The sequence below is a fragment of the Rhinopithecus roxellana genome, chromosome 13 (assembly GCF_007565055.1).
Source record: "Rhinopithecus roxellana isolate Shanxi Qingling chromosome 13, ASM756505v1, whole genome shotgun sequence".
In the NCBI taxonomy this organism is placed as follows: Eukaryota; Metazoa; Chordata; class Mammalia; order Primates; family Cercopithecidae; genus Rhinopithecus; species Rhinopithecus roxellana.
Window position 1 is genome coordinate 84,396,259 of NC_044561.1, and position 60,948 is coordinate 84,457,206.

General features: G+C 43.8%; 1 protein-coding gene, 1 long non-coding RNA gene and 2 pseudogenes across 4 annotated transcripts; 2 read left to right on the forward strand and 2 right to left on the reverse strand.

The window, feature by feature from the left end:
* Nucleotides 1-1,687: 1,687 nt before the first annotated feature.
* On the reverse strand, nucleotides 1,688-2,693 carry LOC104667444 (annotated as a pseudogene).
* A 6,396-nt stretch (nucleotides 2,694-9,089) lies between these two features.
* Nucleotides 9,090-35,332, forward strand: LOC104667430. Of its 3 annotated transcripts, none has more exons than XR_004052773.1 (3): nucleotides 9,090-9,272; nucleotides 15,329-15,411; nucleotides 34,944-35,332. It is a non-coding gene; the product is annotated as a putative uncharacterized protein C20orf78 (long non-coding RNA). The 3 variants fall into 3 exon arrangements; XR_004052774.1 differs by having other exon boundaries at nucleotides 9,090-9,248; nucleotides 34,944-35,327; XR_004052772.1 differs by lacking the exon at nucleotides 34,944-35,332 and adding an exon at nucleotides 17,272-17,743 and having other exon boundaries at nucleotides 9,098-9,272.
* Nucleotides 30,662-31,321, reverse strand: SCP2D1 (SCP2 sterol binding domain containing 1). Its single transcript, XM_010369845.1, has one exon. The coding sequence runs from the start codon at nucleotides 31,236-31,238 to the stop codon at nucleotides 30,768-30,770; it is 471 nt and encodes a 156-aa protein (XP_010368147.1). The 5' UTR covers nucleotides 31,239-31,321; the 3' UTR covers nucleotides 30,662-30,767.
* Nucleotides 35,333-48,141: 12,809 nt separating the features above from the next.
* On the forward strand, nucleotides 48,142-60,222 carry LOC104667445 (annotated as a pseudogene).
* The last annotated feature ends 726 nt before the right edge of the window (nucleotides 60,223-60,948 follow it).

The window sequence follows — 60,948 nt, forward strand, 5'->3', positions numbered from 1 at the left end:
GAAAACTGGTCATTGATGTGTGCTAAAAACAAAAAAAAAAAAACAGCCAGATTATTGTCTGGATTTTTATCAGGCAAGGTTTGTTATTTACAATCTAGATTACCACCTGTGTAGAATTTTAACATTCGCTGCATTTCTTTTTTTTTTTTTTTTTAAAGAGGGACCCCTTTATTACACATTTATAAAATAATAGTATAATACAGTTATTAAAAATGGGACACTTTTTTCATTTTTGGTATCTTGTATTCAATTTTTCCATCCTCTTCACAATCTTCCATAACTTGCTTTTTGTTATCCAGTGTTCAGCTGAAACTGCTACCCCCCCATTCAAAGCACAACCGAAGAATAAACGGTCTAATAGATTGTTGTGAGAGACATTATCAGATAAATTAATCCAGTAACACATGAAAAAAGATTAAGAGTTTTAAAATAAATACAATAAAAGCAAAAACATGAAGCATAATTTAATCTGATGATTCAGAAAGCACCTCAAGATTGTGTTGTGCCGTTTTCCTCATGCTGCGTGTTTAGGTGCCTATAACAGAATTCTGGTTAGTAAAATATTGAAAAAAGAATTTACATATAATTCACATTAAATGACTACAGATAGATACAATATGGGCATTTTGATGTGTACATTTGTACTTGACCAGGGCACAATTTATAATATACTAAGAAAACTAAAATTAATTACAAAATGAGTATTTTTAGCACACTTAGTAACAACTACTTGTTTTAAACTATTATTTCATTTTTGGTGACCAAATTATATTTGACCATAATTAAAGAACACATAACCTTAAAATAATATTTAAGAAACATAGTTACAACAGACATATGTTACATTAAATGAAGAAAGGAAAGAAATGTACATGTATTAAAGGGTACTGAGGTTTTTCAAACCTTTTCTTTTGAAAAGTCTTTTAATCCACTTTCATGTAAATCAATTTAAACTTAAAAAGTTTATACTCAGTGTACTTACAGAAAGACGTGAAATCAGTGTTGAGCACATGACTGCCTAACAACCATTCAATGCTGATCATGAACTAGTATTTTTATTTAATTATCCTGACAAACATAATAATTGAGCCCATGTATATATGCAAGATGTGGAGGATCCAACTAATCAACTGCAGAAAGAAAAACACTCAACTTAAAAAAGGTTGAAAGAAATGACAAATGGAAATGGCTATATTTAGTATATATTATTTGGTACTCCTGGATTCAGTAGTTGGGGTAAAAAATGTTTCTGTATTCAAACATATCTACAGAATGTCAATATAAAATGTGTAGATACATACATTTAATATACACACACATACACGCACACACACAAATGCATACTCACATGTCTAGGAACCAGCACCTAACCACATCCCTGTTTCTCACTAATGACCCAATGAATCATTTATGACTTTAAGACCAGCTTAGATTCTATAAGGCTGTACAATAGATGGCTAAAGAGGTCAAACACAAGCACCCACGTTCAGGCTGGATTCAACTGTTCCTCCTCGTGATTTTTGACAAACTGTAATACCACTTACGTAACAACTATATCTCAATAACTTAGAATTCAGAGTATAAAACCATAAACACTGAGCTCCCTCATTGTTTAAAGAGCACTCTTTCCATTCTATTTCCACTGACTGATAAGAGGACACACCAAACTAGATCCCTGAACTGCACAAATGATCTTTACTCTTAATCTAAACAAATATGTGTTAAAACATTCTGAAATGCTGCATCCTTTGATTTCTTCATCTTTTCAATTGCCCGATGCAGGTCCTGCTGTTGAACAGGCCGAATTTCATCTTCATCATGGCTTTCTTCTGATGTAGAATTAACATATTCTCTAACACAGAGGAGGGCAGCATCTCAACACATCTCTTTTAGGTCACTTCCTGAAAAGCCATCAGTTTCCTTGGCAACTTCTAGCAGGTCTACATGCCTATCCACATTTTCATTTTTCAAGATGAGTTTCAGGTTGCTTCTCTCTGTTTTAAAGCAGGCTTGTTGATGTGAAATCTTGTAGGCATTCTTCTCATTATAGCAGAGTCAAGGTCCTGAGGATGATTGGTAGCTCCCATCACTATGACCTGGCAGCTGTGATCAGTATCCAATCCATCCCAGAGACTCATAAACTGAGCTTTCATCATGGCTGTAGCTTCACGGTCAGAACTTGAACGGTTTCATAGAAAGGAGTCTATTTCATCTATAAAGATGATGGATGGTTGTAGCTTTATGGCAAGGGAGAAGACAGCTGCAGCCAATTTTTGAGATTCTCCATACCACTTGTCGGTCGGTGTCGAAGGCTGAAGGTTAATAAATCGACAGCCTGCTTCTTTGGCAGTGGCCTTGGCAATCGACGTTTTACCACAGCCTGGAGGCCCATAGAGAAGAACAGCTTTTGGAGGCTGCAGAAGCCTGGAATTCTCAAGCAAATGTTTATTTTTGATAGGTAAGATGACTGTGTCTTTCAGATCCATAATGACATCATCTAAACCTGCTATATCACTCCAAGTAACCTGTTTCTGAGCTTCTACTTTTTGCTTCCTGATTGGATCAATTGCATCTACCATCCATTTGATAGTGAAGTTTGTCACTGCACCAAACATTGTCAAACGGAAAATTAAACCAACAACTTCATTCCGACTCAAAGGACGAGAAAAGGCTTCAGCATGTACCATTTTGATTGTTAACCCAGAAGCAGAAACAGCGGGAGCAAATGCCCGCTGCATTTCTTAAGCACTTACCCTCTGGGTGCTGAGGTAAAGAACTTGTATGTATCATCTGCACAAATCTTCATGATAACACAAGGAGGTAGATGTAGATCATCACCATTGCCATAATTAACATCATCCCATTTTGTAGGAGAAGCTCACAAGAACCCTTCAAGTGCATTATTTTGTGCTTTATAGCCAAAGTGGGAGCAGTTCACGGAGGCCCTCTGAGGCCTTGACCAATCTCTATCAGCTGTAGTTTTCTCCCCTCTTCCACATCTTCCTGCCTTCCTGGCTGCTGCTGTCTCATTGCTTCTCTCTTCTCAGTCTTTCTCTCTCTCACTTCCCTGTCCTGCTCTCTCCTTTGTCCACGTGATGGACCACTCAGCAGCTTCCCAGACATTGTTTGCCCTAAGAGTGATATCTAAGATCTCATTTCCAAGGGAACAGTTCTTACTAGGAGTACCCCAAACATTCCTCAACACCAGTGACCGGTACAAGAAATGTTTCCTTTTGGGAAATGTCCATCCTGAACATTTGATAAATTCAGACATAGGGACATGGAGAAGGTATAATACTTATTTCAAACCATTGACAGAATCAGGAATCACATTTAAGTTATCTTTGATTATCTAAGCTGACAGAGGCAACAATCAGCATGTACAATCCAAATACATAGGCAAAAGGAGAGAGATTGTGGCTGGGCATGATATTCAAATGTTGTGTTGTGGCCATTCTGACAAGCACATTTTTTCATATTTCATCAACCTGAAATCAAGGCTATTATAAATGGCGTCTTCATAATTGCTGTTGGATGGGCAGCAACAATACTACAGTTGTCTTTGCCATGATCTCAGTCATGATTCATTATGTTATCACTTCAGTTGTGCATTGCAGGTTCTGTGGCTGTTGGGTTTAATTTCCATTTAAAATACAAACCAAGGCATATAAAAGGGCAATTTAGCCTTGTTCCTTTACTCCATCAGGGTCTTTCCAGACTAATCTGATTTAGAGGGTAAGGCCTGTGGTGCATAGTTCATGAATGTTCTTAATCATGGAACACCTACTGGAAACTTCCTTGGACTGTGGCAATGATTGTTTCCAAAGACAAGGCCAAATTTAGACTTTGTGTGTGTTTTCACAAATGTGTTAAAGGGAAGTCAGAAAGAGGAATATAAGAAAGGGCTACTCCACAGTCGTGTAACACCAGGAGCCTCCCAGTCTACAAACTGTTGCTGTTGAAGTTCACATTCTTTGCAAGCCTACTTGGCCCTGGAGTTACAGAGTGAATAAATCCAAGTGCTGACCTAGTGTCTTTTCTAGAGATGACTAGGGCACCTCTGATCCGACCTCCCTCCCTCACAGGATCAAACCTCAGAGCACCACTCCATAAACAAGCCTATGACATGGCTTTTAACATTTTGTTCAAAAAAGAATACTAGAAAACTTTTTGGCAGTAACTACTGAAGTGGACCACAGATGGACTCTAAGGCACAGCAATTCCAATTCTAGGTACATGCCCAATAGAAACATGTACTGACATTTACCAGAAGACATGTACTGGAATTTTTGGCCTTTATTAATAGCCCCAACTAGAAATATATGATGTCTGTCAGTAGCACAGTGAATATATAAACTGTATTTTATTTGTATAATCACATACTATAAAGCAAAAAGAATAAACAGTCTATGACTACATGCAACAACATGGAGACTCTCACAGACATAATGTGGAATGTCAGGAAAGTACACCTACTGGATGACACCATTTGTATAAAGTACATTCTAGCTATCTCTTGCTGTGCAACAAATGACCTGAAAAGTTAGTGGCTTTAAACCACAGCAACTTTTTCTTGTAAGTCTGCATTTGGGCAAGGCTTGGTAGAGGACAACTCATCTCTGTTCCATTCTGAGGTACATGGGAAGACGGGAATTCAGGGGGCTGGAATCATCTGAAAGCTTCTCCTCCTATGGGTGGTAGCCGATGCTGGCTGTCAGCTGAGACCTCAACTGGAGCTGTGGTTGGAACACATCAACTTGGCCTTGCATGTGTCTGGATTCCAAGGGTGATCACCCCAAAAGGATCAGGGAGTCATTGTCTTTTATAACTAAGCCCCAGAAGTCTCGTGCTATTACTTCTGCTACAGTCCCAGGTCCACACATACTCAAAGAGAGGAAACAGAGATGGAGGAATGTCAGCAGCACATTCTCAGGAAAGGAAGGATGGGATATATTAGTGCAGCAGTCTTTGGAAAATACACCTGCCATAAGGTACACAGCAGCCAACGCTAATCTGTGGTTTTAAAAGGAAAGGTAATGGTTACCCTTAGGAAGAAGGTAGTGACTAGAACGGAATGTGAGAGGGGCTTGGGGGTGTTCATAATATTCTGTTTTTTGACCCAGTGCTAGTTCACTTTGTGAAAATTCATCAAGATGCACATTATGACTTGTGCACTCTGCTTATGTATGCTATAACCCAATAAAGACTTTTTAAAGAATCGTAGCAGTGATATTTGACAAAGCTTGGTGGATTCAGTAGTCCCAATAGAAAATTTCCAACAATGGCCACAAGTCACATCCTCTGGGATATTATTTGAGTTGGATGCTAGCTCTCTCCTTGGTAACTTATAACTTGCTAATATGGAGAAAATGTGTTTCTTTTTGTAGAGCTAGAGAAAGATTAAAGCCAACTGTGATGGTTGATTTCATGTGTCAAATTGGCTGGGCCACATTGCCCAGATACATGCTCAAACATTATTTTGATGTTTCTGTGAGGGTGGTTTTGAATGAGATAAACATTTAAATTGGTGAAGTAAAGCATCATCCTGCATAATGTGAGCCTCGTCCAGTCAGTTGAAGACTTGAAACAGAACAAAATACTTACCTCCGTTGAGCAAGAAGCAATCAACCATGAGAAGGCCTTCACACTTGTTCTACGGCATTGGCTCTTCCTGGCTCCATGGCAGACTACCTTCACGCTCAAACTACCACAATGACTCTTCCCTGGGTCTCCAGCTTACCAGCCCACCCTGCAGAATTTGGACTTGTCAGCCTCCATAATAATTTGAGCCAATTCTTGTAAAACATAAATTTGAAAATATATATATATATGTGTATATATATACATATATATGCATAAATACACACACACAAGTCCTATTGGTTTTGTTTCTCTGGAAAACTTTGACTAATGGACCTGTATTCTTGGTGTCTGTCTTGTATCCTTTCTTATTCAAGCAACTATCCACTGAGTGATCTATGTCTCTCAGAGAGCCAGTTAACTTAGCCCAGCCCCAATTTCCACTGCTTTATGAAGCTCTAAAGCTGTCCCTACAGGCTCTCTCCATCTGGAACTTTCTTCCAAATGCTTCCTTCTCCTTCAATACGGCCTTACAATTCACACACAATCCCTCACTGGTTCCCATTTTTAAAACATCATTTATCCCAAGCATTTCATGAATTTATTGACTTTATTTATGATTTGAGAGAGTAAAGAAAGAGTTCTGTATTAGTCAGCTATTGCCACAATGCGCTGCATAGCAAATAATCCCAAAGCACAGTATTACACAACAATGAGAATTTATTCTCTGATCACATATCTGTGGGTTGGCTGGGGTTTGGCTAATAATCTGGACTTGGGTGGACTTGGCACAAGCTGTGGGTTGGGCCTCGGTCTGTTCCATGTGTTTCTTCTTGCCCCTGGTCCTACAAATACCCAAGGCATGTTCTTGCTATGGTAAAAGTCAGGAGTGTAACAGAGCAAAATCCCTACCCAAGAGCCTTTCAAGCCTCTATCCATGTGATATCTGCTGACATCCCACTGACCAAAACAAGTCACACAGCCAAAGGTACAGTCAGAGGAAAATACCTCATCCCCTTCCCCCACGTCTGGGGCCATGGCAGGGGTGTGGGGGAATTAACATTAATGATCTGAGCTCCCACAGTGAGGCCTCCTGCCAGTCCCCAGCCTCCCTCTCCTTTCTCTCTTCCGCTTTGCCTCTCTCTAGAACATCAAGAAAAGCCTTCCCTGGCCTCTGCAGAACGGTGTCTCTTTCATCTGGCCTGAAGCATTGTTTTATTCTACAAAGCTCAGGGCATCTTCTCAATGAAAGTGAGTCTCTTCCCAGGAAGCTGGCTGAGAAAAGTAATCTGTTCAAAACCTCATGTAGAACAGACAGAGTCCCCTCACAGAGTCTGTGGCCGTTATCATGCTGAACCAAAAGAAAAGTAAGCCATCCCCTTTCAAGCCCCCAAACCCTTTCTCAGCAAGCTCTGAGGTAGAAAAAGATTAATATCTCCAGGCTCCTGAGCCACTAAAATAAAGAATAAAGTTCCTCTAGGGAGTTGCCTGGGGCTTTTTCTGAATGCACCTCTAGCCAAAAAACAAATAAACTCTTTCTAGGGATCTCAGGGACAGCACTTTAACAGAGGAGCAATGAAGAACAAAGCCTCCCATCTGCCACCGCTAAAGATGATCCCAGGGCAAACTGGGGAAAACAGAGCAGAAAATTAAGCCTTTGCTTGGTCTCCTCTCCCAGGCTCAGTTCTCACCAGTCCAGACCCGCAGCACACCCTGCAAAGAGGTAGGTGTGATGGACATCAGGAGCAGAAGCAGAAGAGAGCCTGGACATTGACCTTCCCCAGGGATGCTTTGATGCCGAGCTGTTCTATGCCTAGATAATGAACATACCCACAGCACTCCTGGGTCTGAACGCTGATATCACTCTCTCTCCTCTTGCTCCAGAAAAGCCACTGAATTGTGTTACTTGGTTTAGTTTGGAGGGAAGTGGGGAGTAGAGCAATGTGATAAGTTTACATACAGTCTTTCAAGAAAGATGAAGATAAATCGAGTGTTCAGACACAGGTTACGACTCCTCAACGAGGCTGCAGGCTTCTGGGAGGCCGTGATTCTGGGGGATGGCAGAGCTGAGCAGCAGGCAGGGATGGGGCTGCAATTTTTGCATTGATTCTAACTTATACTTTTTTCTGTATCTTAGCAGTTCTGAAGTTGGGATGCATCTTAGTACATATCAAAGCTTCCTTACAACCACTTCCTCTGAGAGGTAGTCATGCCACATAGTTGCCCTTGACTATTACACGCATGAATATCAAAAGCACCAGCATCAAACCCTGGAGAGTGGTATGCGCCATGTGCATGGAAATCCTGGAATCTCTCCTAATTGGTCTGGGAGTGAGAAGGGAAAATATCCCTTCAGGAGCCCTCCCCAAAGCAGGAATCAGAAGCAGGCTGCAAAACCAGCTTCAGAACCCAGAGCCAACGCTTTTAGTTCATGCTTGGATGATAAAAGGCAAACTCATAGAAGGAGAGAGTAGGATGGTGTTTATCAAAGGCTCAGGGATGGGGGTGGATGGAGAAAAGAGAGATGTTGATTAAAATGTACAACGTTCAGCCAGGCAGAGGGTCAAAGCTTTAGTGATCTATTGTATAGCATGATGAGTATAGTTAATCATAGCATTGTATATTTCAAAATTGCTTAAAGATTGGGTTTTAAATATTCTTATCACAAAAATTCATAAGTACATAAGGTGATAGATATGTTAATTTACTTGATTTTATCATTCTACAATGTGAACACATACCAAAACATCACATTGTACCCCATTAATTCATGCAATCATTGTTTGTTAGTTAAAGATAAAATTAAAGAACAGAATTACTGTATTACCAAGACTCTTCATGGCACTCAGAATGGCATTGCCAGAGGAGTGAGGAGACCACAGGCAACAACAATTTGGGAGTCAAAAGTGAATCAGAAAAACCAGGTCAACGTTAAGAAATTTAGACTATATTAACCAATTTTATTTTGCTTATATTTTTCTTTTTATATTCACCCAAGTACTATATTATAAAAATTTTTACCTAATTAAATGTAAAGCCCATTCAAATAAGTTAAAAATAAAATTCTAAAGAAGCAGGATGCCGTGGTTTTCCATTGCAATGTTAGTTCTTCCCTAGTGAGACATAAAATAAAGGTGCATTTGGGATTAGCTTGAGTTAAAGGCCCCCAGTCTAATCTCCTGCTTCAATCGCAGTGCCCGGTAAAATGAACCAGTGACAGGCAGAATGCTGAGCCCCACTGAGTTTGTAGTCAAAGCCCTCACCTCGCTTTGGGGCACGTTCCTCTTCCTTCCCTCTTGAATGAAAAACTGCTTCCCTCAGACATCAAGTGCTGCTGCATTCCTGGCCCAGATCAGTTCTCAGGAAGTTTTGTTCTTTTCTTCTTTTTGGGGACAAGTGACCTAGAAGGCTCACTTTGGAGAACATGCCTTCCGGGTGGAGGGGGTGTTGTATTTTAACAGTGGGAAAGGAAGGGCCCTCCCAAGGTGGTCGTTGGAACAGACAAGGGAGAGGGTTCTCACCCTCCACTCCTTGAAGTCTAGCCATGTGGGTGGGAGGCTGGAGCAGCCAGTGAGGACACTCAGCGCAATGTGAGCAACCGGACAAGATGGATTTGAATTTATAAAGAACCTGCCTTCCTTCCTTCATGTTCCAAGCAAATGTTCCAGGTATTTAAGCCACACGCTGGGGAGGTAAGAGATAAGCCTCATGCTGGGGAGGTAAGAGATAAGCCTCATGCTGGGGAGGTAAGAGATAAGCCAAGGTAAGAGATAAGCCTCATGCTGGGGAGGTAAGAGATAAGCCTCATGCTGGGGAGGTAAGAGATAAGCCACACGCTGGGGAGGTAAGAGATAAGCCTCATGCTGGGGAGGTAAGAGATAAGCCTCATGCTGGGGAGGTAAGAGATAAGCCTCATGCTGGGGAGGTAAGAGATAAGCCTCATGCTGGGGAGGTAAGAGATAAGCCTCATGCTGGGGAGGTAAGAGATAAGCCACACGCTGGGGAGGTAAGAGATAAGCCTCATGCTGGGGAGGTAAGAGATAAGCCTCATGCTGGGGAGGTAAGAGATAAGCCTCATGCTGGGGAGGTAAGAGATAAGCCACACGCTGGGGAGGTAAGAGATAAGCCTCATGCTGGGGAGGTAAGAGATAAGCCTCATGCTGGGGAGGTAAGAGATAAGCCTCATGCTGGGGAGGTAAGAGATAAGCCACACGCTGGGGAGGTAAGAGAAGCCTCATGCTGGGGAGGTAAGAGATAAGCCTCATGCTGGGGAGGTAAGAGATAAGCCTCATGCTGGGGAGGTAAGAGATAAGCCACACGCTGGGGAGGTAAGAGATAAGCCTCATGCTGGGGAGGTAAGAGATAAGCCTCATGCTGGGGAGGTAAGAGATAAGCCTCATGCTGGGGAGGTAAGAGATAAGCCTCATGCTGGGGAGGTAAGAGATAAGCCTCATGCTGGGGAGGTAAGAGATAAGCCACACGCTGGGGAGGTAAGAGATAAGCCTCATGCTGGGGAGGTAAGAGATAAGCCTCATGCTGGGGAGGTAAGAGATAAGCCTCATGCTGGGGAGGTAAGAGATAAGCCACACGCTGGGGAGGTAAGAGATAAGCCTCATGCTGGGGAGGTAAGAGATAAGCCTCATGCTGGGGAGGTAAGAGATAAGCCTCATGCTGGGGAGGTAAGAGATAAGCCACACGCTGGGGAGGTAAGAGATAAGCCTCATGCTGGGGAGGTAAGAGATAAGCCTCATGCTGGGGAGGTAGGAAGATGGGACACAAATCTAGAAACTACCCATCAACAGTAGAACAGATAAATAAATTATGGTATATTCATAAACTAAAATATGATACAACTAAGAAGATGAATGAGCCAAAATACGTGCATGAAATGCATGAGTGTTACAGAGACAGTGTGGAGCCAAAGAATCCCGACACAAAATCAGAGTGCATGACTTTGTTTACAGGAAGAGCAAAAACTGGGGAAACTAAAGGATGTTATTTTTAAGTCGAATTGTGGTTTCCCTGGGTTGGGGGACTAAGTACTGATGAGAAAGGGGAGAAGGGACATCTGGGGTGCGGGAAGGGATTCTGTTTCTGGATCTGGAAGTTGGTTTATGAAAATACGGGTGCCTGTAGTTTACGAAACTTCATCAAGATGAACACAGGATGCATGCACCTTCTGCAGTATGGGTGCTGTCAAGAAGTTTGTTCAAAGGAAGATCCTTCCCGTGGATCATATGGGTCAAGAAAAGGAAGATCCTTCCCGTGGATCATATGGGTCAAGAAAAGGAAGATCCTTACGTTTGGGTTGCAGAGATGGGGAAGAAACCCAAACAGGCTGGCTACAGGATCTGAGGGAGGAGACTACATTAATTTTTTAGCTTCTACTTTTATCAGCCTGCTCAAAGCAACGCCCCAAACAAATTATATATTCTATGTCCCTGCAACTTCATGAAATAGGGATCTGCACATAAAAACGTATTCCCCTGAGAACTCCAGGAAATGGGTTCACATCAATCAAGACTGCAAAAGGGGCTAGGCGTGGTGGCTCATACCTGTAATCCCAGCACTTTGGGAGGCCAAGGCACGCGGATCACCTGAGGCCAGGAGCTCAAGACCAGCCTGGCCATCTCTACTCAAAATACAAAAATTCCCCAGGCGTGTAATTTTTGCCTATAATCCCAACTCGGGAGGCTGAGGCAGGAGAATTGCTTGAACCTGGGACGCGGAAGTGGCAGTGAGCCAAGATGGCGCCACTGCACTCCAGCCTGAGCAACAGAGAAGAGACTCCATCTCAAAAAAAAAAAAAAAAGAAGCAAAAGGTCTCCACTTCCTTATTAAAGGAAGATTTAAAAGCATGCGCGCGCGCACACACACACACACACACACACACACACACTCAACAACCTCTAACAGCCATAATTTGTAGCCTGGGCTGAACCACAGCACTGTTTCAGTCATTCCATCTGCCCATTTTGTGGCCTGCAAGCTCTACCCAGCCAGAATTCACCCTATGAGCCCCACTGAGCAGTAAGCAGTTATTTACTCTATCAATACTGACTGAGCACCTGCCTCCATCCAGGCCCTGTGCTAGGTGTTTAATCTGGCAGCAATCATAGGAGGCAGGGAACACGATCCCCATTTTTACAGATGAAAAAGCTGAGATTCAGGGACATCAGAGCACTTATCAAAGGTTACAACCAGTGGCAAACAGGGGAGCTGCAGTTCACCCCTATGCACCATTCCTTGCTAGAAATTGTAGCCTTGATTTTATTCCTTGCTAGAAATTGTAGCCTTGATGCACAATTAGATAATTTTTCAGTTATCTAATATTGCACAATGAGCCACCCCAAAACAGTGGCATAAAACCGGAACAATGATTTGCTCATGGATCTGGGGGTTAACTGGGTTCCACTGGGCAGTTCTTGCTCAGGGACTCCCATGTGTTTCCAGAGACATGCAGTGTCTGCGGCCCTCTCCAGAGATTTCTCTCTGGGAATCCAGGCATCGCCGAGCATCTCTGTCTGGTCTCCCCACATGGGGACCTCGGGGTGTCAGAACTTATCACAAGGGGCAGAAATCTGCAAGAAACCAGCAGAAGCCTAGAAAGTCATGCAGTGTCACTTCTGCCACATCGTGTTCATCGAGGCGGCCAAAATGGCCCACCCCAGCTCAGAAGGAGGGGACCTGGATCCTACCTCTTGATAAGAGGAGTAACAAAGAATTTGCAAATGTTTAAAACCACCACAACTGATAAGTTCGTCACAGAGGATATTGACCACGATGACTGTCTTCACATTTCCACTGTCTTCCTTCACTTCTGATGTGCACTTTAATGCCGTATTTCCTACTTCTGAGTTTGGCCATGTCACTTGCTCTGGCCTGTGGGATGTTAACCCAATGATGCATTTCCCCTCTGCCATCACCATGGGGAAAATGTGCCTGGACCATGCCACTGGTCTGAAGGGGAGTGTCTCAGTTCATTTTCTGTTGCTTATAACAGAATATCTGAAACAGGGTAATTTATAAGAAGTGAAATTTATGTCTTACAGTTCTAGAGGCTGGGAAGACAGGGATCACGTCTGGTGAAATCCTTCTTGCCAGTGGGGACTCTCTGAAGAGTCTCGAGACCGTACAGGACATTACATGGTGAGAGAGCTGAGCATGCTAGCTCAGGCCTCTCTTCCTCTGCTTTTAAAGCCACCAGTTTCACTTCTACAATAACCCATCAATTCATTAATTCATCAACCCATGAATGAGCTAATCTATTTGTAAAGAGAAGAGCTCCAATCACCTCTTAAAGGCCCCATCTCTCAATACTGCCACATTGGGGATTGAGTATCCAACACATGAAATTTGGGGGACACATTCAAACCATAGCAGGGAGGGAAAGGAGATGGGAGACTGGAGGGGCAGGGCCCAGCCAGCCTGAATTAGCAGATCCTCAGTCACACCGCAGGTCCATGAGTATAAATCAGTTAAGTTGCAGAGTTTTGAGATAGCTTGTGACTCAGTGCTTTTGTGGCTCTAAGTAATTTGGACACTGCCACTCAAAAAAGACATTGGAATCCAACTTCAGAGAAAATATTGGGAGATATGAGAAACCTTATAACTAATCATGTGTCACAGAGTTGTTCAAGATGAAGAAAATATAAACAGGAGACAATTTTAGATACCGGCCAAACTGGTCAGTGACATCTCAGAAAGTTTTTCAAGGTTCTGTGCCTATGCAACCCACCAAATGGACTTCTGCAAAGAGACTCCCACCAAAGCTATAACCAAGTCCTGCCCAGTGCTGTCTGCCTTAAACAATTCACTCATTCAGTTCATTGTGATGCTTCATTCCCAGGGCATGTTTGATGTGCATGTGTGTGCAAGTGTGTGTTGAGCTTTATGTGTTGTGTGGGTATGAAAATGGGAGAGCATCTCTAAATGATTCTTCATAATAAAGAAAAATGGAAATTCATCGTACACTGGTCAGTCATCTTGAACTCTGATACCGGCTATAAAATAAAATAAAATAAAAAGGAGAGAAATTTTGTTTTCTCTTTACTAAATATTCCTTGGAAAAATTATTGCCTCTACATTCTTGGTTCATTTATTCCACCCCATTTCTTATGGGGCCTCCCCTTACCACCACCCCAATGTTATCCCCAAGAGACAATGGGAAGTAATCAATGAGAAGAGGCTGGAATCAGACATAGAGAGCTTTTAAGCTTGAAGTGATGTGAGAGGACACCTAATCCAACCCACCTGATTCCCTGAGAGGCGGGGCTTGAACCAAGAGAAGGCAAGTAGTCTCCTGGTGACCACACAGCAAGGCTAAGAACCAGCTTGAAGTAGAGCTCAGGCCTCTTTCAAGAGCTTCCCTGGAAAACTGGTGAAGCCAACCAAAGCACAGCAACCATGGCTTTGCGTCATTCAGTTTTTTTCTCTGGATTTCAGTTCCTTCATCTCTAAAACGCATGCCCTGAACTAAATGAGTTTCAAAGCCCTGTCTAGCTCTTTGATTTTTTTTTTCTTTTTTTTTAAAGTAATTTAAAGAGAAGGGCAGGAACACTAAATCTCTCTGAACAAGACACCTGGAACCAAGCAGACCCATTTCCAAACCTCAGCTCCACCATGACCTTGTGCTGTTATGCAAGTCACTTAACTTCTCTTCCCCTAAGTGACCCAGGAGGCAGAGAAAGTACCTACTGTGTCCACACATAATTCAAAGGCACCTAGGGATTTTTTTCCAACATAATTTGCTATATGGCAGTTATATTTATTAGAGAGATACTTTCCTGAAGACCTCATGTAAATCCCAGCTCAGTTAAGTCCAGGCCAACCTTTCCACAGTAACAACACAAAGCATGGTGGGTTTCCCTTTTACCAGCTGAGAACAGCCCCATCTTGGACAAGTTTCAGCAAAGCTCACAGACCAGTCTATCTTAATGCCTTTGAAATGATGAGATTCCCAATTCTCTTTAATCTCTTGGTATTCTATTTCATATTTGGGTTGTAAAGTGAGACTTTATTTTTATTTTATATTAAACTATTTCAGAATCACATAATTCGAATTTACATAAAAATAACCACAGTTATGTATAATAATGTTTAAAAATACAAATCAAACTAGTCATTGTGGAGAAACACCCAGAACTTGATTCATCTATCTTGCACTTGATTTATGGTTTAGCATAGTTTTACTTTTTAAATTTTTTTTTTTTTTTTTTTTTTTTTTTTTTTTTTTGAGACGGAGTCTCGCTCTGCCGCCCAGGCTGGAGTGCAGTGGCCGGATCTCAGCTCACTGCAAGCTCCGCCTCCCGGGTTCCTGCCATTCTCCTGCCTCAGCCTCCCAAGTAGCTGGGACTACAGGCGCCCGCCACCTCGCCCGGCTAGTTTTTTTTTGTATTTTTAGTAGAGACGGGGTTTCACCGTGTTAGCCAGGATGGTCTTGATCTCCTGACCTCGTGATCCGCCAGTCTCGGCCTCCCAAAGTGCTGGGATTACAGGCTTGAGCCACCGCGCCCGGCCTACTTTTTAAATTTTTAATTACATGGGTTGGAAGTAGGGGGAAGCAACACCACCTTTCTAAGGCCAAAACCTCAGCAGGTTTTCACCCTCCCCATGGAAATGGAGCTAATTTCAGAAGTCGTAGTGACAAGAAATAAGATAATACATGTCAAGCCCTGCATGCCTTTTATTGTTGTCACTGAGCTCTTTCCTTTTCTTTGTTAACTTTTAAATACTGATCTGTTTTTAGGATTATAAATATCCAAGGGAAACAGAGACCATCTGGAGTCATCCCTACATTGTGGAGGGGTACCCCAAGAACCCTTTGGAGAGGTAAGGATGGCAATGTGGATCTGGGCACCACATTCTCTTATCCTCCAAACCACTTCCCATGGCACAACACCACAAGCCCACCCAAGCACACCATCCCTTATCCACATATGTGTGGCCTTGGGATAACTTTAGACTTGGAATAAAAGGTGGCACCACTGGGAAATGCAAATGGTGGCTTTCCTTCTTCCCTGGGCCGTTTCTCCCTTTGAGTCTGTTTAAGGACCTATTAGGCTGTGGCTTGGACAGACACTGAGATGAAGCCCTCAATTTAATGGATCAGGGTTTGTTCTTAGGTCCTTGTTCACTGTCCCTTCATTGATGTCATAGAGCCACCTCCATCTTGATGGTCACCATCAGGGTTTGGAGGAGTCTGGGGTTACACATTTCAAGATGGGGAGAAAACCTAAATCTTTCTGGCAACTCCAGCCTTAAGGGTGCCATTTTCCACCCAACCTTCTTTTCCAGAATAAAATAGGGCCAGCATGGAGTCCACACCATAGCAGGTGGTTCCAGGTCTCAGATCATGTAAGGATAACCACCAGAGTTCTGGCTTCAGTCTACAAAGCCTGGCCCCAGTCTCCAGCCTTCTGCCACTGACCCCCTTTCTCTATCTTCACTGGTCTTGTTCTGTTCCTGGAACTCATCATGCTCTGTGAGCCACAGGACATTTGCACATGCTGTTTCCTCTGCCTGGAACGGTCTCATCTCTGCCCTATCTCAGGGACCTCTCCCTCATTCCTCTGATCTTGTTCCTCAGGAAGTCTGTCCTAAGCCCCTACACGTCTATGAAGAGTCCCTCAGCTTTCCCTCCTGAGCCCTCACTGTGTGTGTAGCTAGGCACTACACTGGGAGTTCCCTGAGGATGGGAGGTGTATTAATCCATTCTCACACTGCTAGAAAGAACTACCTGGGACTCAGTAGTTTAAAAAGGAAAGAGGTTTAATTGACTCAGTTCCGCAGGGCTGGCAAGGCCTCAGGAAACAAAACAATGGCAGAAGGGACAGCAAACATGTCCTTCTTCACATGGCAGCATGAAGGAGAAGAATGAGAGCCAAGTGAAGGGGGAAGCCCCTTATAAAACCATCAGATCTCATGAGAACTTACTCACTATCATGAAGATAGCATGGGGGAACCCATCCCCATGATTCGGTTACCTCTCATGAGGTCCCTCCCACCACACGTGGGGATTATGGGAACTACAATTCAAGATGAGATTTGGGTGGGGACACAGCCAAACCATATCAGGAGGTGTCCATTTTGCTCAGTCTTTCATCGCTTACTCTCAGCACAGGGCCAAGAAGGTACATTAGGTAGCAGTTGCTTGGTAATTATCACAGAATGAACGAATAAAGGAATGCTTATGGGCTCAAAACATCAATGTGTTTTCCCTTTTCCTCATGCAAAGAGCAGAATTCCACAAAAAGGGGATGGCCAAAGCAGGAGGTACTGTCCCTGGACTGCCTTCCCAACTCCAGACTTCTCAAGCTCCCCGAAGACCCTTCTGAATCCCACCCCTAACCGCACTCTGGAGGCACCTCTGTAAAGGCCTGATGTTTTCATGTCATCTCAAGACTTCAGAGGAGACCCCACACCAGGCCCTGCCCACAGTAGGCTCCAGTCCTGCTTTGCAGGCCTCGGGGGGTTCCAGTGAGAAACTTGCCCAGCTGAAAAGCTATGGAGCCCCTTTGCCTAAAAACTATGCTTAGTACCTGGGGACGGGATCAGTCGTCCACAGCCTCAGCATCATGCAATATGCCCAGGTAACAAACCTGCACATCTGAATCTAAAATAAAAGTTGAATTTTTTTTTTCCAAAAAAGAAAAAACTTGCTTCAGCTTTGCTCTTTTCTTTATTGATGAGGAGAAAGAGAAAGCACAGGCTCTACTCCCTGCCAGCTGAGATCCCCACCAATACGAGCAGTTCTCCAAGAACAAGCATGAAACCCTCCAGAAAAACCCACCATTGTCCCACTTCATCTCCTCAGGCTACAAAACAATGGCACAGGCGCTTTGAGACAGGGCCTTTTTTGATTAGTCCTTTAAGGGAAAACCTTTCCTCAGCAGGAAATGGCGTTCCAGAGGCTGCTGGACAGAAACATAGAAACAACTATAATCCTACTGCCCCTGAGTAAGCCACGCAGTCCCTCAACACAGTATGTTCCTCAGTTTCTCATGCCCCCATCTCTGAGGCCACTCCAGGATACCCCACCAAGAGCCTGCGGGAACACCTCTCAGGGCCCCTTTCCAGCCCATTCCAGATCTCATCCTGGGCTTTGGGAGCCTTCAGCTGTTTCCAAGAGTTAACTAAACATCAATTTAATTACACTGCTGGGCTATATAAATATTATGCTCTACAAAATGGTACCAAGCCGATATTTTTAGGAGGTCACAGATGTTTCTTGTGATTAGCCTAGTTACAGGTCTGGAAGAATTTTTTTTTTTTCCTTCAAAGAAAAGTCAGTGAGGATTCTCAGCTGTCATTTGGGGATAGTTCCCGACATGGTTAAGCGCCGTGCTTGTTAACGGCACACCTGGGAGACTTCGTTTTTGTCTCCTCTGCCTTGTGGCTGTCAGTTTCCCTCTGAAACCCAGCAAGTGGGGCCCAAAGTCCAGGATCATGGAGCAGGTGAACCAGTGAACCAGACGCCAAATCCCAGCAAGGGTTGTTTTTCTACCTCTGGACTTGCCCTGCCTCTTGATTCACGCCACAAACATTTATAAAGCACCAGCTGTGTGCAAGACACCACGCTGTAGCTGCCACTGCAAACTTGGATAAGACACTAACTAATATTAAGTGACAAAATAAGACTTCTGTTCCCACAGGTATACAAGAGGGCTCACAGCAACACTATTTAAAATCACCCTAAACTGGAAACAATCAAATACAATGGAACACTGCTTAGCAATAAAACAAACGAACAGTAACTGTGCACACCAGTGTGGATGAATCTCAGACACTGAATTCTGAATGGAGGGCTCCAGACACAGCGGAGTGTGCACTGCATGGTCCCATTTATATAAAGCACAAAAGTAGGCAAAACTAAAGTCTATGGCATTAGAGTCAAAATAGTGGTTATCCTGGAGGCAATAGTAACAGAACAGCGTGTGAGTGAGGATTCCTGGGGTGCCAGTCACACCCTATTTCATGAACCAGATGTTGTGTTGGTTACACGGGTGTGTTCCATCTGGGGAAGTTTGTGAGCTGCACACTTAGAATGTGTAGACTTCTTCCTATGTATGTTATTCTTCAATTTAAAAAATGCATTTAAAAATAAGTAAACAGGTTGGGTGCGGTGTCTCACACCTGTAATCCCAGCAGTTTGGGAGGCGAGGTGGGTGGCTCACCTGAGGTCAGGAGTTTGGCCAACATGGCAAAACCCAGTCTCTACTAAAAATACAAAAATTAGCTGGGTGTGGTGGTGCACACCTGTAGTTCTTTAGAAGGCTGAGTCAGGAGAATCGCTTGAACCCGGGAGGTGGAGGTGGCAGTGAGTCGAGATCGTGCTACTGCACTCCAGCCTGGGTGACAGAGCAAGACTCCATCTCAAAATAAAATAAAAATAAATAAAACAATAAAGTAAATAAAAGCAACTTGCCCAATGGGGCAAGATCCAGCCCCAAGCAGTCTACTTCCAGAGTTTGAGTTCTAACTGCTGAGTCCTGGTGCCCCTTCAAATGCAAGCGCTGCTGGAGGTCGCCAGTACTCAGCACTTGCTCTGATCCTTCTCTGGACCTCATCAACAGAGTCTGCTACACCTGACTTCCAACTGCTGGAGAGCTTTCTCTCAAATGCCCAGACCCCACTCTGCTTGCATGAGAGGCAGACCAAAGAAGCCAGGGAATCAAAAACCCCTGTCCCAGGAGCAGCCCTGTATTCATGAGAGTTCTCTTAGGGGGACAAAACTATATATATATATTTATTTAGGAGTTACTAAGTCTTAACTTACCTGATTACAAGGTCCCACAATATGCTGTCTGCAAGCTGCAAAGCAAGGAGAGCCAGTCCGAGTCCCAAAACTGAAGAACTTGGAGTAAGATGTTTGAGGGCAGGAAGCATCCAACACGGGATAAAGATGTAGGCTGGGAGGCTAGGCCCATCTTGCCTTTTCACGTTTTTCTGTCTCCTTTGTATTTGCTGGAAGCTGATTAGATTTTGCTCACCAGATTAAGAGTGGATCTGCCTTCCCCAGCCCACTGACTCAAATGGTAATCTCTTTTAGCAACACCCTCACAGACACACCCAGGATTAATTTTTTTGTATATATACTTTAAGTTATAGGGTACATGTGCACAACGTGCAGGATTGTTACATATGTATACATGTGCCATGTTGGTGTGCTGCACCCATTAACTCGTCATTTACATTAGGTATATCTCCTCATGCTATCCCTCCCCTCTCCCCCCACCCCACAACAGGCTCCGGTGCGTGATGTTCCCCTTCCTATGTCCAAGTGTTCTCATTGTTCAGTTCCCACCTATGAGTGACAACATTCGGTGTTTGGTTTTCTGTTCTTGCATTAGTTTGCTGAGAATGATGGTTTCCAGCTGCATCCATGTCCCTACAAAGGACATGAACTCATCCTTTTATATGGTTGCATAGTATTCCATGGTGTATATGTGCCACATTTTCTTAATCCATTCTGTCACTGATGGACATTTGGGTTGGTTCCAAGTCTTTGCTATTGTGAATATTGTCACAATAAACATACATGTGCATGTGTCTTTATAGCAGCATGATTTATAATCCTTTGGGTATATACCCAGTAATGGGATGGCTGGGTCAAATGGTATGTCTAGTTCTAGGTCCTCAAGGAATTGCCACACTCTCTTCCATGATGGTTGAACTAGTTTACAGTCTCACCAACAGTGTAAAAGTGTTCCTATTTCCCCACATCCTCTCCAGCACTTGTTGTTTCCTGACTTTTTAATGATCGCCATTCTAACTGGTGTGAGATGGTATCTCATTGTGGTTTTGATTTGCATTTCTCTGATGGCCAGTGATGCTGAGCATTTTTTCATGTGTCTGTTGGCTGCATAAGTGTCTTCTTTTGAGAAGTGTCTGTTCATATCCTTTGCCCACTTTTGGATGGGGTTGTTTTTTTCTTGTAAATTTGTTTGAGTTCTTTGTAGGTTCTGAATATTAGCCCTTTGTCAGATGAGTAGATTGCAAAAATTTTCTCCCATTCTGTAAGTTGCCTGTTCACTCTGATGGCAGTTTCTTTTGCTGTGCAGAAGCTCTTTAGTTTAATTAGATCCCAATTGTCAATTTTGGCTTTTGTTGCCATTACTTTTGGTGTTTTAGACATGAAGTCCTTGCCCATGCCTGTGTCCTGAGTGGTATTGCTTAGGTTTCCTTCTACGGTTTTTATGGTTTTAGGTCTAATATTTGAGTCTCTAATCCATCTTGAATTAAATTTTGTATAAGGTATAAGGAAGGGATCCAGTTTCAGCTTTCTACGTGTGGCTAGCCAGTTTCCCCAACACGATTTATTAAATAGGGAATCCTTTCCCCATTTCTTGTTTTTGTCAGGTTTGTCAAAGATCAGATGGTTGTAGATCTGTGGTATTATTTCTGAGGGCTCTGTTCTGTTCCATTGGTCTATATCTCTGTTTCGGTACCAGTACCATGCTGTTTTGGTTACTGTAGCCTTGTAGTATAGTTTGAAGTCAGGTAGTGTGATGCCTCCAGCTTTGTTCTTTTTGCTTAGGATTGTCTTGGCAATGCGGGTTCTTTTTTGGTTCCATATGAACTTTAAAGTAGTTTTTTCCAATTCTGTGAAGAAAGTCATTGGTAGTTTAATGGGGATGGCATTGAATCTATAAATTACCTTGGGCAGTATGGCCATTTTCATGTTATTGATTCTTCCTATCCATGAGCATGGAAAGTTCTTCCATTTGTTTGTGTCCTCTTTTATTTCACTGAGCAGTAGTTTGTAGTTCTCCTTGAAGAGGTCCTTCACATCCCTTGTAAATTGGATTCCTAGGTATTTTATTCTCTTTGAAGCAGTTGTGAATGGGAGTTCACTCATTGTTTGCCTCTCTGTCTGTTATTGGTGTATAAGAATGCTTGTGATTTTTGCACATTGATTTTGCATCCTGAGACTTTGCTGAAGCTGCTTATCAGCTTCAGGAGATTTGGGGCTGAGATGATGGGGTTTTCTGAATATGCAATCATGTCATCTGCAAACAGGGACAATTTTACTTCCTCCTTTCCTAACTGAATACCCTTTATTTCTTTCTTCTGCCTGATTGCCCTGGCCAGAACTTCCAACACTATGTTAAATAGGAGTGGTGAGAGAGGGCATCCCTGTCTTGTGCCTTTTCATGTGTCTGTTGGCTGCATAAGTTTTCAAAGGGAATGCTTCCAGTTTTTGCCCATTCAGTATGATATTGGCTGTGGATTTGTCATAAATAGCTCTTATTATTTTGAGACATGTCCCATCAATACCAAATTTATTGAGAGTTTTTAGCATGAAGGGCTGTTGAATTTTGTCAAAGGCCTTTTCTGCATCTATTGAGATAATCATGTGGATTTTGTCTTTGGTTCTGTTTATATGCTGGATTACATTTATTGATTTGCATATGTTGAACCAGCCTTGCATCCCAGGGATGAAACCAACTTGATCATGGTGGATAAGCTTTTTGATGTGCTGCTGGATTCAGTTTGCCAGTATTTTATTGAGGATTTTTGCATCGATGTTCATCAGGAATATTGATCTAAAATTCTCATTTTTATTGTTGTGTCTCTGCCAGGTTTTGGTATCAGGATGATGCTGGCCTCATAAAATGAGTTAGGGAAGACTCCCTCTTTTTCTATTGATTGGAATAGCTTCAGAAGGAATGGTACCAGCTCCTCCTTGTACCTCTGGTAGAATTCGGCTGTGAATCCGTCTGGTCCTGGACTTTTTTTGGGGTAGGCTATTAATTATTGCTTCAATTTCAGAGCCTATTATTGGTCTATTCAGGGATTCAACTTTTTCCTGGTTTAGTCTTGGGAGAGTGTATGTGTCCAGGAATTTACAGGATTAATACTTTTTATCCCTCAATCCAATCAAGTTGACACTCAGTATTTACCATCACAAGCACTCAACCGAAGACTGATGGGATTTAGTTTAAAAATTCTGCAACTCCCTCTTTGCTTGGGCTGGATAACACTGATTGGTGTTCTACCCTATCTCCCTGAACTGCTCTGTGGGTTTGAGCCCCTCAACAATGACATGCTCAATAATATGCCCTGTATCACCTTCCTTTCCCTCCCTGTCCCACTGCCCCACTCCCCAAGGGGTATTTCCTGGAATCACCTCACAAATCCACAGCTGGCAGTTGCATATTTGCCCCAGGGCCTGTCACTGGAGCGTGAGGTTCAGGAAGCCCCTTCTCAGAGAGGCCTTCGCTGGCCACCCAGGTCCCTTTAGCCACATTCCCTTCCTTTCTCAAGTGTCTTCTCTGGTTATTTGTTTGCTGTCTATTGCTTGTTTCCCCACAACCCTCATCTGGAAAGACAAGCTGCAGGAGAAGAGAAACCTCAGCTTGCTTGCCACCAGCTCCTCAAACCAGGAGTGATTTCCAGAATGTTTCATAACCATATGGCAACGGAAAAAAATTCATCAGAATGGGTCACTGAAAAACCGGAATGGTGTTTGACCAGTCGGAACCAATCCTGGCCTCATATATCCCAGCTTACTATCAGCCCTGCCAAAAGTAATTAACTCCTAAAACATCACGAGTGCTCAAAAAATATTTTTTAGACAAATAGATTAATTGATCAGTCAGTCAGTGAACAGATGAAACTAGCAATTCACAACTAAAAATCCAAGATGTTCCCTAACTTAAAACCTCCTGAATGAAAACCTTGCCCTCTTTGGTGGTGCTGTCCTGGATTTTGGGCCAAAACACACGTGAACAGATCCACCCATGGGAGCTGATACAGTCCTACTTCCCTGTTTCTTGTTTGGAGAATGGAAAAAATCACCTGCAAAATCGTGAGGTCCCTAAGAGTTGCCCTAGGATCCAGAATCTCAGTCTGGTCTCCATGCAGCCAGGCTCACCTCACTGAGACTCCCACATGGGCCATGAGCCATTTGCTCCATCCTTCCTAGGGCACAGTGTGCATCTAACTCTGTTCAGAGACAAAAGAGGTGGGATCTCTGGGGGAGCTCTGTTAGCCCAACCTCTGCCAGTAACCCCTTCTAGTAGCCTTGCCTAGATGTGCCTTTAATCTCTGAATCTCAGATTCCTGCTGTCAGGATTATCTTCCAGTGGTCATCTCCTTGGGTGGAGGGAAAGGGCTCCATTCCCCATTGCATCCCAATGCTTAGCACAGAGCCTGGCACATAGAAGATGCACAAACAACAGCTAAATGAATGAACTGTTCAACCAATGAAATGATAACATTTCAATTCTAGATGGCATTAGGTTCTTATGGTGCCTGGGTCTTGTGCTCAATGAGAGCTTCCCATGTACCATCCACTGACTCAGTGATGCAGGTCCCTTGGAAGGTGTGAAGCAGGTTGCAAACAGAGAATGAAGGGCTACTTTCCAAGGATGTCCAGCATATAAGCTGACACACTCTCACCTCCGAGCTGTCCCTGGAAGGAGCCCTTCACTTCAGCACCAGGTGTCCATGGTCATCACCTGGGCCTGATTTCCCTCCTCCCACCCTTTGGCAGAGAAACAGAAAGATAGGTAAGTGTTGGTTTTATGGGTTTTATTAACACCTACATAAAACCAGCGAGGGGTCGGGGGTTGACAGTTTCCCAGAAAAGAGTTTCCTTAACCTCTAACAGAAAAGTGATACAAATCCTCCATCAGAGTAGGTGTTCTGTCTCCTTCAGGCAATGAATGGAATATTCCTGGTTGTAGATAAACTCAAGATTCTTGTTAGGAGACCTAGGACCCCACTGTGAGCCTTCCACTCTCCTATCCCAATTTCTGATGGTGGCAGAAAGAACTAATTTTGTAGTTCTCCCTGTTGAGTCCCAATTTAGAGCTAGGACTCTGTCCCAAATCAGGCAATTCTTAGGGTCCCAGAGGGAAAGAACCTCATGCCTGTCACGGTCTGGGGCCCCTCACATCATAGCACTCTCTGCCGGGCCATGGGCAGATAGAAGTCCACAAGGACAGGGGAGTCAGAAGAAGCGATGGGCTCAGGCACTCTGACCCCCACCTTCTCCTGTCCCGTCAGTATCCCAGCTTAGCTCCTGGCTCCTGGAATACTGAAGACTGGCAGGACTGCTTGCTCACACAATGAGGAGGAATAAATCCTGTCTCCAAGGAAGAGGGGTTCATGTTGCATCCTTCAATTGTAAAGTTGCCCCTTGTGAGATTTTTCCTACAGAGCATGGCCAAATGTGAGAAAAGTTTCAGTTGGGCAAGTCAAGTCAACCACTTACTCTTCAGGAGGGCATTACTTGAAGGAGAGATCTATGTTCGAAACACAAGATGGGGAGTCACATCTGGGGTTGGCTTCCATCCCTGTGAAAAGATAAAAAACCACAAAGGGAGGTAGGACATGTACAACATGTACAGTGATGCTTGTGTGCACATATCTGCAAGAAAACACAATAAGCTGGTAGCTGTACATGCCTTTGGGGAAGAAAATTGGGGAAAGCGGTCAGGAGAAGTATGAAGAACTGATTTTTCTCTGTATACCCTTTTCTATTATTTTGATTTTTTTCCACATGCATTTTTTCTAATTTCAGGCTTTTGTCTATTCATTCAACAAACATTTTGAGAATCTAGTGTAGGTGCCAGGGATTGAGAGAATGAAACAAAGTGAAAACAGGCAACAGGCAAGGGTCCTGACTGATCTCTGCCCTCAAGACTCACAGGTCCTGAGAGGTCAGAGGGAGCCATGTCACCTGTCATCCAAACTGTGCCTCTTCTGAAGAAGGAGATTTCACTAACTGAGCATCAAGACTGCAGGGCAAACTGGGAATGTCTTAGACAAGCCAGGGCATTTGTGTGGCCCAAATAGAACCACACCCACACACAGGCAGAACACAGAGCTGAGAAAAGGAGGAGTATGCAAATTGTGGGAGAGAAAGACAACAGCTCAATCAAGGCAGTTTCCTGGAGGACGACCTTGAGGACATGCATGGAATGTAGATGGTGGAGGTGGGGGAGTTGGTAGGATTGTGGCCTCCAAGAAAATCCTACACCTCAGTCTTCAGGACTGTGGCTAGGATAAGATGTCACACCCATGAATACATTACTTGTCTTAGTGTGGCTCTATCACAAAGTATCATAGACAGGCGGTTTAAACAACCGACTTTTATTTCTCCTCATAGGAAGCTGGCAGGTCCAAGATCAGGGTGCCAGTCTGGTGAAGGCCCTCTTCCTGGCGTACAGAGAGCCACCTACTTGCTACATCCTCATATGGCAAAGAGAGTAAGAAAGCAGGGAGGGGATGGAGAGAGAGAGGAGAGAGAGAACGAGCACTCTGGTCTCTTCCTCTTGTAAAAACACTGATATGGTTTGGTTCTGTGTCCTCACCAAATCTCATGTCAAACTGGAATCCCCAGTGTTGGAGGTGGGGCCAGGTGGGGGGTGATTGGGTCATGGGAGTGGCTCCTTCGTGAATGGCTTAGCGCCATCCCCTTGGTGCTGTTCTTTTGATGGGGTTCTCACAAGATCTGGTTGTTTTAAAGTGTGTGAAACCTCCCCTGCCCAAGTCTTGCTCCTTCTTTGGCCATGTGAAGTGCTACTCCCCCTTTACCTTCTGCCGTGATTGTAAGTTTTCTGAGACCTCCCCAGAAGCAGAGCAGATGCCAGCGTCATGCTTCCTAGACAGCCTGCAGAACCATAAGCCAATTAAACCTCTTTCTTTATAAATTACCCAGTCTCAGGTGTTTCATATAGCAATGTGACAACAGACTAATATAGGCGCTAATCTTGTCATGGAGGAATCACTTTTGTGACTTCATCTAACCCAAATTACTTCCCAAAGGCGCCACCTCCAAATATCATCACATTGGGGTTCAAGGCTTTGACATATGAATCTGGGGTGACACATTCACTCCACAGCATTACCTTACATGGCAGAAGGAATTTTGCAGACAAAATTAAGGTTACTAATTCATTCATGTTAAAATAGGGAGCTTACCATGAATTATCTGAGTGGCCCAGTATAATCACATGAGTCCTTTCATGAAGAGGCAGAAGATGAAGACAGAAGAATTCAAAGAGATTCAAAGCCTGAGAAAGGCTCCACACACCGTTGCTGGCTTTGCGGATGGAGGAGCCATGTGGCCAGCCACAAGTTGCTGAGAGCATTCTCGGCGGATAGCAAACAGTCCTATCACCACAAGAAGGTGAATTCTGCTACAACCTGAATGAGCTTGGAGAAGATTCTCCCTTCAAGCCCCCAGAGAAAACCCAGAGTGGCCAACACCTTGAGGTCAACCATGGGAGCTGAGACTACAGCCCAGACTGCCTGGAATTCTGACTTCCAGAAGCTGCGAGTTAATGAATGGGTGTTGTTTCAAGCCACTTAATGTGTGGTAACCTGTTACACAGCCATAGAACACTGACAGGTGAAGAGTAAGACCATGTATGGTAGGAAGCCACGGTCATGAGCCCAAATACCCACAGGGGCCCTTCAAGACTGGCCCAGCCCAAGGAAACTGCAGCCACCAACTCTCAGCCTCAGAGCCAGGGAGGCCAAGTGAGGAGGAGTGGGGCCTGGGTCTGTCTGGAGAGCCCACTCGCTGCACACCCGCAGCTGTTGCCTGGCAGGAATACAGGTTCAGTGTATCCAGATGACCCAATTTTTAAAGAGAATACAGAAATCCAATTTTTTATATACATTGTCCTAATTCAAACTTTACTAACACTGTGTTGGTCCACCTTGTATAGACCAAACAAAACACAGATGTATGTTTTGAGACACATGTGACCTTCCAGGGCACCAGTCGAGTAGAGGAGAAAAAGCAGGAAAGTCCCTAGCGGCAGTGGGGAGCCAGTCTGAGTGCCTGCCCCTTCCTCTCAGCCAGTGGAGAAGGGACTCACATGCATGGGAAGCCGACTTCCAGCCAGGGGCTCTGTCGGGCCGCCCAAGTGAGGTTTCCCCAGCAATCCACTGTCTAGAGGGCTCCTAGTCCCATTTACAGATGAAGAAGCTTGGGCAAGAGGTGGTTCAGTACCCATCTGTGGTCAGACAGGCGTAAAATGGTGATGCTGGGCTCAAAATTCCGCTTCTGATTCCAGAATCTGAGTCCTTCCAGCAGCTTCACGTGGCATCCAGCATCGAGCGTTTTCTTGAGATTGAAAGGGGTTTGCGGTCACGTTTCTGAGGCCTGGGCTTCCCACTCCTCACTTGTTGACCACCTTTCCCTACTCCAGGCTCCTGCACCTCCATCTCTCCAGCCCCTGCCCCATGGCTGCCCTTCCCCACAGCCCTTCCTCACCCCCTGCATCCCAGCCTGTCCGATTCCATTCTCACTGCTTGCTTGTAGCTCAGGCTCTCACTTTCCCAGTTCCAAATTCTTGAGAAAGGAATTGAGTTAGTTCAGGTCACCTTTTTTGTCCCAAGTCAGAATAGGTCATAGGTCAGATGCCAGCCCAGGCATGAGCCTGCGTAACCCCTCTGCCCACTCTCCTGTCTCTAAGCAACCTCCATCTCAGGACCAAACAGCAGAGGCTACGATTAACACATGGTATGAGCAAGACTCTCAGGTAGTAGGGGCTTAGGTGAGCCATTTCTCTTAAAAAGGAATGTGGCACGGCCGGGCACGACGGCTCAAGCCTGTAATCCCAGCACTTTGGGAAGCTGAGGCAGGAGGATCACCTGAGGTCAGGAGTTCAAGACCAGCTTGGCCAACATGGTGAAACCGCATCTCTACTAAAAATACAAAAATTAGCTGAGTTTGGTGGCAGGCGCCTGTAATCCCAGTTACTAGGGAGGCTGAAGCAGGAGAATTGCTTGAACCTGGGAGGCGGAGGTTGCAGTGAGCAGAGGTCACGACATTGCACTCCAGCCTGGGGCACAAGAGTGAGACTTTGTCACAAAAAACAAAAGAAGAAGAGAAAAGGAGTGTGGCACAATGGCACCCCAAACACCTGCCGGCCCCATGTCTGACCCTCAAACATGGTTGAATGGGAGAGGCCTGGGCCAGTGGAGCTGAGTGTGCTCACAACAGAGCTCAGAATCCACTGGAAGCCTCTGAGACATTCACAGGCTGGGGAGCACTGACAGGAACAGGATGCAGATCACCCCTTTAATGACCCACGTGAGAGAAGAAGCCAGGATGTGCACTAAGTCCATGCCCATCCCCTTAGCAATGTCTAACCCTGGAGTAAAGCACTCTCAGGAAAAATGGTCTCTTCCTTTCCCACAGAAAGGATGATATTTGGTAAGCAACAAGTTCTCACTCTGCCTTTGTCTAATATGAAATGGAGGAAGGCCTCTGCAGAACTATCCAAATCAGTCAGGAGCTGAACACTAGACCAAGAAGAGGTGAGAGGGCTCATCTTGCTGAGAGAAGGGGATCTTCTGATCAGAAGGATCAGAAGGATCCTCCTGAGTTGAGGATCCTGCCTCTTCAGGAACACAGCCACACAAAAGCCTTATTTCTAAGGGAGGGTGGCAGGTTCTTAAAAACAACGCGATTAGCTTATATGACACATAATAAACTGCGTGTGTTTATATGCAGTGCACAAGGTGATGCTTTGACCTGGGAAAACATCACCACAATTAAGATTATGAATATACCCACTACCCCCAAGTTTCCTCATGACATTTGTCATAATCCTTCCCCATTTCCCCATGCTCTTGTCTCTTGGCCACCACTAATCTTTTTTTTTTTTTCTGTCACTACAGTTTACATTGTCTAGTATTTAATATAAATCGAATCGTATGGTACGTGCTCAGTCTTCTCTGGCTTCTTTCACTCAGCGTAATTATTTTGTCATTTATCGACATTGTTGTTTGTGTGTATGCCAATCATTTCTTCCTTTTCATGGTTAAGTAATATTCCATGGTATGATGCCACACAATTTGTCCACCCATTCACCTGTTGATGAGCATGTGGCTTGTTTCCAGTTTAGGACTACTCCCAACACAGCTGCCATGAACAGTCACATGCATGCAAGTGTTTATTTTATGCTTGTACATATGCTTTCTTATCTCTTGACAAGATACCCAAGAACAGAATGGCGGGATCATTTGGTAGGCATGTATTTGAGCATGGCAGTTGTGATGAAACTTCCACCCAGGTTTCAGAGCGTCCACACTGTGTATATTTAGCCCACAAGTTAAAAGTACACACAAACCATATGTGAGCCAAGAACACACACACTCACCCACAAGGAGTTACATCAGCTACATCGGACTTCATTCTGTTCTCCCAGACAACATGTGAAGGGAGCTTCCGGAAGGGAAATCTCCCAGGCTGCCCTCTGATTTTGTAAAATGTTTAACACACAAGCTCCTGACAGCATAGATACTTTAGAGATGGCTTACAGAGGACTGTGGAATCTGGCTCTGGGAGATCCTTTAACTAACGGCACCATCTCACTGGCCTAGAATAGAATAGAGTCAATACTGAGAGCTTTGGCATGAAGTGAAGCAGAGCTGGAATTCTCTAAGGGTGGTGCCATCAGCGTCACCTGGGAACTTGTTAGAAATGTGCATTCTCTCCAGCCCAGATCTCCTGAGTAGAAGCTCTGAGATGGAGCCCATCAATCCAGACTTTAACCAACCTTCCAGGTGATTCTGATGCATGCTCCAGTTAAGAACCACTGGCCTAGAACACCTCCCAAGCCCTTCAAGTCTCCTGGAATTGAAACCATCAGAAGTTATAATACACCAAGAGCACCATCCCCTCTATTGCCTGGGTTCCACCCACAGACCTGTGGTGCCCAATTTGCTTAGCTCCCCGCAATCTCATAGTAAAGTTTCCTCATGGAATCAAGTTACCATGCGGAATGCACACCTGCGCAATGATGGTTATCACTTCTTTCCCCAAAACATCAAACTTTTTTTAAAAAAGGGAAAATGTCTCAAGAACAGCATCATTGGAGCATTTAATTCCAATGATCGTAATCAGCCATTTCTCTACACGTGGCTCTCACCCTGGCATAAATGGAGCATAAAGGGTATAAATGAAGCTCAAAAAAATAAAAATAAAAAAAGAAAGAAAGAAAAAGACAAAGATTCTAACTGATGCACTGCAACACGTTTTACTGCTTCAAAACCCTCCCTGAAAATTTACCCATCCGCAGGAAAATCAATTAAACTTGAATAGGAAGAATTTGAGTAACAATATTGGATACTTTTTACTTTAATCTTCAAATTAAGCATGATTTCCACTCGACATTATCATCGAAGAGAAGTTCTTCCTTGGTATTTTTGCATGCTTAAAATTTAGCCCAGTCTTTGAAAACCCTTTCCAGCTTCTGGCTAAGCAGAACCTTGCCGCTTACTTTGAACTTGCCAGTAAGGAAAGCCTTCTGTGGGTTCATTTTGCCCAAAACCAGCTCCATAAAGACGGGCTCCGGGATTGTAAAGACAGTGTCTGCTGGGAGCCTGGCAGGTCCCAGATACATGTCCCCAGAGCCATTCTTCAGATCAATGGTCCACTGCAGAATGATCTTCCCATCTTTGGTGATGTCCAGCTGAAAGATGGCATTGACTTTCTTGACCAATTGAGCTCCCACTTCCCTGATGTGAAGCCTAATGTCCTCAAACACGGAGAAGCTCTCGAGTTCTGACAGCTCTAGAGGATGTGGCATGGCAGGTTCTGGAACTGAACCCAGAACCTTGAATTGGCCAGCCAGAGGCCCATCCTCTGCTTTGATCTTGGGTTGATGGCCACTTCTCTTCCACATCTTCCTGTGCTAGTCCCCGGACCTTGCCATCTGGTCTGTGAGCAGCTGTGACCAGATTAATACCCACAGGTCAGATTGTGACATCAAAGGTAAGGCCAAGTGGGGACTGAAGCTGGTGTGTGTGCTGGCGTCTTATTGGCCAAACAAATGCTAACGTGTGACATCAGAAAAGGGCTCAGACAGGCCATTGTGAGGCAGATCCACACACACACCCCTCCCAAACCAATCAGGGATGTTGGTCCTGCAAGCCCAAAAGGTCTGCCCCCTGCAATGGGGATAAGGGAAACTGGCCCCAGAAGCTTCTTTAGTGACATGAACTCTGTCTTTCCAATGCAGACATCTCCTCAGTGAAACCCTAAGTGAGACAGAAGTTATTCTTATTCCTCTAAAAGGGGGTAATACTTAAGTCCCATTAAGTGGGTAATACTTAAGGTAATACTACAGATCCTGACACTGAATTTGGCTTTATCTGGCTGCTGGTAGAAAGGGAAATGCTTTTAGGCCAGAGTAATCAATTGGAGAAGGAATCAGCCCAGGGGCCTGCATCAGAAACTTTCCAGAAGAACAATGAGACACACACACAGAGAGGAAACGTCCCTAAGATCAGAAGATGCTGCCAGTCTCCTCTGATAATTGCACATAATAGTATAGCCCTTACGCTGGGCCAAGGTGCAGAGTTCTAAGTACTGCACATGCATTAACACATTTAACTCTCATTACAACCCCCTATGATAGGTAACTTTTTTTTTTTTTTTTTTTTTTGAGACAAGGTCTCGCTCAGTCACCCAGGCTGGATTACAGTGGTGCGATCTCTGCTCACTGCAGCCTCCGCCTCCTGGGCTCATTTGATCCTCCCACCTCAGTCTCCCAAGTAGCTGGGAATACAGGCGTGTGCCACCACACCTGGCTAATTTTTGTACTTTTTGTAGAAACGGGGTTTCACCGTGTTGCCCAGGTTGGTCTCAAACTCCTGGGCTAAAGTGATCCACCTGCCTCGGCCTCCCAGATAGTATTCTTTTTATCCCCATTTTACAAATAAGGAAACTGAGGAGAGAAATGAAGTAACTTGCCCAATGTCATACAGTTAGCAAGTAGTGTAGCCAGATTTGAAGAAAGGCAGAATGACTCCAAAGTCCACCTGTTTATTTCTTTACCTTTTATTCTGAAATAATTTCAGCCTTATAAAAAGTTTGCAAAAATAGTACCTGTTTAACTTGCTCCCAGCTTTCCCAAAAACTAGTATCTTCTATAACCACAATACAGTGATCTAATCTGAGAAATTCACATTGGTTCACAACTGCTAACTAATCTACAGACCGTATGAGGCCATATCCATCTGGTTTCAGGTCTCCCTAGTGCCTTGCAGTCCGGGACAGCTCTTCGGTCTTTGTCTATCGTTACCTTGACACTTGAATACTGGCCAGTTATTCTCCAAAATGTCCCTTCTTTGAAGACTGCCTGATGCTTTCTCCTGGTTAGGTGGAGCTTATGCCTTTGGGACAAGAATACCACAGAGGTGACCTGTGCTCTTCCCACTGTGCCATAGCAGAGGTTCATGATGTTACGTCTCTTTTCCGCCGATGTTGTCCTTGATCACTTGGTTAAAGCGGCTCCTTCAGGCTTCTGTATTGCAGAGTTGCTGTTTTTCCCTCTGTTATTAGCATCCTTGGGGGAGGTACCTCGAGACCTTGCAAATGACCTGTTTTGCATCATCCTCTGGCCCACTTCTGTCGCATCCATCCATGGCCCACCCCTGCGGCAATCAGTGTGATGTAGGCCTAGCAGCCATTTTCTATGCTTCTTACTCCCTTGAGGTTTAATAACTGGAATTCTGCTCTAAGGAAAAACACCCTCTTCTCTCCCATTTCTTTATTTGTTCAATGATTTATTTATCTCAGCATGAATTTGTGGGTGTTTGTTTATCCTGCGGGTCCTAATCTATTATTATCATTGTTTATTTTCTTGCTAAATTGTCTCAGATTTGGCCATAGGGAGCTTCATCAAGTTGGAGCCCGTATCCTTTCCTACACCAAACTGCTCCTACGTGTAAGCAAAGCTCCATTATATGGAGTTGCTGAAAACTTTGTCCTTTCTGGGAATGATGCAGAAGAATGAAGAAGGCTTCAACGTACATTTGCAAAGATGGATGAGCTGGTGTTATCAATGTCGAGCAGTTAAACAAAGCCCTGTGTCTTCCAAAACCATGTTCTTGCCATGAGGTCACCAGGTATGGACAACATCAGCACAGCGGTTTTAAAAGGAGGAGGGCAGGAGTTCCCCAGCAAGTTCACTATAAGCAGCCAACAGAGAACTGAGCCCCACCACTGCCCATATCTCGTTTTCCTCAAGGACAGCGCTGTCCCCTCTAAATTACTCAGGCAGGTCCCCAATGGGGCTTTCATTCTCCTGCCACAGCGTGTCAGAGGGGAACGCAGTTCCGCAGCTCATACGTAAGAAATCCAAAACATGCCAGGAGTGGAGGGAGCACTTCCCCAATGACATTGTTTAGAATTGTCCTCCAATAGAAATAATAAAAGTAGACACAATGTCTAGTCAGTTTTATTGTTTAAATTCTCAACAGGTACCACTGCCTTGTTATCTGCACCGTGGCAGGCTGCTTTTCCTAGCTTGACTGCCACACCATTGGCATCTTGAAAACACGTCACCTCTAAGTGGACACAATCTTCCTCTGCCCTGTCGAGATTCTTTCCCCTTCGGTTGCCATTCAGACCCAAGAATCTGGTCCTGGCAGATTTGTAGCTCTTCGTTTCTGAATTCTTCAAATGCTTTAAAGGAATGTGAGAGGTGTAGAGATCTGTTTCCAAAAAAATACAAATAAATTAAAATTTAAAAATAAAAAATTGCAAAGCCATTTTATTAAATGCACTGCTTTTAGCTTCAAGTAACAACCACTACCATAAAAATTAATAATGGTTCAATTCAGTGGTCCCAGAGTGGGGTCCCCAAGCCAGTGGCATCAACTCCACCTAGGGATTCTTTAGAAATGCACATTCTCAGGCCCCACACCAGATCTGCTGAATCAAAAACTCTGGGGATGGGACCCTGCTGTATTCATCAGGATTCTCCAAAGAAAAAAGAACCAATATGACATAGAGAGAGAGAGAGAGAGAGAGATAAAAGGGGTTATTATAGGAACTGGGTCACATGGTTTTAGAGGTCAAGAAGTCCCACATGCGAACGAGGGACACAGCCAGGGGGTGTAATTCATTCCAGGTCTGAAGGCCTGGACTGGAGGAAAATGGAGGTTGGTGTAAGTCCTGAAGACCAGGAGCCCAGATGTCCAAAGGCAGGAGAAAATCCACATCTCAGGCCTGGTAGAGAAGGTGAGTTCCACCTTCCCTGACTTTTCATCCTATTAAGACCTTCAGTAGATGGGATGATGCCTCCCACACTGGGGAGGGCCATCTGCCTTACTCAGTTCCCCAATTCAAATGCGGTCCCCTCCTTCTAGAAATGCTTCCACAGACACTCTCTGAAATAATGTTTTACCCCTGGTCTGGGGATCCCATGGCCCAGTCAAGTTGACACATAAAGTGAACCATCATGCCAGCAATTGGGGTTCTAACAAGCCCTCCAAGGTCTGAAAACTGGGTTTTTCAGTGGCTTGGAGAGGTCAGCCAAGATCTCTGTGCTGTGTCCACTGTTGCATTCTACCATCCTTAATGTGTTGCCTTTCGTCCCCAGCTTGTCACTTCACATCTGCTGGGCTGCCATGGCTCCTTCCATCACATCCTCACAAGACAGCATCCCAAGCCAAAGGGACAAAAAAGGCCCCTCCTTGGACCTATCGCTTACCAGAAAGAAAAGGTACCAAGGCCTCCACTGGTCTCATTGGCAAGGACTGAATCACATGGCCATCAAGATTCACACCCCTGGGCAGGGCTCCCCATCCCTTGGACAGAATTGGAGTTGGGGTAACAGGAAAGAAAAGGGTGTTACACAGTGACAAATGCCCACCACAGGTACCCACAGCCTCTTCCCTTGCTCCTTGGAAGGCCACAAGGAGAAACCCCATCATTTTAGAGAGCTTTGGTGTCATTACATTTCAATAATCAAAAGTCATTTCCCCTTTTGCCAGCCTCCTCATTGGCAACAAAATGTGCCTGGGGGCTTTCTTTCTGAAAGTTTACAGATCCATCTCCCACCTGCCAACCCAGCACCTGGGCAGTTGTATTCACTCACAGGTGTCGGGCTGGCAGACGGGTCTAACAGAATGGGGAACGGGATTAAGAAGTGTCACCCAGCCCCAGCCCCCGAATGGGAACAAATCTATGTTACCAAGTTTACCCTTGCCCTGGGGCCTCAGACAAGGTGCCTGCACCTGGTTGTCAGATGCAGTGAGGGGAGAAGGAAAGGACTTTCACCTTTTACTTTATGTATTCTGCTTTTGTGTGTAATGAGCATGCACTTACTCTGTGGTTTTTTAATTGAATACAATTTTTCCAACATCCTATTCTTAAAAGTTTTAGGCACATTTTGCAAAGTTGAAAGATTTCTACAGGGAACACTCAAATATTCACCAATAGCTTATCGTTGCATTATAGTACACTTGTTTGAAGCTCTCCATCTTATTTTTATCTTATTTTTATGTTTCGAAGTAAATTAAAAGTATCAGTAGTCCCCAAACACTTGAGCATGCAAAGCATTTACTACAGTTCAATATTTGTTTAGTTTTTAATATAAAATTTACACACAAAGCAATGCACAAATCTTAAGTGTACATTTGCTGAGAGTGGACCAATGCACACACCTGAATATAACACATTTTAGTACTAAGTATCTGAACGCCATGTGGCCCACAGCCCCCAGTTGCCTTGAGCATGGAGCCGTCTGCAGTGTGTGGAGAAGCATGAACAAGCAGGAGGTGGGGTTTCTTCTTCACTCATCAGGTGGAAGGCTGCTTCCTGGCAGCATGGGGCTGTCACCATGAGTCCCTGGAGGAAGGCCTGAAAGTGTCTCTATCAAAGACCCAAAGACCAAAGGCATAAACCAGGATCCCCACATGGACAAAGATGGGAAATCAACTTTTATGAACACCTCTGAAGGCTAAAATCTTTGTTCTGTGGGCCATCTGGTTTCCAGTAGGACCATCAGCCACTTCCCTGGCCCCTGCTGAGTCCAGCCACATTTTTAACAATGCTGGGGCCTGGCCTGGGTCCCAGAAATACTCACAGGATTGATGGTTCAATTGCGGTTTGGTAAGTACCAATCCTGCCCAACATAATGAGCTGGAGCCTGCATGGGATACAGAGAAGGGCAGATACATGATCCCTGCTCCCAGAAACTCAGAACATGGGCAAGAGAAGATGCATACAAGTTTAAAAATCCAACTATGAGAAGAGATGATACTAACTGCTTAGGGAAGAAGACAGTGAGGCAGCATGTCAGGATCCCCATTCTGCACACTCAACAGCCAGCAGCCTTCTGTCTGAAACTTACATCATTTCCTGGAATCTTTTTTGTCTGCCCCCAGACAGAGAACCTGAGATATGAATTCAAAGTAGTTTATTTGTGAGATGAAGTTGGGGGAATGCAGAAGTGAGATGGAGAAGGGAAACCAGCCAATGGAGGGTGTGTACTCAAGAAGTTACCCTGGGCCACTGGAGTTTAATCTTGCAGGAAAACTCTAGGAAACTCATGTAAGACAAGTTAACCCCACTCCCATGAGGGACAGAGAGCTGGGACTTATCCACCCACTCCATCAGCCACTGCTCCCAGGACATTAATTCCAGCATGCAGAGATGGGAACAAGGCAGGTGTCAATGGCCAGAGAAAGCCCTGGGGCAAGTGCAGCCAGCTGGGAGCCAGGCTGTAGGCACCACTGTGTTGGGGGCAGGGTATGGGTGGTGCATCAGTAATGCCTGCCATACCCAAGGATCACCAAAATCTGCTTTGGGATGGCATTTCTCTGGCCCCATTACCTCAGAAAATAAATGGACTCAAACAGCATATAGCAGGAAGACACAAAAGACTACACACCATTTGCTTCCGTTTATATGAAGTTCTAGAAGAAGCAAACCAATCTATAATGACAGAAGGCAGAAGGCAGATTCATGGTTGCCTGGAACGGAGGGTTGGGGGATTTTCAGGGACTTTCTAATATAATGGGAATGTCTTGTAGCTTGACTGCAGTAGTTACACAGGGTGTACCCTTGTTAACCCACCTCCCAACTGTACACTTGAGACCTGTGCATTTTACTGTGTATAAAATTAAACATTTAAATTTTAAAATTTTAAAAACAACTCAAATAAATAAGTAAACTGGGTAACTATCTAGTCCTTTCAAGCTTTGGGAAAGGACTTCTAGACTGAACCTCCACTTGGGAGGCTCTCCAAAATAGTTTCCCAAAGTATCATTTTGTACTCCCACAAGCAAATGCATGAGGACTCTAGCTGCTCTGTGTCAGGGACTGAATATTTGTGTCTTCCCAAAATTCAAATATTAAATCCTAATCCCCAACATCATGGTATTAGGACGTGGGCACTTTGGGAGGCAATTAAGTTGGGTAGGCTATGATGGTATTAATGTCCTTATAAGAAAAGAGGAGGCCAGGCACAGAGCTTCACACCTATAATAGCTTCACACCTTGGGAGGCCAAGGTGGGAGGATCACTTGTGTCCAGGAGTTTGAGATCAGCCTAGGCAACATAGTGAAAATTTATCTCTACAAAAAAAAGAGAGAGAGAGAAAGAAAGAAAGAAAGAAAAGAAGAAAGAAGAAGAAGAAGAAGAAGAAGAAGAAGAAGAAGAAGAAGAAGAAGAAGAAGAAGAAGACGAAGAAGAAAGAAAGAAGAGAAAGAAAGAAAGAAGAGAAAGAAAAGAAAGAAGAAGAAAGAAGAGAGAAGAAAGAAGAAGAAAAGAAGAGAAAAGAAGAAAGAGAGAGGGAGGGAGGGAGGGAGAGGAGGGAGGGAGGGAGGAGGGAGGAGGGGAGGGAGGAGGGAGGGGAGGCCTTCCTGCCTCCTTCTCATTCGTCCTTCCTTCCTTCTCCTTCTCCTTCGGATCTCTTCCCTCCTTCCCCCCCACCCACGGAGACAGACTCCTCCTCCTCCGGCTATCCTCAGCTCAGCGAAGATCTTCTCTTTGCCTAGTCTGAGTTTCGAGGATGGGACTCCGCTCGAATTCAGGAACAGAGAAGAGAGAGAGAGAGAGCCCCCTGCCCAGCCTGAACATGCTGTAAGCGAGAAGATGGCCATCTGCCAAACAGGAAGTGGGCCTTCAGGAGACACTGAATGTGCGGGCACAGTGATCTTGGACTTCCTGGCCTCTAGAATTGTGAGAAATAAATTTCTGTCATCTAAGCCACCTAGTCTATAATATTTTGTTACAGCAGCTCAACCTAAGACACTCTACACACTTGTCAGCACTTGTTGGCTGGTTGGTTGGTTGTTTCACCATTCGTCTTTGTCTGTTTTGTGTTGCTATAAAGGAATATCTGAGGCTGGGTAATTTATGAAAAAAAAAAAAGAGGTTTATTTGGCTTATAGTTCTGCAGGCTGAACAAGAAGCATCTGTCTCTGGTGAAGGCCTCAGGCCCCTTCCATTCATAGCAGAAGGCAAAGGGGAACCAGTGTGTACGGAGATCACATGGTGGCAGGGGAAGGTGCCAGGCTGTTTGTAACAACCAGCTTTCTCGGGAATTCAGAGTAATAACTCACTCACCTCATCCCCAAAAAGGGAAGGCATTAATCTCTTTATGAGGTTATCTTCTCTTCATGAAGATCCATCCCCATGACTCAGCCACCTCTCATTAGGCCCCACCTCTAACACTGGATATCAGATTTCAACATGAGATGTGGAGGAAACACACATTCCAACTACAGCATCATTCTATATATATGCATATATGTGTGCAGCCCACATATCTTTGAGTTCTAAGACAGTGACAGCAGCAACAGGAAACCTGTTCAGAGGCAGTGGTGAACAATTTTTTTATATTTGATATGGCTTCAGGGAATGGCATGTATTACTGCGGGTGAGGCTTTTATCAAGTGGAATTTCACCTCTTACTCTGCTGATGCAAAGACTGTGATAGGTCAAATTACATGTCTTAATCCATCACACCTGTAGTAGAATTATTCATCCATAACCTTTCCATGGCTTCACTGTAAGTGGAGCAAAATTCCCCACCCTTGTGAAGGTGGCTGTGTCCATGGGGTTTGCTTTTGCCAGTGGAATGTTATCAGACATGATGTGAGCAGAGGCTTGAAATGTCCTTTTGCAGTGGGGCTTTCATGCTTGTGCTTCTGCCATGGCCATGACAAGATCATGCCCTAGGGAGTTGCTGGTCCAGGGAGGATGAGACATGTGTGGAGCTGACCTAAATCAGCCAAGCAGGAAATTACCATGTAGACCCATGAGAATAAATTCTGCTCATTTTAATCCTCTGAGTTTTTAAGTGGTTTGTTACTCAGCATTACTGTGGCCCTAACTGACTGTGGTAAGGTCCAAACAAAGTAATAGCTGGGCTTGCAAACCAGTTCTTATGGGCAAAGTCTTCGGTACTTGGACAAATCTTACTGAAGTTACAGCCTGCAGTCTTTCCACAGAGCAGACAAACAGACACATTCAGTGCTAGGGCTTGGCTGAGATGATGACATAACGTTCCCTACCTGAGTCAGGCTCCACACACTCCGTTGCTTTTGTCTACACACTTGCTACTTAAAATGTTTGTGGACCAGCATCAGTGGCATCCCTGAGAGCTCGTTAGAAATATGAAATCTCAGACCCCACCCAGACCTGCTTAATTGGTGTCCACATTTTAACAGGATGCCCAATGACTCCTCTGCTCATTAAAATGTGGGCTATACTGAACTACAACACGAAGATAGAGAGATTAGAGATAGATGATAGATATAGATAGTTACAGGTGATATAGATATAGATAAATATGATCACCCACATACCTGTTGCATTCTCACTGGTTTGAAAATAAAAACTATCTCATAATTTGTCTTTAGGTTAAAGTTTACAACACACACACACACATGGGAAAAACGTGATTCAAACTAAGAAGAAACATTTAAACATTTTCAAGTAAAAATGTTTTCTTTTCTTCACTTGCTTTTTTATTAATAGACTTTATTCTTTAGAGCAGTTTTAGGTTTATAGAACATTTGAGAAGTACAGAAAGCTCTGAAACACTTCATCTCCCTGCTCCCCTGCTTAGTTTGCCCTGTTTTTAATATCTTGCCTCAGTGTGGTACATTTGTTACAACTGATGAGCCCATATTGATACATTATTTTTAATTAAGGTCCACAGTTCACATTAAGGTTCACACTTAGTGAGGTGCATTACATGGGCTTTGCCAAATGCATAATGTCATGTATCCACCACTCCAGTATCATACAGAGCAGCTTCACTGCCCTACAAATCCTCCGAGCTCTGTCTATTCATCCTTCCCTCCTCCCTAACCTCTGGCAATCACTTATCTTTTCACCGTCTAAAGATTTGCCCTTTTCAGGATGTCATATAGTGGAATCATACAGGATGTGGCATTTTCAGATTGACTTCTTTCACTTAGCGATATGCATTTAAGGTTTCTCCATGTCTTCTCATATCTTGATAGCTCATTTCTTTTCATTGCTAAATAATATCATATGGCTACAACACAGTTTATCTATTCACCTACCAAAGAACATCTTGGTAACTTCCAGCTTTTGTCAGCTATTTAAAAAGCTGCTATAAACACCTGTGTGCAAAATTTTGTGTGGACAGAAGCTTATGCTGTTTTATAGTTTTTTTTAAATATTGAAGTATGTAACAACTGAGCCAATTATCGATATTATTATTATTGTTGTTAACATTTACTGAGCAATAACAATCCTCCAAGCACTGTAGTAAAGTCCTTTAAACCTCATAATATTCTGGGGTAGTTACTAACGTTGTTCTCACCTTAGAAATGAGGAAATTGAGAGGCTGGGTAGCTTGTCCATAGCTAATTACTTTGAACCCAAGAGTTTATGGGTTTTGACATTTCAAAACCATAATTTTTGTTTCACCTGATCCTTCTGGAATAATGTTTGTTGTTGAATTGTTATTACGTATTAAGACATAAAATATATCTTCAAAGAAAGAGGTTTCCACCCCCTTCGTGAGTGTCTCTCTTACAGGTAGGTATTTCTATAAGTAGAGGAATCCAATGCAACTGGCCAAGAAGCACACGGAAAGGTGCTCAACATCATTAGTCATTAGGGAAATTTGAATTAAAACTATAATAAAATTCCTCTTCACACCCACTAAAATGGCAAAAATTGGAAAAACTGGCAATGTCAGATGTTGGTGAGGAGATGGAGCAACTGGAACTCTGTGCTCTTTTAGTAAGAGTGCAAAATGATGCTGCTTCTGTAGCTGACGGCTTGGCATTGTTACATAATTAAATACGGACTTACCATACAAGCTGTTGTTTCCACTCTTAGTTATTTATGCAAGAGAAATATATATGTCTACAGAAAGACATATAATGAGTGTTCTCAGCAGCATTACTCATTAAAGCAAAACACTGGAGATGATCCAAATCTTTTTCTTTTTTTTTTTTTTTTTTTGAGACAGGGTGTCACTCAGGCTGGAGTGCAGTGGCACAATCTGGGGCTCACTGCAACCTCCGCCTCCCAGGTTCAAGCAATTCTCCTGCCTCAGACTCCCCAGTTGCTGGGATTACAGATGCGTGCCACCACACCCAGCTAGATTTTTGTATTTTTAGTAAAGACAGGGTTTTACCATGTTGGCTGGGCTGGTCTCGAACTCCTGACCTCAGGTGATCCACCCACCTCAGCCTTCCAAAGTGCTGGGATTACAGGTGTGAGCTGCCACACCCAGCCCCAAATCTTTGGTTCTTCGTCTTCCGTTCTTCAACAGGAAATTGTATCAACAAATTGTGGTGTAATCATGGAATAGAATACTACATGGCAATAAACAGGAATGAGCAACTGATTCACTCAACGACAGGGGTGAATCTCAGATATATATGCTGAGTGAAAAAAGCCAAATTCTCCAACACACTATATGATTCCATTTAAGACAGTCTAAAAATGGCAAATTACAGAAACAAAAATAAGTGACCAGTGGTTTACAGGCATTGGGGGTAGACAGTGATTTTATTTGCAAAGGGGCACAGAGTTTCGTTGGAGTTTTTTTAAGCGGAGGTGGTGATGGGACTTTACTCTGTCCTGATTGTGGCAGTGGTTACACAACTGTTTTACATTTGTCAAAACTCAGAATTGCACTTGGAAAGATTTAATTAAATATGTAAAGTATACCTCAATAAACCTGACTTGAAAAGCAAAAAGATGTGTGGGCAGATTTGCATTGCTACTGGTCTGAGCTCTTTCTAAAGCAGAGGTCACAGCCAAATCTAGAATACTGGATTTTTTTTTTTAATTAGTTTCTATATTAGTACCAATTGCTATTATTGCATTATGATGCATAAATGTTAGCTTTTTAGTTCCTTCTTATATCAGTTAACTCTTGCTACATTATGAAGCGAAACAAACCACCACAAAATTTCAGCAGCATGTAACATTCACTGTTTATTTCTCACAGGTCTGTCGGAAATACAGACCTGGGCTGAGACTGACTAGGCGGCTCTTCTAGGACACATGTGTCACTCGTCTATTCTCTGGGACAGCCAGGTGTGTTCTTCCCATGATGATGACAGCAGCATAAGAGCAGCAGCGGAAACACACATGACCTCTTAAGGCCCAGCACTGGCTCACAGCCATTTTGCCCATGCACCAATGGCAAAAGCAAAGCTCAGAGCCAGGCTTAAAGTCAAAGATTTGGGACACACTCTGTGTCCATGATGAAGCCATAACTAGGTGACAGGCAGCAAGGGGAACAAAACTGGGACTGAAAATGCAACCTGCCATAGCTACTGGCATGTAAAAAGGGAGAGACATCAAATTTTAAGATCCAGATTTCTGGCTTTTCTTACACTGGAAGGATCTGCACCTTTATCTGGTGACAATTAGCCAGCTTTGAAAATAAAGTTGCTGCTTGCTTCAGGCAGGCAGGGGTTCCCACTCCAACAGCTCCTAGTCATAACCTGCCCAACCCCTTTCCAAAAGTCAGGTATACAGAGGAAATGTTCCAGAATTCCCGATATCTTTTCTTCACTACATTCCACCAGAAATCCCACAAGGATTTGGACAATATGCAGTTTGCCTTCATATGCATTCATCTAACAAATCTTTACTAAGCACCTACTGTGTGGAAAGCACTGGGCTGGGAATACACACAAAAACAAAAGGCGGCTGGGCACTGTGGCTCACGTAATCCCAACACTTTGGGAGGCTGAGACGGAAGGACCACTTGAACCCAGAAGTTCAAGACCAGCTTGGACAACATAATGAGGCCCTGTCTATACAGAAAAAAATTGTTTTAATTAGTTGGGTATGGTGTCTCACTCCTGTAGTCCCCACTACTGGAGAGGCTGAAGTGGGAGGATTGCTTGAGGGCGGTCAAGGTTACAGTGAGCAATGATGGCCACACTGCACTCCGGCGTGGGCAACAGACCACGACTCTGTCAGAAGAAGAAGAAGAAGAAGAAAGAAGAAAGAAGAAAGAAGAAAGAAGAAAGAAGAAAGAAGAAGAAGAAGAAGAAAGAAGAAAGAAGAAAGAAGAAAGAAGAAAGAAGAAAGAAGAAGAAGAAGAAGAAGAAGAAAGAAGAAGAAGAAGAAGAAGAGAAAAGAAGAAGAAGAAGAAGAAGAAGAAGAAGAAGAAGAAAGAAAGAAGAAGAAGAAGAAGAAAGAGGAAGAGAAGGAAATGAAGGAAGACGCAGAGAGAAAGCCAGAGACGAAGAGAAGAAGAAGAAGAAGAAAGAAAGAAGAAGAAAGAAGAAGAAGAGAAGGAGAAGCACTAGAAAAACGCAACAAGCAGAAGACGACAGAGACGAAGGAGCGCCTCTTCCGCGAAGCAACACACTATTGGCAAACTATCATGTGCCTGCAGGAGTCTTTCAGTCCAACCCAGATGGCTTCACACTCCCCTTTTGAACACTCCTTGAGCTTCCTGCCTCCAGGATTTTTGCATCCTGTCCTCTATCTTTACCCAAACTGTGTCCTTCCTTCAAACCTCAGTTAATGCCATCAGTCTTTATCAAGCCCTTCCACCACCATGCAGCAGAATCCACAAGAACATAGACCTGGATACACTTAGACTACGAGGGTCAGAGACACAAGCTAAACTGGGACAAATGCAGCCCAAGTCAAGCATATGGCAGCCTCAGAAAACGTTTTACCAAGACTTTGAGGTCTGCAGGAACATCCAACGAACAGCATCTTTCTTCCCTACTTGAATTTCAAAGAAATCAAGGCAATAAGACCAAACAAAAAAATGGCAGATGGAAACCAAAATTTTGCCTTTATCCCTGACAGAAGTATTGTTGAAAGAAAAGACTCAACATGAGGGCCCAATGGGCCTGCAACTAAACCCCACAATACAAGGCTGAGTGCCCACCCACCCATCAGTCACCCTCCTTGGGAGGCCTCTGAACATAAGGCTGGTAGTGAAGGGTCCAATCAGGGAAAGTTCCAGACATGGAGGAGCTTAGTTTATACTCCCTAGATTCATCATCCAAAAAGGTCACCCCATCTGAGTAAGCTTGGAGAGAAACTGGAGGAAAATCCTTTGAGGAAACCAGAAAGCAGAGACAGGTCGTCCCCTCTAGTATATCATAGCTAAAGTAGGGTGGACGTGGGAGGATACAAGGAAATCTTGTCCAGTGATACCTGGGCATTTCCTGATTTTGCCCAAAATTCCTTTTCTGTGCCTTGGTTTCTTCTCCTTTTCTCCCCTCAGCTTTTGCTGGGGCTTTCACAACTCAAGCTGGGGGTTTCCTCAGGGGCCATCACTCCCTCCCACAGCCTCACTCTGCCCTGGCAGAATGGAAACCCCTCTGTAAAATAAAAACTCCACTTTAATGGCTAGCTCTGTGACCCGTAAACTAAGAGAACATTCAAAGGTGTAGGTGTCAAAACAGGCTAGCTTGAGTTTTATATAATAAACTAGGGAACAATAATATTTTTCCTGGGAGGTGCAGAGTGAGGATCTGTCATAAGCAACTGGTCAGCAGAAACTAGAAGTTTAGGCAGAAAAGAATCTGTAAATAAAAAATGTGAACACAAGCATTGAGACCAACACTGCTGGATAGAATTTCCTGAGGTAACAAAAGTGTTCTGTATCTGTGCTGGCCAAAGCAGTGGCCACTAGCTGTATGTGGCTACTGAGCACTTCACACATGGCTGGTGCAAATGATAAATGGAATTCTTAATTTTATTTAATTATAATTAATTTAAATTTAGTCGTATATGATTTCCCATCAGAACTGTAGCAAACAACCCCAACATGGTCATAAACTACTGTAAGGAAGTTACACAGGAATCTGGTGGATGTAGTCTTTAGTCTTTAATCACTTAATTACACCAAACATAGAAAAACCCATTCCTAAAACCCCCAACAACTATTACACATGTGAAACAGAAACCAACTCCCATTAGTGGGATGTGATCCATCTGAGGGCAGTTCCATTTTGGGGCAAGGCAAAAGGCCTAAAGACACACATATATACTTAAAATGGTACTGTTGCACTCATCTTTGCATAGGACACACAAATGCGTAAGTGGGTGATTATTGAGTAACTTCTGAGTTAAACTGTATAAGGTACAACTGCCTATAAAGCCAACATATATAACTCTTACAGTCCTTCCCAAAATGTCCCTAATGCTTAAAAATGTCTTGGTTATGAAATAACACAAAAATGCTACACAGCAAACCTCCCTGAAACTTAGTGGCTTAAAACAATAAGCATTTATTTAGCTCATAAGTTCATGTGTCAGCAATTTAGGCTGGGTTCAGCTGGATGATTCTTCTGGTCTCCTCTGGGCCCACTTAAATATGGCAGTTATCTGACTTATCATCAGCTGTGGCAATAGTGGTGCTTGGACCACGCGACACTCATTCTCCCCAGGCTGAGGCACACTGTCATCACAAAAGCAGAGATATGAGCAAACAATCTCAACTCCCCAGTGCTCTTCAAGCCTTTGCTTGCACCTATTGGCCAAAGAACATCACATGGGAAATCCTAGTGTCATAGTGAGAGGCCACTAGCAGGCTGGCTACATGGCAAAGGGTAGGTGTAAAGAGTTGGGACCAATAATGCAATTAATTGACCACACCCACAGGACAGTGTCAAGCCCTGGAAACCTTTATTTCTTTCAAAAAAAAAAAAAAAAAATCACTGAACTGTACCAAACTCAAGTGCGAATATATTTTTTAAATCCCAGTAACTCATTTGAGACTTTTAAACATGTAGAACAAAGATCATGCCCTCCCTTCCTTCCCAGATGGCATCGCTGCAGGAATCTGGCCCATATAAAAGCACTCCTATTTTAGGACAAAACTAAACAAAGGCCCAAAGACATATGAACATCTAAAATTGAAAAAGCTTGTTTGTCTTTGAATATATCACAGGGATCCTCAACTGGCAAGATTTTTTTTTAATTAGGTAAAATGTACGTGGTGTATCTTCCCATAAATTAGTGAAACTGATTTTGAACAAACAAAATTGACACACAGATACATTTTCTTTTTTTTCTTGTCTTTTTTCTATTTTTTTTTAGCTTTTTCTTTTATTATTATTATTATTATACTTTAAGTTCTAGGGTACATGTGTACAACGTGCAGGTTTGTTACATATGTATACATGTGCCATGTTGGTGTGCTGCACCTGTGAACTGTCATTTACATTAGGTACATCTCCTAATGCTATCCCTTCCCCCTCCCCGCACCCACAACAAGCCCTGGGACACACAGACACATTTTCTAAGTGATGCACTTTTCCAATGATTACTCAAAACATTTTTTAGAATGTAACCATATAATTGATTTTATAATTGCTGTCAGAAACAAACGCACATTCTTTTACTGTCCCAGAACATTCAGGATGCTTTCAATTACAAGTGCCAAAAGCAGCCAAAATTCAAATGGTTCAAGCAGTTAAGGGAATTATTCTTTCCCATAAAAGAGGTCCTGAGGTAGGGCTAGAGTGGCTGACCTTCTGGTATGACAAGTATTGAGGGGTTTCCCAGGACACAGGATCAAGGCTAAAACTGGCAAAATCCCAATGGACTGATCCCTTCAATGGATGACAGGACCCTCTATGGCTGAAAGACTCTAAAGTTCTTAGCTCTCAGCTGTGACAGGACAGAGAACAGACATGTCCCACCTGCAGCCATCCCCATCCCCTTATTGTTACCAGATCTTATCAAAGCTGACTTCAAGAGGACAAAAGGCCAAAAGACTTCTCTTCATCTGACTGCTGATGCCCTCCTTTTGGTTTTATAGTTCCAACCTGACAGCTACTCTGGGCTACAAAGAGCCCCTTCTTGACAGATGACTGCGGGCTGCGGGCTAGATCAGACTAGTCTCCAGAGATGGCACAGATCGTGAACTTGTGCCCTATGTTTCACCTTTTTGCATTTATGGCCTATTTATAATACATCTAAATGTTAAATCTTCACCCCAAAGTGAACATAGGTCGTCCACTTTCAGATATTTCTCATACGTAAGCCCCGTGCATGTGTCTAACAAGTTTCCTCCACGAATTTTCATAGGCTTCTCCTGTATGCTACAGAATACGTATATCCTACCTCTCCACCTAGCATAAATACCTACCTTTTCTCCTTAAAAGTATGCTTTATGGCCTCAGGTAGAGGCCTGCTTCCTGCCTGCAAGTTGTAACCTCTTAGAAGTAAAGTTATATTTTGTTTATTTCGATTCTTTTCAGTCGACACATGCAAAGAGGAATGAGTTGGCTACTTCATTGTTGGTTCCTTGCGCATCTCAGTGAGTCTTCAAAAACCCCAGATCCGTCCTTCCTTCTTGCGGCATGTCATCCAAAGCCAGTGTCTGTCAGAAAGGCAAGGCAGCAACAGTACTTTTGGGAAACATCCAGAATAACATTAAAAAAACCCTTTTCCCCCACACGTTTCTCTTTATCCAGAGGGCCTGTTTTCCGCAAGTTCTTCAGTGATTTCTCCTCCGTCTCATTGGCTAGGATTGGCTTTCATGACTCTTAGCAGGATTGGCCATGGTTCATCAAGGGCCAACTTTAAAGCTGAACCCTGCCAGCTTTTCCTGAATCTCCTGACTATGGCGGAGGAGTGTAGATCCTGGAACCAAACTGAGATGAAAGGGATGAAAAGAGATAAATCAACAGTAAACGGTAAACGCTGCACATCCTCTGTCTGGTAAATGTCCATCACTGATTGTATCCATTCTAGATTCAACCAGAGAGACGGAAGCATTAAGAATGACATAGAATATGGACTTTGCTATAGGGATTTGAGCTTCTACAGTTGCGGGAAGGAGCGAGTTGAACACGTAGGGACAGCTGTTGCTTCCGTGTCTGGTGGGGGGCCTGACAGTGGTAACACAGCCTGGCCCTGAAGTGGAAGAAGCCGAAGGTGGAGTTCTGAGAGCTGAATCTACCACAGGCACGCGGGCCGCCAGGCAGTTCGGAAAGTTAGAGAGGCTCCACGCCCACAAGGTGAGCCAGCAGACGGGGACAATTCCCTGCGCTGCGTCAGTACCTAACCTCGGGCACCCACCTTTCAAGCCTACGAGACGACAACGCTGCATCACTTCCACCTCACAAAGCACGCATCAGGTCACGTGGCCTGTGCTAACCCCGGAAACCTACAGGCAAGGGAATTCTGGGAAACGTAGTTCCGGCTTAGCTAGGTTGCCATAGTACAAAGCCACATTACCACGCTAAGTGTGGCTTTGATTTTTAGAAACAACCGCGTCATGCTAAGTCTAGGGAATACAGTGGCTGAATGGGGTGAGCGCTGACCTTTAGCTATTCTGAAGGAATACGTCACTTTCACTTATTTTATTTCATATTTTCCCACCCAGTGCTATGGACTCTGATCGCCCCACCAGAGCAAACCCAGAAGGACAACTCGTCAAGCCTTTCAATCACTCCCACTAACCTGTAGTGTGGACACATTATTGTGAGGCCTACTAAGGATGTACTGCTGATGACCTTTTGAAGGACAGTCAGATGCAGTTAATCCTAAGAGCTTGGTTAGCCCCCTACATCTTACTGAACACAGTAAATCAAAAGCTCTGTGCCCATGAGACAAATACGATAAATTTCCTCTGCAGTTTTGAAATATTTATCAATGCTAAACAAGGTAGGGGGGTGTGGGGAGCATGAAAACAAAAAGACAAGGTCTGACAGACACATGAAAGAGATGTCTGTTTCAGAGGCTTAGTTCAAGTGGCTACTGTATTTAGGCTACTTAATTTAAAAGTGGTATATATATATATATATATATATATATATATTTTTTTTTTTTTTTTTTTTTTTTGAGACGGAGTCTCGCTCTGTCGCCCAGGCTGGAGTGCAGTGGCCGGATCTCAGCTCACTGCAAGCTCCGCCTCCCGGGTTTACGCCATTCTCCTGCCTCAGCCTCCCGAGTAGCTGGGACTACAGGCGTCCGCCACCTCACCCGGCTAGTTTTTTGTATTCTTTAGTAGAGACGGGGTTTCACCGTGTTAGCCAGGATGGTCGCGATCTCCTGACCTCGTGATCCGCCCGTCTCGGCCTCCCAAAGTGCTGGGATTACAGGCTTGAGCCACCGCGCCCGGCCGGTTACTATATTTATATACACATCAGAGAAGTCCAAATTTTTAAGGTAAAGATCAGTTTGCAAAGATCTTGTCAAATTATTAGTTTTAAAATGAGGACCCTTATAACAACACAGGTGCTCGAAAATATTTTGCTAATGAAAGAAGCTGAACACAAAAGATTACACTGTGTACAATTTCGTTTATATGAAGTTCTAAAACAGGCAAAACTAATCTATGGTGGGAAAAAATCAGAATAGTGTTCACCTTGGGGGTTGGGGGTAGACTTAACTGGGAAGGGGCCTAAGGACACCTTCAGGGATAATGATTGTACACATTTGTCAAAATTCACCATAGGGGTGAAGAGTACTGATGCCTGCCACTTATTTGAAAAGCATCAAAAAATAAGATGGATCGATGGATGTATACAAGCGTAGATAGACATATACAAAAAACAAATACAGCAGAATATTAATTGCAGAATCTATGTGGTGAGTATATAGTTCAGCCCAGGACTGAGCCATAGATAGATGGATGTTACAGGCAGATAGTCATAGATAGATACCTAAATACTGATTGGGGAAGAGACAGTAAAGAAGTCATGGGAAAAGGATACAAAAAAAGAGAGAAAAGTGGCCAGGTGCAGTGGCTCATGCTTGTAATCCCAGCACTTTGGGAGGCCAAAGCAGGCAGATCACAAGCTCAGGAGATCGATGCCATCCTGGCTAACACGGTGAAATCCCGTCTCTACTTTAAAAAAAAAAAACACAAAAAATTACCCTGGCGTGGTGGCAGGTGCCTGTGGTCCCAGCTACTCGGGAGGCTGAGGCAGGAGAATGGTGTGAACCTGGGAGGCGGAGCTTGCAGTGAGCTGAGATCGCACCACTGCACTCCAGCCTGGGCAACAGAGTGAGACTCCGTCTCAAAAGAAAAAAAAGAGAGAAAAGTTACTGTCAATTAATAGGAAGATATCAACAGACAGTCCAGACATTCAGAATATTTAATGTGATTCACTCTAATCTTTAAATTATATGATATAAAATCAACTTGTTGAGCTCCATTTCTCTCATAGTTACCAGGTGCTTGCTATGTGACTACCCTAAGCCAAGCACTTTTGCAAGCATTGTCCACAGCACACTAAGAATCCTCCTCTACTTACTCTACTCTTAATAGCCCTGTATTTGTCCATTATAACATAATGTGCTGCATAACAGACCACCACAAAACTCAGTGGCTCACAATAATAAACAATTATTTCTTGCTTACATGTTTTCAGAGTGGCTGTGGTTGGCCCGTGTAGGCTGGGCTCAGCTCGTCCATCCTACTAGGACCCACAGACTCCCTGGGGCATGTTCTTCTCATGGTGATGACTGCAACACAAGAGGGCAAGACATCCTACACAAGCACATTTCAAGACTTTGCTCACATCATCTCTGCTAAAATTCCATTATCAAAGCAAGGAACACAACTGATCCAAATAAGCACAGGGCTCCATATATCCAGATCTAAAAATGGAGAGTTCGCCTCAAGCTCCTTATTTATCTCTGCAAGGCATTCTGGGGCTGTCAGCTAGCGACATGAGCTAGAATTCTCTTCCTGAAACTACTGTCTTCTTGGATGGGCTCTCCACATCTTCCACCACGAAGCAGAAACAATTCTTGTGTGTGTAAGTAGACCAATTCAAGTGGACTATTTTGTTTTGCCTCTGGAAGAGGCTGAAAGCGTCCCCCAAGGTAGAATCCCAAGGGAACAATTACAAACATCTGGCCAAGAGAAGGAATACAGATCACTTATTCTTCTGCTTTAGGAGAAGTCAATTAGAGTTTCCATTTCCTCAGTTAAATGTCACCTTTTTACAACATCCTGGAGGGAGAGTTGGCAGCCCTGTCATTAGGGGGGGAAATTCTTTCAGGGAAAGGCTCATTGTCTGAAAAGATACAGAAGTGTCCAGAGAGGAGAGGACGCTCTCCGGCTGTCTGAGTTTCCCAGAGCTCTTGGTTTCTATTTTGAGCTGAACATTCGGCTTCCCTGGAATCCTCAAGTGAGCTTTTTCAGCTCAGCCTCCCTGCATCACTTTTCTACCATTTGCAAAAAAAAAAAGGATAATAAGACTTGCTGCTGGGTAATGCATATAAAATGCTCTAAGGAGCTCGGAGGAAAGGTAGGCTTCTCAAGGGGAAAGCTGTCAGCATGTTTTATCCTGATCTCCAGATATTTTCAGTGTCTGGTACTGCTCATTAGAGCATCTGGTCCTTTCTCAGAGAAGTTAGACGAAAGCCAAAATAAATGGTGCAGAGAGGATCCCTTCTCCTGCCTCTGCTGCAAAGGAGATATGTCAAGTTGAGTGATGAACAATTACTCTTCTTCACTTGCTAACACTTTGTACCATATTTTCAAATTAAGGAGCACATTGTTGGTGCACCCAAAAGGTTAAACACTCCCACTTCTTTGCTGTAGTCACTAATTGGTGCTTTATCACAATTTCTGTGGAGGGAACATCTTGTCTGCAGAATCCTTCCTCCACAGAGCTGGATGAGACTTTGAGAGCATCTCAAGTTTCTAAAGTTAGATCATAAATCACCTTTCTGCTTGTAAGGAGGTATTGCACCTAAAAAGACCCTGTCTGTTATTAATAATTGTCTGCAACTTATTTTGAACTGCATCAGAAAATAAGATGGATTGATGCATTTTTTTAAATTCTTTTAAAAAATTATTTGGAAAATCCTTCCCTTTTCAATTATAGTGGGACTTATTTTCTCTCACTCTCTTGGTATTTTACTTATCTATAGAACAAGAACTTCTGTCCTTTTCAAAATATTGGGAGACAAGGAGGTGGGCACGTGGAATTTTCATAATGCTGCCAGTGGGAGTGCCACACGGTTCCACTTTGGAAAACAGTTTTTAGTGTCTAAAATTTCTAAGCATCTTTTATGAATATATCTCTGTAAGTGGAGCCTCTGGGTTCTACAGGATAGTTCTAGGAATATGCCTAACAGAAATACCTGCATATTTTCACAAAAGACACATAGAAGAATGTTTTAATCAGTCAAATCTAGAAATTAGACCCGGTTTCTAGATGTATTCACAGAGCACTCCACTCTACTGTTGATGCAGTTTACCCATCAACAAACAGTAGAATGGGTAAATTGCAATGTATTCACAGAGTGAAATACTATACAGGAACGAGAATTAACAGTTCACATCTACACACAACATGGGTGAACCTCACCATCATCATTTTGAGCAAAAGAAGTCAGACACAAAAAGAACCCGCACAGCTTCTTGGGGGGTGGTAATGCCCCGTTGTTGATCCGGGTTCTGGTTACCCAAGTGTCCTCCATTTGTGAAAATGTGCTAAGTTGTCTGCTCTTGTTGAGTGCTCTCCTCTGTGTCCATCTTTTGCTTCAACAAGAAGTTAACACAATATGCCTATGGAAAAATTGCCCCAAAAGTCAAAATAGAAAGTATTTGGGAAAAACTTCCATCTTATTTTTCATTCTTTCACTCCTCACTCCTCCCCTGGAAAGGGCAGGGCTGTAGCTGACTGGTGATGAGGTGGGAGAAGGAGCCATACTCACACACAGCCTGGTGGCCCCTTTTCTCCCTGTTCCTGAGCCCTTCCCTGATCCCTCTGTCTTGACTGCCATAATCTGGAAGGTGAGAAGCAACAACTTTCCTTTTGTCTGGCCAGGGCAGTGGACCTGCTCTGGAGACCCAGGCTCTTCTCCCACGGAGCATCCCAAGTCTGTCCTTATGGGAAGAAGCAGGAGCCCTGTCTGGCTGTACCCCAAGCTGCATTCTCTGGACCAATGCTGTCAGCAATAGAGGTATCATTTTGATGTTTAATTCCCATTGCTTGTATCTATTTCTCAACTGATTCTAAAGATGGAAGGCAAAGAAGTACAATTAATTGTCACCCCTTAAACCTCAAAAACTTCTTGCTTAGCAGTTAAGAAATGCAGGCAAGAGTAAATGTATCACTTTTATTTTATGGAACATTAAGACCAAAGCTTGTGAGCTCCTACAGCTGGGGATTTAGGGGATGATGACTGCCTCCTTTGAACAAGACCAATGGAATAAATAGAAAAGCAAAATTAATTAATCTTCTTTCTATAATATTTCCCTGTACTAACTAATGAAGCTGTTTTTATTTATCTATTTTAATTTGTATTTGTATAAATGTATGGGATATAAGTGTAATTTTGTTACATGCATAGACTGCATAGCGGTGAAGTCAGGGTTGTCAGTGTACCCATCACTCAAGTATCATACGTTGTACCCACCAAGTAATCGCTAATGTTATGGGTCCCCCCTTAGATGGGGATTTAGAGTGATATGTGTAATGTCAGAGGTTTTCTCTGTGCTGAGTTAGACATCGCAGTCACCAATTGCTATAGAAGGGGAAAATAGAGCAAATCCTTCCATGAAGAAATAAAATTCAGCTCTTCTCCATCTCTTCAATTTGGGCCTAGACACGTGACTTGAATTTTTTTTTCATGTAGCAAACAAGCCAAACAGCAGCTTGAAAAATGCTTTCTACTTGGACATACCCTCTTGCTATAGGGAACCCCTCCACCATCATGTGAAGAAGCCTGGTCTAGCCTGCTGGAGGATAAGAGATCGCATGGAGTGAGGCCCCAACCATTCCAGCCAAAGCCCCAGTATTAGAATTAAGGTCATCCAAGACCATGGCATCCCACCTGAGAAATTCAGATGAGAAGGGCCACTTGAACAGCCCACAGAATCTTAAAAAGTAAAAAATGAGTGTTACCACTGCACATCTATTAGAATGGCAGAAATCTAAGACACTGACAACAACAAATGCTGGTGAGGATGTGGAGCAACAGGAACTCTCACTTACTGAAGATGGAAATGCAAAATAGTGCGGCTACTTTGGAAAACAGTTTGGCTGTTTCTTACAACACTAAATATACTATTATTATAAGATCCAGAAATTTTTCTCCGTAACACTTACCCAAAAGAGTTGAAAACTTATGTACACACAAAAACCCGCACATGGATATTTAGAGCAGCTTTTGATATGGTTTGGTTCTGTGTCCCCACAGAAATCTCATCTTGTAGCTCCCATAATTCCCACATGTTGTGGGAGGGACCCGGTGGGAGACGATTGAATCATGGGGGTGGGTCTTTCCTGTGCTGTTCTTGTGATAGTGAGTGGGTCTCACAAGATCTGATGGTTTTAAAGAACAGGAATTGTCTGCACAAGCTCTTTTATTTTGCCTGCTGCCATCCACATAAGATGTGACTTGCTCCTCCTTGCCTTCTACCATGATTGTGAGGCCTCCTCAGCCATGTGGAACTGTAAATCCAATTAAATCTCTTTATTTTGTAAATTGCCCAGTCCTGGATATGTCTTTATCAGCAGCATAAATATGGACTAATACAGTAAATTGGTACCAGTAGAGTGGGATGTTGCTGAAAATATCCTCAAAAATGTGGGATTAACTTTGGAACTGGGTAACAGGAAGAGGTTGGAACAGTTTGGAGGGCTCAGAAGAAGACAGGAAAATGTGGGAAAGTTTGGAACTTCATAGAGACCTGTTGAATGGCTTTGCCCAAACTACTGATAGTGATATGAACAATAAGGACCAGGCTGAGGTGGTCCCAGATGGAGATGAGGAACTTCTTGGGAACTGGAGTAAAGGTGATTCTTGTTATGTTTTAGAAAAGGGAACTGGTAGCATTTTGCCCCTGCCCTAGAGATTTGTGGAACTTTGAACTTGAGACAGATGATCTAGGGTATCTGGCGGGGGAAATTTCTAAGCAGCAAAGCATTCACAAGGTGACTTGGGTGCTGTTAAAGGCACTCAGTTTCAAAAGGGAAACAGCATAAAAGTTTGGGAAATTTGCAGTCTGGCAATGCAATAGAAAATAAAATCCCATTTTCTAAGGAGAAATTCAAGCCAGCAGCAGAAATTTGCCTAATAACGAGGAGCCAAACGTTAATCCCCAAGACAATGGGGAAAATGTCTCCAGGGCATGTCAGAGGTCTTCACAGCAGCTTCTTCCATCAAAGGCTGAGAGGTCTAGGAGGAAAAAATGGTTTCCTGGGTCAGGCCCAGGGTTCCCATTCTGTGTGCAGCCTAAGGACTTGGTGCCCTGCCTCTCAGTCATTCCAGCCATAGTTTCAGAGGGTGCAAGCCCCAAGCCTTGGCAGCTTCCACATGGTGTTGAACCTGTGAGTGTAGAGAAGTCAAGAATTGAGGTTTGGGAACCTCCATCTAGGTTTCAGAAGATGTATGGAAATGCCTGGACGTCCAGTCAGGAGTCTGCTGCAGGGTGGGGCACCCGTGGAAAACCTCTGCTAGGGCAATGCAGAAGGGAAAGGTAGGGTGGGGGCTCCCACACAGAGTCCCCACTGGGGAACTGCCTAGTGGAACTGTGAGAAGAGGGCCACCATCCTCCAGATTCCGGAATGGTAAATCCACCAATAGCTTGCACCATGCACCTGGAAAAGTTGCAGACACTCAGCACCAGCCCATAAAAGCAACCAGGAGGGAAGCTGTACCCTGCAAAGCCACAGGGGCAAAGCTACCCCAAACCATGGGAACTCACCTCTTACTTCAGCATGACCTGGATGTGACACATGGAGTCAAAGGAGATCATTTTGGAACTTTAAGATTTGACTTCCCTGCTGGATTTTGGACTTGCATGGGGCCTGTAGCCCCTTTGTTTTGGCCAATTTCTCCCATTTGGAATGGCTGTATTTACCTAATGCCTTTACCCCCATTGTATCTACAGAGTAACTAACTTGCTTTTGATTTTACAGGCTCATAGGCAGAAGGGACTTGCCTTGTCTCAGATGAGACATTGGACTGTGGACTTTTGAGTTAATGATGAAATGAGTTGAGACTTTGGGGGACTGTTGGGAAGGCATGATTGGTTTTGAAATGTGAAGATATGAGATTTGGGAGGGGCTGGGGTGGAATGATGTGGTTTGACTCTGTTTCCCCACCCAAATCTCATCTTGTTCACATGTGGGAGGGACCCAGGAGGAGATTATTGAGTCATGGGGATGGGTCTTTCCCATGCTGTTCTCATGATAGTGAATGCGTCTCATGAGATCTGATGGCTTTAAAAAGCGGGAGTTTCTCTGTGCAAGCTCTCTTATTTTGCTTGCCACCATTCATGTAACATGTGACTTGCTCCTCCTGCCTTCCACCATGATTGTGAGGCCTCTCCAGCCATGTGGAACTGTAAGCTCAATTAAACCTCTTTCTTTTGTAAATTGCCCAGTCTTGGGTATGTCTTTCTTTATCAGCAACATGAAAATGGACTAATACAGCTTTGTTCATAATTGCCAAAACTGGAAGCAACCAAGATGTCCTTCAGTAGGTGGATAAATCATGGTACATCCAGATAATGGAATATTCAATGCTCAAAAAAAATGAGCTGTCAAGCCATGGAAGAGCCTTAACTGCATATTACTAAGTGAAAGAAGCCAGTCCAAAAAGGCTGCATACTGTAGGATTCCAAATATATGATATTCTGTAAGAGACAAAATTGGGGGACAGTAAAATCATCAGTGATTATCAGGGGTTAGGAGGAGGGAAGGATGAACAGGCAGAGCAGAGGATTTTTAGGGCAGTGAACCAATCTACATGATACTATAATGGTGAATACAAGGCATTGTACATTTACCCCAACCACATAGAATATAGGACACCAAGAGTGAGCCCTATGGTAAACTGTAGATTTTGGTTGATCTTGGTGTATCAACGTAGGTTTATCAATCGTAACAAATGTATGACTTTGGTGTTGGATGTTAGTCAGGGAGGCTGCATATGTGTTGGGGTAGAGGATGTGTAAGAGCTCTTTTTACTTTCTGCACTATTTTTCCATGAACTTAAAACTTCTCTAAAAAATAAGGTCTATTTTTAAAAATGTATGTCATTCTAAGCTACTGACTTTTGGAGTGGCTCATTACATAGCAGAAGCTAACTGATACATTGGGTCAAACCTTGGGTGGGGAGGAGAATCAAAGGGAAATTGAGTCTCTGTCACTTCAGAATTCAGATACACAAATGAGAAAACATACAATAAAATGACCATGACGGAATTCAGGAATAAGTTATATCCACACCTATAGTTTGGCATATTAGTTAAAACCAGACCACAAACCGAGTCTAATATTTTACAAGGACACACTTCACCAGCCCCATTACGTGCTGTTTTAATTTCTTCCTGATTGTTAGGGAAAGGAATTACTTCCACTGAGGCTTGGCAACAAAATTCATATTTCTAGAAGCTTCAAAAATGGATTACAATAGAGTGAATGCAATTCCTAGGTTTACTTTTAAAGAGGCAGAGGGGATGAGATGTTTCAGCCTGAGCAGTTCAGCAGGTACTTGTCCTGCTCCCACCACCTGATCAGTACAGTCCCATGCCATCTGCACCAAAGAGGGGAGAAAAGGCAATACTGAAACGGTGGATTATCCAGAATCATGTATTTGGCTCTTTGGAATGAGTGAGCTCACCACCGCTCTACTGCCTCCCCTCCACCCACCTTGCTCTCTGTCTTCTTCTCACACACCAGTGAGCACAAATTGGGCCCAGTCTCTTATTAAAAGACCCTGACACTGATAACAAGGATTTCTCTGGATGTCAGGGATCATGTGCTGAGATCATTGCCTTGGAAGGTAAGACAAGAAAAATTCCCTGTAGATGCAAGACTGAAGTTGGGGATCCTGAGATCAGATTCCAGCCCCAGCAAGTTGGGTCCTGATGGGCATGCAGGCTGAAATCCTTATCTAACTCTGCAGCAGACTCTCGGAGTCAGAGATGAGGGGGCACAGAGCACATCTTATCAGCACAACGTCCTGAATTGTTAAGAATTCCATCAAGGCCGTTAATTAGCTACTAACCATATGCCTCTTGTCTTTGAATGTGCTTCCTAATCCAACATGAAAATGACAACTAAATTACAGACTGATCCTGAAGCTGAACTGCTATACCTGATTCACTTTATTCGTAGTCTCCTTCCCATTCATAGGACAACCCAGGGAGATGAAGCAATTTACCCTGGACCAGTGGTGGGACAGCTCTGCCCACCATGCGCTCACACCCTGCAGAGAAGACAGGAACAATTGGAGAAGCTGTGTCTATACATTTTCAGACATTTCTCTGGTTTCAATGAAACAATATTTCAAGGGGTAGACTTCCCCAAATTCTCCACTTGTGACTATATGGGTCAACAATTGGGAGGCATTAGGCTGAAATTAAGTGTGCTTTTTTTATAGTAAAAATAGTGACAGAGGAATAGAAAAGTGTGTTACTATTTTCCCCACACCCAAAGTCACACCATGATATTGAAACATTTTTTTTAAATTGCATTGTTTCTTTCACTAACATCAATAACATGCTGACAAAGTAGCTGCTGGCAAGAACACAAAGCAGCTTGAACTCTCCTACAGTGCTGGTGGGAGTGCAAAATGGCTCAGGTCATTTTTCAGCACCTATATTAGAAGTCAGCACCTACATTAAGAAATTGGCTACAGCTCAGACACAGAAGTGTTTGTGCCCATTATCAGTGGGGTGACAGAAGGCTCACCCAGGTGCTCACGTGCCTTGGCTCAAGGGATAAAAGGTCACCTGTAAAGATGGCCATGCCTGTGGAACCTTACTGCTGGAAGCTCTGGATTGCATTCTACCACCAACTTGTTCAACTAACAAGCCCTTAAGCCTGCCCCTCAGGGATGTCCACAGTATTGGTGGTATCGATACTGCCCCTGTGGGCCAAATGGAGACTGGTGCTCTCAAGCCTAAAATGGGTACCGCACCTTTGCTCAAGTCAACATCACAACTGAAGTCTGCTGAAGTGCACCATTAAGCTTTGAGTGGAGCTCTTCCTGGGGACAACGTGGGCTTCAATGTCAACAACATGTCTGTCAAAGATGCTTATTGTGGCAACCTGGTTGGTGACAGCAAAAATGACCCATCAATGGAAACAGCAGGCTTCACCGCTCAGGTGATTACCCTGAACCATCAAGGCCAAATCAATACTGGCTGTGCCTCTGTGCTGGATTGTCACATGGCTCATATTGCTTGCAAGTTTGCTGAGCTGATGGAGAAGGTTGGTCACCATTCTGGTGGGAAGGTGGAAGATGAACCCAGATTCTTCAAATTGGGTGATGCTGCCATTGTTGATATGGTTCTGTGTGTAGAAAGCTTCTCTGGCCATCTTCTTCTGGGTCCCTTTGCTGTTGATAATGTGATACAGACAGTTGCTGTGGACGTCATTAAAGCAGTGGACAAGAAGCCTGCAGGAGCTGGCTAGGCCACCAAGTCTGCCCAGAAATCTCAGAAGGCCAAATGAATATTAGCCCTAATACATGCCACCCAAGTCTTAATCAGTGGTGGAAACAGTCTTAGAACTGTTTGTTTCAATTCGACATTTAAGTTAACAGTAAAAGACTGGTGAACAATAAATGCATCCTAAAACCTCCAGAAGGAAAGGAGAATGTTTTGTGGAACATTTGTTTGTGTGTGTGTCACAGTTTATTGAAGTTATTAGTTTTTAACATCAGTTCTTATTCATCAAAATCAATTTGACCAAACGTCTGTCACAAGATTTTGAGACCTGTGAAAACAGTGTTGAATGAGGACAAAAAGGTCCAGGGTGACAAAATTAACCTAAAATTACATTTTGCATGTAGGAGGGAACAATGTTTTTTAGTGATTGTTTTCATTCATTGGGTGAAAGCAGAGGCGTTGAGTTAGATTTAAGTGATCACCCCTAAATCACTGTCAGACCCCAGAGAGCCAAGTGAGCTCCCCCAGGAACCAGTTGGACATCAGGGGACAGTGGGCATTGTTGCCTGCCTGGCACCTCCTCCGCTTTTTGCCACAGTGTCTGTCTTCTCCTTTGGGTGCTCCCTTCTCGCCACCCCCTGTGATCCTATCAATCAAGTTTCTGCCCACTTACCCACCGAAGCCCTGGGAACATGCCCCAAGTCAGGCCAGTGCTCCCCAAGAAATGTGAATCTTGAGCCAAATGACACAAAGAACAACAACAACAACAACAAAGTCAGTAAAAATAAAG

Coding starts and splice junctions, on each gene's coding strand:
- SCP2D1 (XM_010369845.1), bottom strand. CDS start 31,238: ATGTGGAAGAGAAGTGGCCATCAACCCAAGATCAAAGCAGAGGATGGG.